Source organism: Puntigrus tetrazona, chromosome 21 (genome assembly GCF_018831695.1).
Source record: "Puntigrus tetrazona isolate hp1 chromosome 21, ASM1883169v1, whole genome shotgun sequence".
NCBI classification, from domain to species: domain Eukaryota; kingdom Metazoa; phylum Chordata; class Actinopteri; order Cypriniformes; family Cyprinidae; genus Puntigrus; species Puntigrus tetrazona.
In genome coordinates, this window is record NC_056719.1 from 5,537,798 (window position 1) to 5,594,361 (window position 56,564).

The following is a 56,564-nucleotide window of genomic DNA, read 5'->3' on the forward strand; positions in this document are numbered from 1 at the left end:
AACCGGTTTGTTTACCTTCAACACAAGTCATAAGTTGACACGCAGACAGAAGTCTGTGCCGAAAGGCTCTTACTAGCACTCCCGCCGTCCCATTCACTGTCTCTCGCGCCTTCCCAGAGAGCATTTTGCGGTCTGAGATTTTCCATCATCGACTGGGGAAAGTTGTCCAGCAGTCTTGATGACTATAGAGCAGCGTTTTAAGCATTCATCAGGTTTTACAACCTATATTTGACTCTCAAACCTCTGCCTAATAAGATTGTTTGTGGATTTGAGAAGTAGCAGCGATGTCTAGTCTGGGCTTATAAACTCTGGTTAGTTATTTTAGATGTGTTCGCTGCAAATTAACGTAGATGGACAATGATGTCATTTGATAATGTGCTACACAATGAAACAAGTCTCGTATGTAATGGTTACATCACTTTATTTGAATATCGTTGTGACGTAATGCAAATATTGCTTTGGTTATGAGATTGAGAGTTCACGCTTTACTACATTGAATGGAAAAAAGTGAACAAAAATGACCTATAATCTATTCACAGTTTATTGTGAAGTACATTGTTTATGAGCTTAGATATTTACATTGTACATAATACAGTATCTACACACATACTGTAAGCAATGAAAAAAGTACATAACCATGTGCCTTATGATTCAAATTCTATATTTTTGAAAATACATTTTCCAAAAGAGCGTTTTCACAGTGATGCCATAGAAGAAACATTTTAAATTCCCCAAACCACACTTAAACAGTAAATAGTTCATAAAAGAACGATTTTTATTGGAGTGAAGAATTATTTCAAGCTATAAAGCACATTTTTTTCCCAAATGGAACGGCTCCATTGATGTTAAAGGTTCTTAATAAAGAACCTTTATTTTTAAGTGTTATGTACATCACAGTGTAAACAACAACAACAACAACAACAACAACAAACTTATGGCAAATCACCTCTAGAAGTCACAGTCAGAAATCTGTCATAAGCATAAAAATCAAACCTCAACCTAAAACGACTACTGGTCTACAATGAAAAAAAAAATAACATTTGATGAAAAAATCCTTGTGTAATGCAACATATTATATGATTTTAACAATCAAAACAAGATCCCTACAGAACAAACAGCAATTTGTACAGTCTTGAACATTTCAGCTGTGGTCACCCTTAGTTTGAAATAGGAGCGAACAAAGAGTCTCATATAGGCAGCCTAGGTCATTTGTTTTATATTGGACTACACTGTACATGGTAAACAAACCAGAACAATTACACATATATGCTGCCAGGGTTTTCAATGTGCATTATATAAACCAGTAATTATATACACCAATAATAGTTCAGTGTCCTCCTAATTACTGTATAGCGGTGATTTTGCTTTGCTCCCAGTATTCTCGTAAACAGTCTTCACTTTGGGGCTGGCAGTGTACTGCGGTCGACACGAGGACGCTGTCACACATAGTGTTCTCTATGGTTGATGTAAACTTGGTCTGCCCCGTTCTGATGACATATCCACTCCTGATAGGACAGTGAATGGTGAGTGGGACTCTGGAGGTCTCTGCGAGCCACTCTACCTGGCACCCGTTCAGCCAATTCGTATCGCCTCTCCATCCGACGAGCCTGAGTGACACAACAGATTTAAAATATATTAGTATGCAGGTACGTACTCAATGAAAAAGCCTAAATATTATTAGCAGCTCCCCTGGTGCTAATGCTGTGAGACAATGAAATTTGCTGTTTAATGTGATTAGACAGAAAGATTTTTAAATTGTTTAATTAAATCAGGGCTGTCGATTGAAATTATGGGAAATGAAACATCTTACGTGAATAAATTACATGATGTGATTTTTTTGCTTTAAAAGCCGAAAATCATCTGTCAATGGAATTCAACAAAAGCATAAAATAATAATACAAATATAATTAGAGATATATATAAAATACTGAATTGCTTCAATTGCAAGAAAATCCTATATTATTGAATTTCAGGTCAGGGACATGAGACATTTTCTCTGCTGAAACATGAAAACACTTAAACTAGGCTAAAATCATCTTCTAGTCCCTTTAAAACAATTAAAAGACTGGTTTTGTTTCTTTTAAGAAGGTTTTGGCCACTTTTTACACCACCAGCTTGGTTTGGACCGACTTGACCAATGTTTTTGTACGGGTGGGAGACCATCCAGACCAGTTTAAATCAGCAAACCACCTGAGGCTGGTGTATGTTACAGCAAGGTAATGTATTGGATGGGTGAAAAAGACAAAAAGAGGAAAAAATATTCTGGAAAAAGTGAGCTAAGGGCGCGCTTATAATCACTCCTTAAATAATAAGGAACATACCAGTGGTCATCTTTCGAATGCAGCTCCATTATAAAGTACCACAGAAGGAAAATAAATCAGATTGTGGAGCCGGGAGCCCCACAGAGTAAACAGAGCAGTGTGAGGTTTACCTGAGAGAATGAGGCCACCTGAGGGGCCTGAGAGGCCAGTGGGATGGCAGGAGGTCTCTCTGTATATGGAGGAGGAGGCTTGTGAGTTGGAGGGAGGTCAATCCTGTAGAGCAAACCAACAACAATCAGAGGATGTATATCACTGACTGCACATGTTGCAGGACTTACAGTGACACATTTAGGCCACACTTGTCAATGCATTACATAAAATATCAAACCAAGCGGCATTTATTTTGTAGAAATATACTGTTTAGACACCATTTTCAGGCTGAACATTTAACAGAAATAAAGTTGTTAGATCATAATACTTTTTGGACTGACTGTTTTGTCTTGATGTCAGAAGACAGGGAAATGCTGGTCAAGACCAGACTAAAGAATGAAATGTGTTTAGTCTGAGGAACAATAACAACCACACCTTCTTTTAGTTCTGGGAACAGAATAGGAACTTTTTGTCCATTTTACATCCACATCTAGACGGCCAATTTCTCAATCCCAATACAAAATAATCAAATTTTGAAGGTTTGAAATGTTTTCTAGAGTTTGTGCCCAAGGTCTCTCAAGGTTCTATGCAAGGTGTCACTTTTGACTCAATCACCAGCCACTCAAAATGGCCTCCATGTCTCCAAAGCCCAACAGTCACACAGAAACATACTTTCTCATGCTCTCTGAACCTCTAAAGCAAACACCAGCAGGCCACAATAGACCCCATCTAGAGTAACTTTGTGTGGGTACACACGTGGGCGAGATGTATATTAGTGATATACATGAATACAACTAGAGCCCATTTTAAAACTCTAAACAATACTGAGAGAAATGGAAACAAATGACTTTGTCTTTTGGTTTGACCTGTGAATCACTGAAGTGGCTCTCTAAGAAAAAAAACGAAAACTTGTCCTAAACTTCTGGCATATTTACTTTTACATGCTCTATAAATATATTCTGAAATAAAATATATTATATTATACTAAGGTTTAAAGTTTGTGGTCAGTAAGAGTATTTAATTTATATATATAGTTTTTTCGTTTTAGCAAGAACACACAAACCTTAAATAAAACCTTTTACACTATTACAAAAATACCATCTTAAATAGATTATATTTATTTATTTTTTAAAAATGTGTTCATTAAAAAAATCCTGAAATCTCTGTTTCCACAGAAACATGAAGCTGCAGCCACTATTAACAATGATGATAATAAATATTATTAATAAACAAACTAAATAACAAAAAATAATGTTTTGACGTCACAAAAAATGGAAACATAAGCATATCAGACTTCTAAAAAAAAAAAAAACACAAATAAATTGTCTATTTATTTATACCTACTTAGTAAGTAGCCTATAAATTGTACTATTTAAACATTTGATTGAAAATTTCTCTATAGTCATTTTCAAAATAAATCTCCTATAGCATTTATTTGCTGCCTCCTAGACTCCAGTTTGAATATTCTTGTACTAACGTTTGATTGACGCAACCGAGATGGTTTCTTGGTTCATCCTTTTTTCCTCATCCATCATCTCCCTGTCCCATCTTTTTCAATTTACTTTCTTATTGAGATCACCCTTCAATTTCTGCTTTAGTATTGATAAGTTTTGACATGAAGCAATTGAGAGGAGTGGTCTCATATACCTAAGAGCCTGGGCTATGATGGACAATTGTCTATTGAACTTCTGCTTTGTAGTCCCAGGCGTCAGGAGGTCCTTCGGGTCGCCCTATCCTGACCTTGAATTCCCAGAATGCCTAATATATGGAAAGATAACTTTCCTTACTCCCCTAGATTTAGATACAGAAGCATGAATCCCAAAGGTCATTCACAGAAGGTCATAAAGATAGTCCAGAGAGCCATTAGTGAACAAATAAGGAATCTTAAACCTTCACTGCTAGTTTCAAAAGCCCTGCATTGACAACCAGTCAGAAAAAGCTCTTAAAATACAAAGTTCGCTCACACCTCTTGGTTAAAAACCCTTGAGGGAAAACACATGAACTGTGACCTCTCTTCATACATTTTCCCAACGTGCATCCATAAGCTCCACATTACTCAAGGGATCAACTTTGCTTTTGTTTTTTCACTTCCTGTGAACATTAATCTTCAACCATTAGTAGTACAATGTTTTGTATAATTGATTTTCAATGGACTATCAGTCTGTCTAATGTGTCCCCTAACCCTCCCTACACAAAGTCTAAACCGGATGGAGATGGAAAAGTGTACACCAGTGTTTTATGACTCATTAATTCTATATGGACTCACATTAGCATTTCCCATGAAAAGTTATGGCCGAAATAGAGGATTGAAAGCAGTCGATGTGTTCCATGGACTAGAGAGAGGATATGGGAGTGTATGAGCAGGAAAAGATGCAGACAGGCCTGTACACTCTCACTGGATCCACCTGGATGTCCAAAGAGACCAAGTAAAGGCCAAAACTTTGACTTGCATCAAAGAGGGAAAGGGATTGTATTGTTCTTATGTATTTTTCTCTTTTCATCTCTCTCCCGTACTGAATATACAGTTGAAGGTCAGATTAATTTGTTTTCCTTCCAAGACAGCATGGAACATTTTCCAATTGTCTTGATTTTAAGCCAAGGCCTTGACATATAAACTACTTTGATACTTTAAATGCTACCACATCATCTAGCAAAGGATAAATTCAAGGTCACTTTAGATGAATGGGAGCTATCAAAACAAAATCAAAACACAAAATCATCATGACTCGGAAAATAAATGTGAAAGGCTCACATAAATCCGATCAAAATGGCAAAACCATTTAAAAATTACCTCTTGAAGCATTTGAAGGAAGCGCATTTTCTCATCCTTTACTATACTGGGCACAATCAGATCTAAAATGTCAAGAGTTATGTGGACATTTTTTGCTTTCATTCCCCGCAAAAGCGCCATGTGTCATCGTCCCAATGCTGCTTATCTCTCCCAGAGTCCCGGCTGTCTCCAGCACAGAGGCAGCGTCATCCATCAGACCAAACCCAGCTGTCCCACACTGATCTGCATGCAGCCTGCAGCCAAAGCAAAGCTGAGCCAAGACACACGGAGGCTGAACAGGGATCAGCCCGAACAGATAAGAGCCTCTCTTTCACCTCTTCTGAGAGTGACGCTTCTGACAGCACCGCTGAGAAGTTTCAGAGGGGGCTCAATCTAAGATAGATCATGTTGATAAAGATCATAAAGTCATAAATAAAAAGTAGAAGTCAACAATTCTGCACATTTGAAAACCTTAGGGGTCATTCACACAGGATGAGTTCTTCTGTAATTGCTTTTAATTAAATATGCAACTAATTACGTAAAAGCCATGAACCTAAATTTCTACTTAGTCAGACATGGATAGTGTTACATTTTAGTAATATTAGTAAATCTGTATTTTATTCCAATTTCTTATTGTTCTTGTTATTCTAATTTCAATAATGTATTCTATTTTAATATATTTTTAAACGTTATTTATTTATGTAGGAGCAAAGCTGAATTTTCAGCAGCTATTGCTCTAGTTCTTCAGTATCACATGATCCTTAAGAAATCATTAAAATGTGTTGATTGGCTTTTTTTTAAACAAGATTTTTTTTATATATCTGGAAAGTATGACTAAAGTATTCTTATATCTATGTAAAATATAAAATGTAAAAAAAAAAAAAAAAAAAAAAAAACCTTTTGTTTTTGCAAATAAACTCAAATATGTGCTGCCTAATGACTAATATCTAAGTTAATTTTGGGGATGTTTAAGAGCACACTATATAATCTAAGCTAACAGACAGCTAAAAGACATGAACTCCAGAACATCCTCTTAGCTGTCATGTTTGGATAACAAGCTCAGGTCATATTACAACATAGACTACAATGGAGGGTTTTAAAAAAAGAGGAAACTCTGAGACTAATTTTAAGGTCCACAAATCATATGTAGCCCAGACGTTTGAGCGGTGAGAACTGTCTGCCTGCTGCATCTCCCCTGTTCCCTGATACAATTTTCTCAGTGAACAGCTGTATCACGCGAGACTCCACATTGACCTCACCCTCATGAGAACTGCATCCATCACTAAGGCTAGAAAACACTATATTTTGCTATGTTTGCTTAACTATTTATATTCCTGTATTTACACTAGTTCTTTCTTTTATAGAAAGCGACAAGAACGTATTCAGTGTTATTTCTGCTGACACATACACTAACAACCTGTGGTAAGCTTGCAATGGTGGGTCCTTGACACAATAAAAACATCTACAACAAATCTATGTGGTCTTATGTGGGCATAATACATTTGTAAACCTAGGTTAACACTGTAATTTGCATAGTTATATGGTCAATAACAAATGGACGGCTATATCTGAGTTTGCATTATTTGCTTCTTTGCCCTTATGAGACAGTCTTGACAAAAAAGCCGATTTAAGCCACTTCAAACCTACAAAAGCAAAATAACAGTTGGTTTTCTCCAGTTTTCCATTACTGCTTGATCGTTTGACAATTTATTTGACAGTTGCTGGTCATTATTCTACCTAACACTTACTAACTGAACACCGTGTGGATGTTTGCTTGAACCTGTTGCAAAATCTGCGTGGACAAAACTTTCCCTATTAAAATGACTGAATTCTGCCCATAACAATTCATCAAACAACAGTAAATTTCACCGCGTCTTTAAAGGAACAAGCCACTCCTCTGGAGTTAAACAGTTGAGTTTTACAGTTTTTGAATCCATTCAAATGATCCCTGGTTTTGGCGGTAGCACTTTCAGCTGCAGCTTAGCGTAGATCATTGAATCTGATTAGACCGTTAGCGTCACGCTCAAAAACGACCAAAGAGTTCGGTCTTAGTACACGACGTAACTATAGAAGAGTCAAATTTTAAAAAGGAAACATACTGATACTCTTTGGTCGTTTTTGAGCCTGATGCTAACGGTCTAATCAGATTCAATGATCTATGCTAAGCTACAGCTAAAAGTTCAATTGACAGACCCAGCTGTATGTACTCTAGTGGAGTTGGTAAATTAAACCTTTTTTTTAAAAAAAGTGGCGTGTTCCTTTAAGTACCATTTAGTATATTATTGGTTGTCTACTGTAAACAACTCATTCTAGCAATGATACTTTTGGCACAGTGCTGCTAACGCAGGGCCCTAACACAACTACTGGAAAACATTTAGTGCCCTTAAAGCAATATTAACCAGATGATAACCCAGGGTTAAATGCAGCGTGAAAAACCCTGTGGAGCAGAAACTCTGAGGAGCGTATGAAGCCCAGTTCGGAGCTGTTTTTTTTGAAGGTTGTGGGAAAAAGGAGACCTCCAGGCTGGCTGAAATGAGACGTCTGTGGGCTCACGTCTCAAGACGCTCTCAGTGACAGAACAATAAAGCGTCTCTTTTCGCAATAACCAAACAAAAACAACCGAAAAATCAACATGCTTCGTCAAGAAAGGAACTAGCTGAAGCTCTTTTGCCCACACAAGTTCTGCGATGATGTATCGTGTGGTAGTCTCTGTATACTGCAAGAGCAAATACACAAATGTAATCCATTGTGGCTAGTCTCTCTCTGTGATGACACGCAGTTGCTTTTCCAGGAAACAAAAGGAAACCATCTGAAGTTGCTTCCACTAGAATAGAACATTTACAGCCTTGACTGGGTTTCTGGGCTCAGTAATAATTGACCAGACAAAATCTATTACGGCTAAGGCGGCTAATCAAACGTTAAGCCATAAGGAGGTGCTGTAGCGTGAAATGCTTCATTCTGACAGGCCAACAGGTGAGCCGGACAGAGCTGAAGCAGAGTGTAATGTACTTAATGATATCCTGACTGGACAAACAACAGTATTCTACAAACTATTCACTTCAGCATGTGGCTCTGAGTAAATCGTTTTGGCATGTTAGACCTAAACTGTAACACATGATCACATTGTTGAGCACAAATCGGTTTCAAGCAATGTTCTTCGGGTCAGTGACCGAGGAGTGGTAATGGTTAAGTTTTATGCTGTCATTCAGGTTCAAAGGATGGTCAGGAAGTTGCTGAGGAAGCATGTTAATGATTAAATAATTCACCAGGTAAGTGCCCATGTACTGCACCAACTGTCCTACACACTGAAGGTCTATGTGTAGTAATGCAGGTGACTGTAAGTCAGAATATCTCAGGTCTTATTCAGCATAAATTTAGTTTTTTTTCAATGCTTTCTTAAAAATGTATTTAATTCCTCACATATATTTATTTACTGAAAGTTCTGCACCGCAAAAATGTCTTGTTTCCAGCCAAAATATTTATGCAATTCTTAAATCAAGAATGATTTTATAGATAAGTAAAAAATTATTGTGTGTGAATTTTTTTTCTTCATAAATAAATAAATTCTTATTCATGTAGATGGTATAAATAACATTATCAGATATCAGATAAATATAAAAAAGTACATTATGAACATATACAAATAGGGAAATTTTAACAACAATAAAAAATAAAAAAAAAGTGGACAATTACAAATTTATATAAAAAAAATACATTTAAAGAATGTTACACTAACGTATGAAATGTACATCCTTCGTTAATGTAAAAAGGTTACACTTTATGTTTTGTTGTTTTTTTAACTGTGAAATTATACATTTAGATGCTGAATGATACAAATATTTCCTATATGTACTTACTATATGGTTAGGGTTCGCCTTAGGGTTACTTGCATGTAGTTATTCATAATTTGTTGTTATTATAATACTAAGTACATGTAAAACGTAACAAGGACACCACAAAATAAAGTGTTACCCCTATTAAAAGTATTTTCATACATCAGAGAACATTCTGAACAACTGTTAGCTGTAACATTGCTGTGATGTATTAGGGAATAAAAATGGCTTATTCTTAAGTGAAGATAATGTATATACTCACACTTTATCTGTGTATGTTGGTGGGGGAGCCTTGCGTGCTGTGATGAGGACGATGGTGAAGACGGTGATGAGGAAGAGCGCCAGCACAGCTCCCATCACAGCCCCAGCAATAGCCATGGAGGATGTCATCTGCTTCTGAGACATGTCTGAAAGGCACCGCAACGCAGTGAGCAAAAACAAAAGCTAATTAATAAATAAACACAGCCGGAGTTATTGGAGGTACATCGAGTTCTGCTAAAATTATCTTCAGCGTGTTACAAGGCAAGACAAAAAAAAAACATTGCTCATCTTGGCACAGAATGGCTCAATACCACAAACGAAAAATCAAAGCAAAAACAAAAAGCAAAGCGAAGCCCGTTACGGCACCTCACAACTGTATTTAACGTGAAGGCTCAGCGTGCGTCGATGCAAATTGCAAAAGACAAGTAACAAAAAACAGCAAGAGACTACAAGACAGATCATTTAAACGGAGATGTGAATAAAGATGTGACAACCCCATCAGTGAGGACGGAGTCAGCAAAAACTGAAAGCTCATGCGGCAGCGAGAACACAAACAAAAAAAGCAATCAAACAAATAAATGTATTTATTTACAAATAATTACCATTTACTTCATATAATAAAATATATTAACATTGTATATTATGTTATAGATTTACAGTTTTACACAAGAAGATTTAAGAGAAAATATGTCAAATGCAGCTTTTCTGTCCTCATGGTAAGATTATTATTAGGATAGTTACTATTTTAGTCATAATCATAATTTTTAATAATCTTTTTGTATGCTTATCCAGTAACTAGCTAACATTTACATTTAACAGATATCTATTTCCAATGTGTTTGTTACGTTATTAAAATTATTTTTTTTTTCCCAGAATGCTCTGAATAAAATGTTATAGGGAACATTTCCCTTATTTATGCAAATGTGAATTATACATTTGTATATATTTTGTCCATAAAGTACCAAAATTGTACGCCTAAGTGAGTTATAGTTGCCACAACAGTATCATATTGAGACTTAATATTAATGACTAAAGATGCTTCTGAAGTTTTTGTCAACACAAAAATCTAAAGTAGAAGTAATTGCTATAGCTGTTTTATCAAACTTATTTTTATCAAACATATTTTCACCCTTAAGATCAAATCAGCTCTTAATTAATAAAATCAATCACCCTTACTTTTAAACGTGTCAAAATCATAGTAAAATGGGGAGAAAAGAGCAATTCATAAGTGGCTTAAAATTTAAACATTTGACCGTGAAATGTATTTTTATTTTATTTGCGATGTACATTTAAACTCATTTAAACAATGACACCCGCGCTGACGTAACACAATAAATGAGTATTTTACAACACACATGCTCTTGTGTAATTGTTAATCAAGCGTCATAGCGAATGAGAACTAGTAGTTTGTTACGGCGAGTCAGGTGGATGGGTGGGAGGTTGTGCAGAGGTTGGCAGGGGCAAGTTGTAGTCAGCCAGCTCTAAGGCTCAGTAATTAGGACCCCATGCTGCCCTCCTTTAAAGCCTGCTGTTACTGTCTCCCCCAACCCGCAGTGCTCTTATGCTTTGCTGCACTCCTTCCTCCAGCTTTCCCTTCCACTCTCTTTCTCTGTCATTACCGCTCCTCCCTCATTCGCTTTTACGGTGAGCTTCACACTCTTGCGCAACTTCATTCGGCGTTTTGACCAGAATCAATGAGGTTTCTAGCTCGTTATCCCCACAACGGGACTCCTGTAAAAGGATTACATCCATTAATTAAGATTAATTAAACTCAAAGAGCACCCTTTTTGGATGTTCAACAGACTATTTAGCCAAGAGGGAGGACCGCTGACACCGTTTTACCCAGCTTTGCCACCTGACCAACGGTATAGCTTGGGGTCGTTGATAATGCGTTATTCAATAAAAAGCATTTTGTTTCAGTTTTTTTCCGCCTTCTTTGTATTTTTTCCCTTGATACAAATCAATTGAGCGTATTATCGAAGGTTTTCCCTCAAGGTTTTATGGTCGAGAACCCAATAATTACCACAGTTCTGTTACTGTTAGCTCACCTCTGCTCTCACAGGAGAACAGAGCAGGATGTTCAGTCACAAGTCATTCAATAGAGATCGTTTAAGCATAGCAAGCGGTAAATATTTGGCCTGCTGAGCACACGTCCGGGTCTGACAGAAGCTGGCACTGGAAGAATTAAGACAGGGAGAGCAGGAGGTCGAGGGCGTGAGGTGTCAGGGGGTGAGGGGATTGTGGATAAAAACAAGCACTGGGATGGAGAACGTTAGCAAAAGTTTGGCACTGAATCGAAGGTTTGGCACAGTGGCGACTCAACCTCGCTTGTGACAGATCTCTGCACAGCGAGTCCATACGGCGATAACTGAAGGCAGTGTTATAAAAATACGATTTCGGCAGCTTGCGAAGGGTTAAAAGTGAAGCGTGTAATTTCTGTGCCACTAGGGCTGGGCGATATGGCTAAAAGCACTATGTTTTATTTCTTCCCTCATGTCGTTTGATATTGATTTTTCAATATCACAGTATTCATTTTATACCATTAAAGGGGAAGGAAATGCACACAGAATGTAGAACTTATTTTTTTCTTTCCTAATGGTATGAAATGAATACTGATGAATATGTGTATATCTCGTGTATATAAAATAAATAATTTAATGGTAAGCTCCAATGTAGAATGAAATATATCTTATTTGTTGATATTACTTATCGAACCAAATAGTAATATTTTGGTGGCGTGAAAGTGTTTATCGTTTTTTGGAAAAATCAACCTTTAGATGACTGTACACAAACTACGGGAGAGGCCATTTTAACAATGATAAAATGACATAAGAAGCAGTAGCCTTTCTTTAAGGTGGAGAATTCAACCATTTCAGTGAAATCCTGGAATGTTATATAAGGGTTAAACGTTTTCCCACACAGATTGGGTTAACATTTTTGTTGCAGATTCATTAAATTGACCTTTAACCTCATAATGCTAACAAGTCATGGCTAGTTTTGCACAATATCTAAGGAGTTACCGGATTAAGTATAAGAGAGCAGCTCTATTGCTATCTGAGAATGTTTTAACATTAATCGTGATGTCTTTTCACTAAAATCCCCTCGCTACCCTCCACAGTCTTCTATTACTAATTAGCATGTAGCTTAGCATCCAGTCCAGCGTGTCTCTATGTATAGCTCTACAGATGTTTTCTGGAGGTTCGTTTGGGATTATATGTGGTTCAGGGTATGGGAACAATGGTCAGGGACGGTGGCAGGGCTGGGAGGGGGTAGGGGGGCTGACCGTCTGGCGGGTAATACCACAGATGGGCCCCCCACAGCGAGTCACAAGACCCTTTACAGTTCAATTCTGCAAGGGTTAAAGCTGTCGTTTGCTGCACAATATTCAACTAAAAAAAATGACAAAAAATCCCTAGTATACTTTAACATACTTTTAAAAGTTGCATTTTGTCACGTTTTCGCGGTTTTCTCGGGAAGGACTCGGGAGAGAGAACGCTCGGGACTCGAGATACAAAAACGTAAATAGATTTAATCCAAAAAAAACTGGCAAAATAAACATACAAAAGGCAGGTAGGCAGAACAAAACCCAAAAAACCACGAAAGGAGCTCGGGAACAAAACAGAGAAACATAGTAACGTTGAAACTTAGTAACTTTGATAATCCGACAACCGTGAACACAGAACACAGGGTTTATATACACAAGGAAATGAACTAAATTAACAAGACACGGCTGAAGACAATTAAACACAATGGGAAGGCAGGGCACAGACAACACGTGGCTCGAGACAAAAACAATAACAAAAGTCCAGAGTGTGACATAATGCCCCCCTCCCGGAAGGTGCGTCCTCGCACCTAAAGTAACAACAAACAAAAACAACAACAACTGGAACTGGGAATACCGGATCTTGGGAGGAGGTTCGGTGGAGGACGACTCCCAGGAGGGGGCAAGCAGACAGGAGTCCAGGGGGCACAGAAGGAGGAGGAGCCAGGAGGACACAGGAGGAGTCCGGAGCAGGAGGAGATCCAGAGCCCAGCCATGATGGTCCATGGTGGCGCCGAAGGAGGGAGGAGCCATGGAGGAGGAGCGGCCATCGACTCCATGGGTCCGACCGACGGCGGAGCAGGTGGTGCAGAAGACTGAGGCCGAAGCGGAGAGCCGAAGAGCCAAGGTGACGTCGAGGCGCTGGAGGTCCGAGGCGCGCGCCGCCGGCCGCGACTGACACGAGAGACGGGGGACAGGAAGGACGCTGCGGAGCCAGAGCGACTGAGGACTGAGGTGGAGCCGGAGGGAAGGAGGAGCCTGACAGAGCCGGTGGGATGGAGGGACGAGGCGAAGCCGGAGGAGAGGAATCCCGAGGCGACGGATGGTCGACGACAGACCAAGGCGGAGCCGGAGGGACGATGGAGCCTGGTGGAGCTGGTGGACTGACGGACCACGGTGGAGAGGAGGGAGCTAGAAGCCCAGGGGGAGCCGACGGGTCTACGAGGCGAGGAGGAGTCCGGGACTCGGAGGCGGACGGTGAGGCGAGGGATCGCCCACCTCGACGGCGATGGGGACCGGCAGACCCGTGGCGAGCTCGTGATGGAGAGCTGAGGATGAGCGCAGGGGCTGCTGGGATCCATCGTCATGGTGTGACTAGGTGGGAGGGTGGAAAACTGGAAGCGCACGAGGCGCGGGCACTGGAACTCGGGAGCGCGCGGGCGCGGGCACTGGAAACTCGGGAGGCGCTCGGGCGCGGGCACTGGAACTCGGGAGCGCCGGGCGCGGGCACCGAACTCGGGAGCGCTCGGGCGCGGGCACCGAACTCGGGAGCGCCGGGCGCGGGCACCGAACTCGAGGCGCGCCGGGCGCGGGCACCGAACTCGGGGCGCTCGGGCGCGGGCACCGAACTCGGAGGAGCGCACAGGGAACAGTCTCTAGGACGCTAACAGGACGGCTGGGCGGGACCAGCGGGCTAACAGGACGGCTGGGCGGGACCAGCGGGCTAACAGGACGGCTGGGCGGGACCAGCGGGCTAACAGGACGGCTGGGCGGGACCAGCGGGCTAACAGGACGGCTGGGCGGGACCAGCGGGCTAACAGGACGGCTGGGCGGGACCAGCGGGCTAACAGGACGGCTGGGCGGGACCAGCGACTCAGGATACACGGAGGTGCCCAGTCTAAGTCCACATCATCCAGTTCCTCTTGTAGATCCAGCAGCCCCAGTTGGATGATCAGCTCATCCTCAGCCGATGTGCAGTGGGCGGAGCTCCACCCCGCGCTCTCGCTGTCGGCTGTCTCCACCGCGGCAAGCTCTGATGCCCGCTCACGCACCTGGTCTGTCGCAATCGGCTCGGGTCCGGTGGCGCTCCACGGCTCTGTCGCTCTCCTCAGCGATGGTTCCGTGGTCGTCCCCGGCTCAGCGATTGCGCTCCGTGGGCACAGGCCTGGCCTCCGCGACGCGGGGAGATGATGGGCTGGGTTCTGGATCTGGAGTGGGGCTGGTGTCGTTGTCCTCCAGCGCAACCGTTATCGGCGAGTTGCAGGACACCAGCACCCACTCGATGTACGCGGCGACGCTCTCTCGAGGGCCGTCCCCGGACAGCTTTGCTCGTGTGGTGGTGTTCAGTCCGCGGAAGTGAATCGAGCACAAAAAGCCGTCCGGGAAGCGCGAGTAGTTCGCGAGGGCGAGGAAGTCCTTAGTATAGCCCTCGAGAGAGCGATCCTCCTGCTCCAGCAGGAGGATGAGGAAATTTGGGTCGTTGTAGGGGGAATCCATGAAAAACAAACCCAAAAACAAAAAAGGAAAAAATGCCGCTTTACTTTTATGGTCGGATTATCCTGTCACGTTTTCGCGGTTTTCTCGGGAAGGACTCGGGAGAGAGAACGCTCGGGACTCGAGATACAAAAACGTAAATAGATTTAATCCAAAAAAAACTGGCAAAATAAACATACAAAAGGCAGGTAGGCAGAACAAAACCCAAAAAACCACGAAAGGAGCTCGGGAACAAAACAGAGAAACATAGTAACGTTGAAATTTAGTAACTTTGATAATCCGACAACCGTGAACACAGAACACAGGGTTTATATACACAAGGAAATGAACTAAATTAACAAGACACGGCTGAAGACAATTAAACAATTAAACACAATGGGAAGGCAGGGCACAGACAACACGTGGCTCGAGACAAAAACAATAACAAAAGTCCAGAGTGTGACACATTTATAAATTGCACTTTAAAATACATTCTTTTAATATTTTTGGAGAATTTCTGGAAACTTCTTCTGGAAAGTTTTGAAATTAAATGAATATGCATTAAGAGTTTAAACTTATTATATTCAATTAATTGAACACTGGAGTAGGAATTCTTTTTACTTTTGGTTAATATGGTTAAAGTGCACAGAAACAAAAAAATGAAATTTAATATGAAAATATAATAACTAAGTGAAAGTGCAAATAACGCATCATAAGTATATACACAAGTATGTGTATATTAGTTCCGGGCAATTATTAAATGCGTGTTAACTGCATAAAAATATTCTGTGTATATTTATTATGTATATATAAATACATATAAAAATATGTAATACATGTAAATAGATGTAAATAGTCTAAATATATACTGTTTATATGTCTGTATATATACATAATATACACACAAATATTATGTTCACATATATATGTACATAAATACATACATGCATATATGTATATATAAATTTGTATGTGTTTGTATGTATATGTGTAAAGTGTATGTATATATATATATATATATATATATATATATATATATATATATATATATATATATATGTATGTATGTATGTATGTACATATATATATATGTGTGTGTATATATATATATATATATATATATATATATATATATATATTTACTGTGTTTCTTTGTAAATATACAAATACAAGGTCTTTTGGAGTTTTTTCTTAAGCTAATTCTCTCAGCAATCTTCTTTTGAAATCAGTTGGTCCCTATTCTGTGGTTCTCTTCTTAAGTGCCATGACCACAATTCAGGTGCCTTTTAGCAGCTTCCTTTAACCCCACCGGGCTTAAGACCTTGCACAGGTGAGTCCAGACTTGACCCGTACCCTTTGAAGGTCTCTCATCCCATCTGAGAGATGTTTACCAAGCAGATTTAAGATTTCTAGACTCTGGCGGGGAAATTCACGGCTAAGAGCAGAGGTGATTCCCTGAGTAAAGGAGGATTAAATGAGTTCACACTCGCTTAGAGCCGGTTCAGGGGTGGCAGGCATCTTTAAACCTGATTAAAGGGATCAGGTGTTTCTCTTAGACCGAATGTTATGGGTCTCAGATTGTGGTATCGGACACGGACACCCCGTAACTCATTCAACACTCTCGGCGGGTATTTGATAACAGGAGAAGGGTGGGGGATAAAGCATCACAATGCATTCTGGTAAATGTTACATGGGGAAAGCTGGCCCTCCCTGCTGGCTGACACCTGATAGCCATATTGGAGTGCAGGTAGGGAGTATGTCTGTATTGGACAGGAAAAGGTTTCCGTTGTGTGTTCTCAACCCATGAGTCTTAATTACTGTGAAACTCAAATACAGTCGGTGGGGAAATGGGAGGAACTGAAGAAACGTCCTTGAAAAGGGCAAAGGTTTATGATGCAGCTGACCAAAAGGGCTCACTGACTCAGTATAACGTGTTTGTCCTAAAAGAGGTCACTAGACGAGAGAAAGACCACCGCTTAAGTGATTTCAAGACGTTTGTTCTGGTAAATGACAGGAGATAGGTAGGTCAAGTGTCAGAGGTCATCTCGTGTTGTGAATGCCATTGTTTAAACCTCCAGATTTTTATGAAGGGGTTATAGTGTTACTGTCGAGAGGAGAAGCTGATTCTGGGTGGTCTCTGTCTATCACGAAGGTTTCAAAAGATGTTTTTTTTACAGCAATGCCCTAGAAGCAGCATTTTGGGTTTCCCAAAGTATCTTTCACTCAATTTTGACTTTTTTTTTTTTTCTTAGCGTGAAGAATATTTTATTAACCCAAAGAACCTTTCACCACCAAATAGAACTTTTTATGGAATAAAATGTTTAAACAGAAGTTAAAGGTTCTTTGTGCATTAAAAAATATATAGGAACTATTTTCACTCAGAAAAGGACAAGGAAACATAAAAAAAGACTGGATTAATCATTACCTCTTTATTTTTGTAAAACATTACAACTTTACATTAAAAATGTATACAAATAGACAAAAGTATGTATATAATTTAAAGTGGTTATATAATTATCAATCTAAAAAGAAAGTCATTATTTTAAATTAATGTATGAATCAGTTTTAATTCTAACATCAATCCAAATTCAAATAGCAGTTGTGCATCGCTTGCTACCTTAATTCAAAAGCATATATATATATATATATATATATATATATATATATATATATATATATATATATATATATATATTTTTTTTTTTTTTTTTTCATATTTCATTTTATATTTATTGGTATATATTTATTTATATTAATATATATTTACATATTATCCAGAATAAAAATCATAGAGATTATTTTCTTTCCTTTTCCACATTAATTTCTTACACTGCCAACGCTGGGAAAATTTCTATGGATAGGATATGTTTGATGCCTTAAATGAGAAAAGAAAACACATGCAGCGCTTAGTATTAGTGTTTTTATATATTTGTCTTTTAGTAGTTAACATGACATCTTGAAAACCAGCTGGAGGCCGATTGATATCACTGTATTTGGTTACATATTTGTACACGCCACCTACTATATCTGTGACTGTAAAATAATAAGTGCAGTAACACTTTCCAGCGTTCCAGTTCCGATAAATGTGAGACTCTCTAAAATGGAGCACTGGACATTTAATAACAGCCTACCATTGAGGGAACAATTTCATGACCACTATGATGTATTAGTGGAAAAATATGTCATAAAAGATGGATATCTGAGAAGCAGAAAGAGTCACAAAATGACAAATTTTCCAAAGGAAATATCCTCCTGACAGAAAAAAAGGGAAGAAAATGCCTTGGTCACAATGACAGATCACAGCCTTTTAAAGTGTCCGTCTTTTATAGAAGGAATTTATAATGGCATATTTCAGCCTCATGCATGCATTTTTATTGCATCGCCCCCCAGTTCTCCTTTTTAACCTTGGTCCTTCTTTGACTCCTCCCTTGTTCCTGTTTCAAGCTCCTCCTTGTTTCCCATCTCCTCACCCCTTTTTTCCCACAGAATTGCCCTCTTTCATCCGCTCTCTAACCCCTCTTGTTTCTCTGAGACAGGAGGCACAGGTATCCCTCAAGAGAACAAACCCGGGAAGAGTCTGTTGCCATGGGGACGATGTCAATGGCCTGGAAGGGGGCTGTGGCAAACAAAACCATTCTACCGGACTAATTTAACCAATCAGAGGCTCTGATGGCGCAGGGAGGGGGCGGTAGGTAATACTGCTCCTTAGAGAATCTCTTCAAACAGTGCAGTGAGAGACAGTGACCTCTTCACCCGTGATGGTGTGACAGCGCGGATAATAAATGACAGTTATTTTCAGTGAGCTAACAATTATACAGTAACCTAGTCTTAAGATACCTGAAGGAAGGAAGACGTCTCTATTCTGTTTATTCTCGAAAAGAATAAAGAGCACGGTTTGTCATTTCTTATCACGGAGGTAACTAATTAATGCCATTGTTCAGAAGAACAAGTTTCAGTGCTGCTTCTATTGAAGTGGTTCTCAAACTGATGGCTTGTGAAGGACAATACGCACTTCACAAGTGATTGGCTGATAAAAATGCATACCAACGAATAAACTTGAGAAACTGCACCAATATAGAATTAACCAGCTCATAAAAAGGAATGGTATGATTTTAACATGCTCTACACATCCATTAAAACATGCATTTTTCTTTTTATTTTAATATTGTAAATCATAATTTATTCCTGTAGTGTAGAGTTTTCAACAGCCATTACTCTAGTTTTCAGTGGCACACGATTTTGGGAAATCATTCTAAAATGCTGATTTGGTGCTCAAGAAACTCTCATGAAAGTTTTTGAAAAGAATTATGCCAATTAATAATAACTGAAAAATATTTTTCAGGGCTTTTTTATAAAATAAAGTTCAAAAGAAATGACAAACTGTAAATAACTGCACCGTTGACCAATTTAAATGTCATTTGTTAAATGAAATAGATTTAATTTCATTTAACTAATACTTAATTGTGCGTACTCATTTCCCTAAATAAATAAATGTGTAAAAAAAAAATTTTTTATTCCAGTGCATCCATATAGTAAAATCAAAGCTACATCAAGACTAATTTGTACATTACTTCATTTTGACACTTGTTTTCCCCTGATGAAAGGTGGTCCAAAGCACTCTTTTTACCCCCGCTATTTTACTACTGGTCTCCTTTACGCAGAATTAAATGTTATGCACATGTTATGAGTTATGACTGCGGACATTGACTCATTGTGGAACTTTTGACGACTGTAATTACTTGCTTGTCCAACCATCAGTTGATTGGACAGGATGACAGACTCTCCAACGGCTATGAAACAAAAACCACCCAAACACCATTTATTCCCACTGCTGTGCTTGATCTTCCTTTCGTCAACCAGCTCCCCCATCTCCTCTCACACAGATCGACAGAACAGCAGTGCAAACACAAGAATCAACAAGTCCATAATCCACCCCACTTTAGAGCTATCCTAGGTAAGTCTGAGAGGAAGTTTAGCCCCCATCCACAGGAAGCTTTTAGCCACAGGCTTTCCCACAAAATATGCATGAGGTTTAGAGCACGAAGGGATCTTTGGAGATGAAGTAGGTTAACCACAGCAAAGGAAAAGTGGGCGTGAGGAATACATCGCCGGAGGCCTCCAGGAGCGTAGAGACCCCCACGGGGAGCATTTCTGCAGCTGAAGCAACCAGTCACACCCAAGACCTCAACATTCACCCCTCCAACCCGCAAGAAATGGATCTGAGGCCAACTCATAAAACAAAGAAACATGTCACAGAAAAAAAGGTTTATTTTAAAACAAATGTATCCCAAAGGTTGATTTTACAAAATAATGCTCAGGTTTCATCTATACATTGCAAATACATTTCTTCTTTGCTTCTATCTTTTTTTTTATTTATTATTTTTGTATTTTCTTGTTACAGTAGCTCTTTTGTAAAACAAAACAAACAAAAAAAAAGTGGAAAAGATGTTCTGTAGAAGTGTACGAGTGATTCTCTCATCACAATCTGTGTAATGGTGGGTTTTCTAGTGCGTTCCACCGTCGAATCTCAGGCTTCCTATAGGAACGATAAATTCAAACAAACAAACAAAACAAGGTTCTCCTATCTGCCAGCATATATACATAACAACCTTGTTTTCATCAAATTCTTCACCCAAACCTGTACACATAGACATTTTAAAGTTCATAACTCTTTGATGTGCACCGTGACTCAAGTGTCACACGTCAATTAATGCGAGCAAAACGATTAGTTATTGTCTGAAAGAAGCAAATGGCACACAAAACAAGGTGTTGAACAAAGCACAGTACAAAATGATGATCTCAGGACCCAACCTGACCACTTTATGCCTCAAAACTACTCGCATACTTCTTTTGAAAATGATACTCACTTGTTCGGAACTTCTGCATGCACATAATAATGCTTACAGGGCACATCTTCAGTTTAAGGCACTACTACAATATCATCTCCAATATCTCAAAAACCAACCATACGCATCTGCTAGCTTATTAAGATCCAGCCAACACAAGTTTAATGACCAATAATGTGTGTGTTAGGCTATCGTCTTCTGTGTTAAATTATGTGCGAGAATGTGACTAGAAGTCTGAACACTATTGCACAGGCAATGAGCCGATTCATCAAAACACTGTTGGTTAACACCAGCTGATTGGATTTACATATTACAGACACACACACACACACACACACACATACAGAAACACAAGAGACAGGCACAGGACTCAATTCGTGACGTAATGCACAGTCGCTGAATGCAGTCGGAGGTTGTTAACACTGGGCAGTGATGGTCTGACAAAGACAAGCCAGACAGCTACATTAATACGAGACAAGCTTTCATGTTGAACAATGGCAGTAGTTCTTAATGTACATTGTCCAACCGTCTCCTGCAGACAGACTCCATTTTGGATGGCACAAACAAAAGAAATCCAGTGAAGAAGGGTTATGCAAATGGAAGCTGAATTGATACAATTACAGCCACCCCATTTCGGCAATCATCCTGTCTGGCTTTCACCCATTGGGCTTTATCAAATCCAGCACGGTCCTCCCTGTCTAGCTCCTCCCTACAGCAACTCTGAATGCCAGTAGAGAAGAAATAAATGTTGCCATGGAAACCACCAGGCTGTTGACAGGAGCTAATTTCTGCCTCCATCAGAGTGACAGCACTGAAAGTTGACGTGACTCATCGAAACTCATCACTCATGGCGAGGCTGATCTGAAACCCTTATCGACAGGTTATCTCAATACAAATTGCATTTGTTCAAACTGCTTTCGTTTAAAAATAAATCACACAGCTCACCTTACTGTGCAAGGGAAAAGGGACTGGCTATTGATTTGGCAACTTAAATCACCCCTGAACTGGTTTATCGGTGTAACAAAGCAGACGTCTTGTTGCCTCACCAATCTAAGAAACAAAGATGAGAATTATACCCTTACTTGGTCCCAAAACATCTATTAAGCCAGCTAACTAATGATTAGACTAATGTACAAAAACAAACCGGTAGGTGTAAACTACTTGAAAAGGTGCATTTCCTACTCATTTTCTTTACATAACTCTGATCGTCCTCATTTTGCAGTCTGAAGCATTTCGTAAGTGTCTACGCAGTCTCTTCCTGCTCGTTTGTCTCAGACATACCACTCCCTCCGGGAGATCATTGAACCATCCGTGTGCGAAACATAGTCGTTGTCGTAGCAGTCCTCCGGCAGGTAGGGGGAGCCGTTGCCCATGACTTGTGGAGCAGCAAATCTGCGGGGCTCTGGCTGCAGTGAGCTCCTCTGGATATGATGGGCTGGACTGAAGCTTTGCGGATGGATGGGGTGATGGTTGGTGTGATAGCCATGCTCAAGGTTGTGATGATTATGGTGATTCATTTGACCAGCTGCTTCCCTCAGAGCTCTGCTGCGACCGTTGGGCGATCGCTCGCGGTCGAAATCACCCCACTCTTCCCTGTCCTTATCTGGGTAGATGGTGCCGTTATCCTGGTTGGATTTGAGCTTTGTGTCAGGGCTTCCTTTGCTGTAGACTTGCTGCAGCTCGTGGGGTTGGGGAGCCTTTTGCATATCTGAGGGGCCGTGATACTGCTTTGTGTAGTAGTCGCCACGAAAAGTCCGCCGCTGGCGTTGGTAATAAACTCCACACAGAATAAGCAGTAACAGCAGAAAGAGGGCTCCGCCTACTGCCCCACCCACAATCGTGCCTAGGCTCCCCTCCGGCAGAGGCGCCAGGGTTGGAGACGTGATGAGGGCTCGCTGCTTATTGCCAGGTGAAGTGGCAGAGATGTCGGCGGTTAGGAGGCGCACAGGGGTGGTAGGGGGCATGGTGGTGGTTGAGGGAGGATCTAATGGAGGAAAGGAAGAGGGAGAGGCAAGAGGGGGGGTGGGGCAGGAGGGAGGGATGGACAGACAAAGAAAAGTAGATAATGTCAATGCCAGCTACATCAGTATATCATTAACAGTCATATGAATCTGCTTACAAGATTGTAATATCTTCTAGCATGACATATAGCATGAATAACAGAACTCTATCCTCTATTGCCGTGGATACAATAGTTCCAGGTTTGGAGCAAGGTTTTTTGCAAATGCAAATCTGAAACTGTTGTCCAGAGCAAAGACGACTAAAAAAAAAAAAAACATGAAAGAGAAAGGAGAGTTGGGATCTTCATGATAAGGGATTCATGAGGAGCTACATACTAACATCTCCAGCTAACACTGAAGTACAGTCATCTGCAACAATGAAACCTAATGAGCAACATTTGTGTTAGCTGAGAGAGGGAGTACGGATGACCACATAGCTGAGTGATGAGAACAAACTAAATGGAAGGAAGGGGTCAGGGAAAGGGTACGTGGTACTGGGGGAGGGGAGAGGGACAGACGTCAAGAATACCCGAGTATTGGGTGGCTGCTACGCCTAACTGCTAACATGGTGCAAGGATAGAAGATTGCGTTAACGCCATTACCATGCATTGATCGCTTTATTGTGTTAGGGAGCAGCGTGTAACGTTTCATCGCATTCTGGGGCATGCATCTGGACTATGCAAGCAGCGTTCTCGGAGACTGGAAGCTGAAAGTCAAACTATCCCATTACGGAGTGTCCTGTTCCCGGCGCAATGAGAGCTATTTGGCTGGCTGTGAAGTGCATGCATGCATTGAGTGCAGAACGTGTGAGTTCGCTCTCAGAAGTCAGGGCTGCAAGCTCTTCAGGGTTACGCGGTTCAAATGCTCCAGCTAAAGTGGGGAATAATTTGCTCATCCTTGCTGGAATGAATAATAAACGTAGCATACATAAAGCATTTTTGGACTGTATTGTTCCCGCAAGGTTAAAGGTAATTTGGATGCATCTGCGGGTATGGTGAGTGAGTGTATATGTATGTAGGAAAGAACAGCTTTTTAGTTAGGGAAAAGTGAAATGTTCTGTATATTGTTTTGGCAACATTTGTGATACAAAAAAGATTCAATATCCTTTTCACACGCCCTCGATATTCCTGGCAAAAAAACATTTGTTTCATCTACAAAACCGCAGGGATAGTTCAACCAAAAATCAATGTTATCACCAAAGCTGTTCCTTTTTTTTTTTTTTTTTTTTTTTTTTGATACCTTATTTCTTTGAGTGAAATATTCAGGGAGTTGAACTGAATTAGCTCACAAATTGCTCCTTTGATCTAGGTCCGAATGATTCATTTAAGAACCTGATCTCAATTCAAATCACTCATTTAATGCCAGTAGTTCCACAGATAAATTACATTTTGGACAATTCAAGTTTTTGTATGGTTTCAGAAAAAGAGTGCACAACTAATACAAGACTACTTTTTACACATTTTTGGAGAGCAACACTATGAAACACTACTGCATGGAAAAGACCTGCAAGAACATTCTTTAAAATATCTGATCTACAGAAGAAAGAAAATCATAAAGAAAAGAAAATCGGTTTGCAACAACATGGCGATGAGTAAATAATAGCTAATGAATTATAATTTTTGCATGAACTATCCCCTTAAACCACAAGGACATGGATAATGTCAATTTATTTTAATTTATTCAATTTGCTCAGCGAGTTAAAGAATAATTTGTTTCAATCAATAAACTGTAGAGCTTCTGGCCTCAGCACGTCAATGTCCAGAAGGGAAGAGAACAGGACATAAAGAGAGGACAAGTCATGGAAAGGTCAGAAATCCCTCCCTCTCTCATGCTTTTCTAGTCTGTGACTCCATAAAATCCAAATTTATTATAATTTATGTACAGTATGTGGTATCTCATTCCTATACATACACTATAGTGTGTGTGGGTGTGTATTGGGAGGGGGGTGATTGTTGACCACACAGGTAGAGGCAGGGTGTTTAACGTGCAGGACAGTTACTGCCCACCCATACTCATGCACAAAGATCAGCAACTAACAGCAGCAAACACATTCACACCCACATTCAGTCCATCAATACGCAAACAGTAGCAGTAGGCATTATAGTAGAAACATCACGACTCAAATGACGCAAAGGGACTCTTAGAAGACAGATGCAGACAACTTTGACATAAAACAACCAAACACGCACAGAAACGCAGTTAGAAGTGGAATCTTTCTCAAGGGGAGAGCATAAGAAAATTTAAAAAGGAAATACATAATTAATGGTGGTTGAAAAGAGCTGGTGAATGTTTCATGAATCTAGGACATCTCTCAGTCAAGGTTGCTTCCGCTCTATTCTCCCCTTGTATAACAGCGTGACAGTCTCAGAGATGTAAGTGTGCACGAGGGAGGGAGAAAGAGCAACAGAGAGGGAGGGAGTAATAGTGACTATCACAGAAACTTATCACATTAAACAACGGTATTCAATGATTAATGTTTACGCAAAAAAAATGATGGGAGATAAACATCATGGAATGTGACAACATACACCTGTCTCAGAGGTCATTTAGATAATGACTGAGGAAACCCAATAAAAACCCATCAAAACTTAAAAAACCAAAAAGCCAAAGCTGAAATTGATTTAAATACAGGGTCGATGCCTTTGATGATTATAATGCTTGACTATAAACTATAATGATTATAAGCTTGTGTGCTACATAAAAATGGATCCGGACCCATGTAACTCAGTGATGAGACCAGAGGGTTCTAAAGAAAATCTGTAGGGCTCGAAGAAAGAGTTCACCCAAAAATGTACTCACCTTCATGTTGCTGTTCATAATTAAAAGAAAACTGCATACATTTTGTAATTGAGAAAATAATATTAGGAATTATTATTTTCAGGTGAACTTCTCTTTCATGAAAACGAGGTAAGGCATCATCAGTCCGTTCTGAACCCACCAACACTGAGTGTGTGTGAGTGTTAAAATAAATTTGATTGGTTAAGTTTTGATGTTATTTCTTACCATTGTTTCTCCAGTTTCTCGCAGGAAAAATTCTGGTGAACTTTGGTAAGTTGGGAATGTCATGTTTCAAGTCTCTTACTCACCCTGAACACGTATTCTAATGTCTCGACTGTGCTGTCCGATGTCGTTTTCCACCTTACACCTGTAAACCCCAGAGTCGTTCTTCTGCAAGGGTCTCATAAACACCAAAGAGTTATTCACCACCTCTGCGCCATCTGGCATTGCTCCATCCAACCTAAAACATGCAAACAGGTCTTTATCAAACTCTTTCCTTTATCACAATCTGAAAAGCACTAAGGAAAAAATGTCAGCAACAACGTCCGTCAAAAGTATGACTGAAAATATGTTTCTCAAGAACTTAAAATCTTAACGCCCAACTAAATGTAATGATTAATTGCATACAAAAAGAAGTGAAATGCTTTTGTGAAATAGCAACAAGTGGCTACAATATACGACAAGTTTTGATGTGCTAAACATTTGTTTGCCCTTGACTTCCATTCTGTGTCATTTTTATAGGTTCAAATTACTCCATTGCGGTTATTTTCCTCAATGAATGGTTTGTTAAAGCATTAACGACTGTTTGAGGCTCACATGAGCTCACATGATTGATGTCTAACTTGGTTAACAATACTGACAAATATTAACAGATTAATATATTACAAGAATTAGATATGCATTAATAAAAGTACACTGTTTGGGCATCCACTCACGGTCACTGGCATTGAAACCAGACCGTTTGAAAGCTACTCGATGTGTGAATGAGATAATCTGCTGCTTCAAGATGAGTTCAGGAAATAGGCAATAACACTCTTGAACTCATTCCAGACATGATGTGCTCTGTGAGTGTGGTGGTTACACACCTGGACCATGTGAATTTCTGGGCAGGCGGGTTGGCCTTGGCTCGACACTTCAGTTGCACATTCTCCCTGCCCACATACCAGTCGCCGTCATAGCCCAGCACCAGGATGTCTGGAGCAACTGCACACACACACACAAAGCACAAAGGGATCATTCAGAGTAGGTTAAGAAAGGTAAGTCTAAGCTATGCCTTGTTTAAGACCCTATGAAATGACATGACAAGTGCGGTTCTCTCATCCTGTGTTGACGCATTTCCTATTGAAACAGACAGTTTGGGCAGGACATATCAATTTTAAAAGGCCTAAAAGGCTTGGTTTATAACGCCAGCGGCCAAGCTGATTTGCCAACTTGTGTTATGCATTAGGGGGCGGGAAGTCTCACGCTAGAGAGCATCCAATTGGTTTAAAAATAAATAAATAAAAATAATATTTTTGTTTCAAATATTTTTTTGCAATGCTAATGATAAATTTTAAATGGTTAATTTTCATATATGGTAATATTCAAGGACTAAAAGAAAACTACAACTATGTGATTTTAAAAAAATGATTAATTAATTATATTAATATAATAAATTATATTTAAATTCTAATATCAGTATTTGTCTAGTTCATTTAAAAGAAAAAATGTTTCAATTAGAAGAAATAAAGTGGCAATTTCTATTAGCTCATAAATGTAACTGTTTCTAACAAAGTGACAGTAAATATATCACACACATTTGCATAGATACAAAGCAACTTTTACATATAAAAGAGGTTTGCAATTCTAATTACCAAATTTTTTGCTGAGGCAGAAACATCTTTTATTTATGCAAGCATTTTTATATCCATGACAAATGTTGCAACAATAAGGCCCCAATCTATAGCACAACAACATTATTATTTCTAAATGACCATAAAGCGACATAATTCATAACCAAGACTTTGTGTGTCTGACCAGCAGTACAAAACCACTTACAAAGACAGTGGGCACTGTATTGATTTGTGCCTTTAGAAAAGCTCTTTAAAGTTCTTTAAGTGAGCGTGCTGAATTAAGATGTCATGTAGACCCTATGAGATGAAAAAAGATGAATGGAAAACGAAAGAAAAAAAGCTTCCGTGACTGCGTAGCCCCTATTGAGCACACAAGCGTCGTCCCATGACTGATGTGACCTCTCCCTCCTTGTACTCCTTACACCGACTGCTTCCTGAGCCTGCCCCTCACCGCTACATCTATATTTCATACAGCAGACATCTGCGCTTACGTACTCGCCACCGCCGCAGAAACACACTTACGCGCCTTCCTCGCTGCTCAATGGTGCTTAGCAGAAGTCTGTGTATAGAAATCGTTAAATGCAGCTGATAAATCATTTGTCTGAAGCATCACTACCCGTATTCAGTATGTGTTCACGAAACCCTTAGGATCGCGTCTTAGCAAAAGGGCGCTTAAGACCATCACGCACAAGACGGCATCAAGACATCATGTCATGTGGATAGTTACCGCACTGGGGTGATATGGAAAACAGATGTGAGCTCCAGACATAAATCTGATGGCTTGACGTGGTATAGAAAAAATATAAGTTACTGTGAAATCTTCATGGAGAAGCTACTTTGGGTTTGTTGTGCTAGATTGAGCAAACAAAAACAGGCTTGCGTGCATACAAGAACAAGCACCAAATGAGACTCAAGTAAATAGGTCTAGTGGCCAACTGGCTGATAAACGGTTGCACGGTTTAAATAGCAAGAAGTCTGATTCTTGCAGTTTTTTTTTTCCTGATTTAAGTGATGAGCGCAAATTTAGGGCTGATTCTCCATATAGATTTCCAGATTTGATCTGAATCCGATTCACGAGATTTAAGTTCAATATGATTTTGGTTTCCATTTCATGGAATATTTATAACAATATAATTTGCAAATTATATCTTGAACATTCTAAGTAATAATACAACTAAATAAAAAAAAAATAACGCAAAAAACTGTGGTGTGAATACAAAGAAAACTCTAAAATGGCAATTCTTTTGTAAAAGCACTCCAAAAAAAAAAAAAAAAAAATTATAAAATAAAAAAACTACTACTGAGCTTTTAAAGTACAAAATATTACATTAAACATAAAAAAAAACAAAAGAAGTCAAAACATTATGTACAAACCTTCATGACAACAAAAGTGAAACCGTTACATAAGTGTGCTCTAATGTTTTCAAGACTGATGGAAATGCAACAGATTGTAAAACATTAGAATTTACAATGACTGCATTCTATTTTATGCTATGCGTTCTATTAAAACATCAGAAATGAAAGTAGAAATAAGAATGAGTTATAGCTAGAAAATTTAAACAATTCTAAGAATAAAATAATCCTGCATAAACAGAATTACGCGCAACACTCTGTCACACTGTTAGAACAAAAAAAAAAAAAAAAAAACCCTTATAAAAGATACTCACACTGTACGTTGATGATATAGGGTATCCTGAAGTCGCTCTGTAGAGCAGGGTGTTTGACCACACATGTTAGCGTGTGGCCCTGGGAGTGACGGGAGGGTTCCCAGGTGTAGTGCACCTGGGTGGTAGTGGTGCCGTTGGCATCGTCCTGCATGTGGGCCTCAGACGTGCCGTACAGATTCGTCTCCCAGGACACGTCTGCAGGGGGTCGAGCCCTCTCAGCGATACAGGTGGCCACTGTGGTTTCATTGCCACCGTCGATCAGAGCAGAAGATCCAGCAGAGACGTACACCTTCGGCTCCACTAACACAGAGAAAGAAAAAAATTGGGTTAAATATACCACACCATCTGCGTTTAATTCTGAGCTTTAATGTGAGCAGACAAACTCACATTATTACTAGAAAGATGTATCAAGATAATGAACCGAGCTAAAGGATATCCATTCAGATGAGAGTACAAAGCTAACTAAAAGCTAATCCCATCAGCATTAACAATCGCTCTGGTACCACAGCCAATAAATTCATAAACTGATAAGAATGACTGAGAGAATAATTAGATTTTCGTTGAGAAGAAACAAGACTTATCGGACTGAAAAAAAAAAAGAAAAGAAAAATTCTCTAGGCTGAAGTCGGCCTCGCTTTCTCATCAGAGCACTAAGTGCTTTCCCAGAGAAGATGAAATTATTTGTTTTAATGGCTTATCCAGTTTACATGGCAGAAGGGGCGGGGCTTGGGCGTGTACGATCCGTTATGAATCCAGCAGTGTTCAGGTCTGGAAAACTGAGCTTTGCCTCCGCAGCAGCTGACAGAAACTTAACGTGTGGGGCACTTTTCCCTTCCCTTCCACTCCTCTACTCAGTCCCATCAACGGTGGGAAACAAATGGGAACATTGTCCCAGGTTCCTGTGACAAGGGGGCCTCGCTAAATCAAGAAGGGCTAATACAATCATATATTGACACACACTACTATTTAAGTATAAATAAGGTTTCCGTTATGGTTTGTTAGAATGACAATATTTGGCTGAGATGCAACAATTTGAATATCTGGAATAAAAAAAAAAAAAGTTGCCCAAATGAAGTTCTTAGCATATTAGAATCAAAAATTAAGTTTTCATACAGAAAATCCCCAAAATAATTTCATGGCTCATGATCTTTACTTAATACTGAATCATTTTTGGCATAAAAGAAAAATCTATAATTTTGACCCATACAACAAAACATCTGTGTGATTTGGCCCAGGGTGATCAATTTATTGCATCCTTACTGCATAGAAATAAAAATTTACTTTCAAGTAATTTCTTTTCAAATAATTAATTACTCTTCTCAAATGCAGTGCATCATGAATGCATATAATTTCCTAAAGTGTTATTAATGAAGTAGCAGGTCATCATAATTCATTATGACCGTGATGAATCAAAATGTATTCACTGATGCAATTATATGACATTGAGCAAAATATACAAATACTTGCCATTTATTTTTGAGGAAAGAGCCAATTTTTCCAAACAAAATATTTACAAGAGATACATTTTCAAAATAAACAATTTTCAACTGTTTGAATTCCAGACAAAACCATTTCTGGTTATCAAATATTAGTGAAACATTGTATTCATATTGTATTTAAAATAAATAAATAAATTAGTCATTCATACTTCCCCACCCCTGAAAGTAATTCAAAAATTGTACTTAGTTCTGAGGAACTATACAGTATCATTTAAGAGTCACAATGGGCATCATATTTGGTGATATTGATGATACTGATGTGAATAAATAGATAAGTCATTTAGATAAGTCAAAGGATGTGTACTGAATAGAATCAGCACTGGCAGTTGACCTTCAGAGACAACAGTAGCAGCTGTGGTCGTTGTACCTTCAACCATCCACTGTTGTGTGCTGAGTGACATGTCATGAGTGCCTGTGTGTGTGTGTGTGTGTGTGTGTGTGTGTGTGTGTGTGTGCGCCAACTCCTGTGTGATACTTTAAACCATAAATTCTACTGGACCACGCAATGACATCCTTCACCCTAAAGTGCAGTGGATCCCAAAAGCAGTGGGCATCATTCCCACACTCATACACTCCCATACACACACACACACACACACACACCCTGAACATTCCTCCTGATCTAATTATAGCTCCGGCGCGTGTTCCCCCTCCCTCGTTCCTGCTCTCTCACTTCACCGCCACTTTCCATCCTCCTGCATCCCGCCCCCCTCCATTTCTCCTTTTAATAAAAGCTCTCAGTCCCCGTTCGTCTCTGCTCTCGTTCATGTTCTGATTTTCCTCCAACTGCGCAGCTCATTTTAATCGATGACATCATCTTTTTCAATTCTTCTCTTTATGAACCATCAATCAACTCGTGTGTCTGCATGTCATTTTCTACTGTAATACACAGAGTGTACACGGTATGTGTGTGGCACACGTCAAATCTAGATCACTTCATCTGACAATTTACAGTTTAGTAATGGTTTACAATTATGGCACAATGTTCTGTTTTCTTTGCAGAAATGAAATAAAAATAACCCATTAGAATTACTATTAGGATTAGACCCAAATATACACACACACACACTTTGTATATAATGAAGGAGCAAGCGAAAAGAGAATCTTTTCTCTAACTGCACAAATTTTAGCTTGAATTCTGTTTCATTCAGTGCATGTAAACTATGATAATTAGCAATAAAAAAGTAACACCAATGAGGCTCATGCAGCTTGTCTATTGAGAGAATTTCGTGGCGAAATAAAACATGAACGCAACTGGAAACAATAGAAAAATAAAAAAGTAAGTTTGTTTTTATACGTATAACATACAGCTTAGTTAAGCAACATGACACAAATAAGAGAGAGAAGTTCCCTGAAAACACTGATTGCAAATTTGCAATTATATACAAGAGTTACAATGAGTAGTTAATGAACATTTAAGTTCAGTATATTGAATTTAGAATTATTATTGGGATATAGTGTTAATCTTTTTTGCTCCATTTGGTTAAAAATGAAAATAGCTCCAAACAAAGATCACAGCAGAACAGTCGCACATATGCAACACACAGAGCAGCAGCGTTTTGTTAATGAATGATTCATGTTTTTAAATTTTTAATAATTTGAGTCAATGATTCCGTGGTTCATTCATGAAGACAGGCACTTGCTTCATTCTTGAATGAATCAACCATCTGAACGAATCTTTAATGAAGAGTCACTGAAGATGCTGCCACCTACTGGCGATTTAGTTTAATTTATAACAATTATGAACATATTATATATATATATATATATATATATATATATATATATATATATATATATAAACACGCTAAGCTCACAACATTATGCTTTTACAATTTAGCATGCAGTGTAAAAGCATTTGTGCAATATTTTAGCTACAATGAACAGACAAATGAATCTGAACGTGCAGTATTAAGTCATATAATATGTAATTTCCCAACAAAAATAAAAATATTAATAAAAATAAAATAAAATTAATAATAAATGAAAAATAAATATACACACACTATTTAATTAATGAGAATACTGATATATATATTAAACATAGAAATAAAATAAAAAACAATTCAATATATATTTTGATTACACTATACATAAAAGTAATAATAAATAAATCAAAAAACAAAAACAAAGCTGAACATCTGCAGTCTTGGTAATGTGAAATGAAAACCTTTTTGGTAATTTTGTATTTAAACAATTAGTACTGTATCAATTATACATTGTCGTAGCAATACTAAAGTTTAGAAATGTTGTTGCTATAAAACAACTAGTGCAGGGCTACTTTTTAAACCAACTGATTTCTGTTGAAAATAAAATTTTCAGATTTTAAATTTTCATTTCACTGTTGCAAAAGTCTATTCTTGAAGCCACCAATGACACTTTCAGGATGTTCCCTTTGTAACCTTCATCTTGAGCTCTCACAGGAAACGGCGACTCTCCTCACGCCTCCATAGAGTGATACATAATTGATATACCTAACATAAAGCACTGTGCTTGTAAACTTCTCTAGTTGTCTCTTGTACACCCAGATAACAAGGGCACAGCACTTCGTTTGGCTGTATCTGTGTTTAGCAGAGCAGATGGCTCTGGGGGTTTGGTGGAGGAAGAGAGTTTAAACATCACCATGTTCTCTGAAAGAGCTGGACCATCTCCCAAAACACTGCTTTCATTCCTGCCCTGAAGTTGCTCTTAATGTTTTTCCACCCTCTCGCACACACACCGCATACTTGCCTACTTACACAAATAAGCAGTGCTTTATTCGGCAGCTGTGATGTGCATCCACTCGCACGCCTTCCTTTGTTTGTCGACCGCACGCATGCGAAAGGTTCGTCACGGCACTTTCACGTTAATAGACAAGCACCACGCTATGAGTGCATAATCTAAATTAATCAGACAGAAAAAAACACACACACACACACACACACACACACGGCGTCTCTCGTTACCTATCACGCTGACAGTGGTGGAGGCTTGAGTGTTACCCAGCGGAAAGGTGGCAACCTTGCAGGTGTATATGCCGATATCAGCAAAACCAACGTCTTCTAGCACGATGGTGGCGTCATGCATGGAGGGCGAGCGGAAGGACAGCCGTCGCTCATATTCGGGAGGGATGGAGATGCCGAACATGGGGTTATACACTGCCAGAGTCACCCATCCAGTGGGCAGCTTCCTCTCCCATGAGCTCTGCGTCAGGCTGAGGTTCGTGTCCACCTGCACTCGGCAGCTGAGGGTGACGTTTTTTCCCAACACGGCGTTCACCTTAGGCGGAACGACCACCTGACTGCCACACACCAACCCTGAGAGAGAAAAAAAAAAATGCACACATCGTTAGTCAGGACACTTGAGCAGCTGCAGAAAAGTGCGCTTGAGGTCTTGCACAATCTCAACTGACAAATCCGTTTTTATCCTGTTCAAGCTCTGATCAATCAGACGCCAAGGTCTCTCAGCACAGCTCCTAATTCCAAACGAGAAAAGTCAATTCCCTTTAGCTTAGACGTCTGAGGAGGTGCACCAGTTAGCTGGTGTAATTTGTTGTGATGTAAAACGAGCAAATGAAATAAGTTTTATTGTGCTGGAGGGAGGCTAAAATTAGCCCTAACATTTGACTAGAAGCAAAAATACTGATTTCTAAAGTCTAAAAATGGGTCCGGGAACAATGCAGTCAGAGTGGACTGGAAATAAAATAAATAAAAATAATACAATAGTCTATATATTCTACTAAACTAACTGACCAGTTGTTTTCTGCAATGCAAATTACTATGTGCATTTCATTTGTTTTGTGTTTAACTACAGTAAAGAAATGATGTTTTAAAATGCAATTACATTAAGTAAGGTTGCGGTAAACTCATTAGCCAATAATTTTTCCTTAAAGCAGAGTTCACACAGTGCAATTTTAGCCACAATTTCACAAACAGGACCTGCTAAATTGCCAAAAAATGCCTTAAATTGAAGGCAAATCAGTGATTCTTGCCATGGAGCCCATTTCACGTTCAGAGGTTGCCTTTGATAATTAACGCGATATTGTGTAGCTTGTCAGTGAACTACAACTCTGTATTAAATGCTGCTCGATTTGAAAGCCGGTTTTATCACAGAACAGGCTTTACTGATGAGATGCTCATGATCATCATGTTTGATATATTGCACAGCCCTATGTGAGTGACAATCACACAGTGTGAACTATCAAAAATGCAACCTGAGAGAGTCACTGACACTTCATCGATGTCTGAAATATTTTGCATGCTAAATATCTGGACCCATCACCGTTGTGTTAAAACAAATGATTCGACGACTGAGTTGTTCGTGTTTAACGCCATTTCAGCTTCTGTGGCTATTTGCAAAGCGGGAAATATTCTGACTGAATTATATTTGACAACTTTGACAAAGTTGTGCAGTGTGAACTCGGCATAAGTTTACAACTGATTTATGTTGGTGTCAAGGTTTGAGGCGAGCGAAGGCTCTTTTGGATGTTCACGGTGTAACTTTCAAATTTTCAAAGAACAAAACCCCGATTTAAAAGAATGAAAAGTCTAAAATGGGTCAGGAACAATGGAATCACAGCAGACTGGAGGAAAAAAAAAAAAACAACAACAACTGAAAGTCTGATTTGATGGTGCACAGAACAATAGCTGAGCTGCAAGAGCTCCGGTCTGCACAGCCATTAGGCCCATAGGGCTTTAAAATAGGAACAACATGGGCATTTACCACAAAAACTGACTGTTCTCCTCCCTACCTCCTTCTCTTCCTTTCTGTAGCCTACCTTCCGTTGCTCGGCCCGTCATTTTTTCCTCTTTCCATATGCCGAACAAAAGCTTAATTATGTTTGAAAGAGGGTGTGCGTGTGTGAAATGAGTGCAAAAGTGGAGCGTGCGGGCGAGACGGAGAGACGAGATGGGACTAAGGGAGAAAAGAGTGCTAAAATATGCCAAAGAAACAACAAAAGGCCACATGAGGACAACCTGTGTGTCTTATTACACCCAGACAGCTGTGCCCGCACCATCTGAATCCACGTAACGCATACACACGCGAACACGCAGCGGAGTCGTACGCGGCCTTTAACATGTGGCGACGGAGGCAAATCAATGTGTTCTGTGGGGAGATGATGGAATTCAGATCATATGGTAGGATCTTCTCTGGATTCCCACATCAACAGCACATCAATCATCTGCAGGAGTGTACAGCAGTGCCACAGGATCAGAAGTTTACCACAGTATAATATCATTTTACTAATATCAGCACAACCTGTTCCAAATCAATTCGATTCTGCAAAGTTCAGAAGGTCAGACAGCAGAATTTGTGAAATTCATTGCCAGAAAATTAATAGACTGTAATCATTTATCCACTTATGTTTTTGCAACAGCATTAAGATTCGTAAATCAAAATTCGAGTAATCACTTGAGCAAAATGACAAATTGTCTTGACATAGGAGCATGTTGTCTGTAATAACATGAAACAGAAATTAAGCATGTTTATGATTAAAAACAACTCATCTGTAAATGGATTTGAAAAATCAACTTAAAACTGAAACCCCAGGATGAAAATTGTCATTAAATCACTTGCCACCCATGTTGTTCCAAACCTATAAAAGCTTTGTTCATCATTGGAACACAATTTAAGACATTTTGAAAGAAAACAAGGAGTTTTGGGATTGTCCCATTAACTGCCAAGTAAATAACACTGTGAAGGTCCAGAAAAGTATGAAAGAGAACGTCAGAATAGTCCATGTGCCATCAGCGCTTCAACAGTAACATGAAGCTATGAGAATACTTTTTGCACAAAAAGAAAACCAAAATAACCAAGCAATTTTAGGGAATTTCAACTATATTAAAACGGTGTACACTGCTCTGCAAAGAAAAAAAAAGCCCCACTACTCATAAGTTATGTAGCGTGGACCATTTATCAGCTCGGATTTCAAGAAATTTACTTGGCTTTACTTGGGAACCAAAGATGATTTTGTGACACTTGTGGAGAAGTTTTTTTAAATTTAGCACAGAATAAATAATGATTGCTGCATGATCTAGTGAGGTGCATTCCAATTCTGCACAGAAATTTGTTATAAACAGACCAAACGGCTCCTTGACAACTACAATTACGAAAAACAAGAACACCCCAAAAAACAAAGACTTTTCTCAACAACTTAATCTGGCATTGATAAGATTTGATGGAGTTTTGTTAATCAATTAAATTCTATCAGAAGTTTCCAATAAATAAGATGAACAATCTGTCTCATCTCTGGCTGAAGACAAACCAAACGGCCTTTTCTTTAGTGTTTAGCAAAGCTTTAGCACCATAATCACATTATGATCTGTAAGAGATGCTCTTCATCAAAAGGAACTCCAAGTTTAAGCTGAAGAAGACCCTCAAGCCAGCCATCTCGGAGTATGTGAGTCTCCACACAAACATATTTATGTGTGATTGCTGGCCGATCGCTGACCTGATTCTGAGAATTAAAACCAGCCTCTCAAGCAACCGCGTCGCTTTGGTCCAGTCGAAGCAACACTTCAAACAAAACTAAATATCTGGCTTTAATCTACGTACAGTCTTCGCCATTGTCTTAAAGACCATGCATGTTATACAGTGACCAGTTCTAAGGAAGACATAGAGCCTGTAACAGATAGAAAGGGAAAGAAAAGATGAAAAACAGAGGGTACAGATAGATGTTAAGCACAACAGGCGGCGTGAAAGATCAGTGAAGATCCTGTGAAGAGAATGCTGGAGCATATTCAGTCAAATAAACAGAAATACTGTACGCACACACCCACCCTTTCGCTCGCTCTGCCTCTCAAACGACAACGCTAATTGCAACAAGCTGCCGGTCGGAAGATGTAATCGTAAATCAAAACCCGCCGCATTGCTTGGCAACAGACTCCAAACATTCCGCCGGAGCGTTTGTCTTGCCAGCAACGACCCTCCTCCTTTTGTCTCGACAGTACATCCATGCTGTGAACGAAGAGGAGGAATAAAAGTGACAAAATGTGGCAAATAAGAATCATAAAGGAAGTTTGGAACAAGTTATATCTTCATCAGAGCCAGCTGGTTAGCAAAGCCAAAAGATTACCTCACAGGAATGGATGAGCAAGGGAGGAAATGATCTGGAGGATTTCAGGCTGTAAATGTTGACTAGCATTATGCCGTCAGCATTTAAACAAAGGCATTGTAGACCACTGAGTCACAGAGTGAATGGGGAACGCCAAAATGCAGGCCTCCCCATCCTTAAATCACAACAAACCAGCCACAAAGTTTCCAAATGCTGTGTCACTCACTCATATGGGTCAAGATGGGCACATTTTCTTTAGTGATGGTCTTCAAACTTTCTGAAAAGCTACACATTTAAATTCTGCTTTGTTTAGCATGAGGTGCATAACATAACTCCATAACTTTCAAAATGTAGGCCTAAAACCCAAAAGTATTTGCAGCCTTGAAATCCCTTACATTTCCTGAAGCACATACCAAAGTAGTTATTTTTTGCAATTCCGCTGGCGCTACAAGTAGAGCAAAATACACACCGTTTGTCCAGTCTGTGATGAAACAACAAGCAATAAAAGGCGGATATGAGAAAGCTCATATTTGGCTCATATTTCACCCCTGAGAAAAAAAAAAAAAAAAAAAAAAAAAAAGAAAAAGAAAAAAAAAAAAAAACAAACAAAAAAGGTTTATTTAGCGCTGTGAAATACGACCCAAACATTTCAAAAGATTTTAACTAGTTTGATAACAAGGCAACATTAAAAAGAATTTAAATAATAATAAAAAAATATATATATAATAAAATGCTTATTTTTCATCTAGGATAATGTGTAGAATAATAAAATGCTGTAAACGGTCAAATGTTATAAATATATGATTAAAAAGTATTAAGATTTTTTACAAACTCCCAAAAGGAACTATTCTGTCCCTCTCTTATTTGATTTTTTTTATTTCCAGAGGCCTGAGCTAAAAATAAGGATTTCTGATAACATGCCTGTTTCAGTCTAGTTTCAGCATGTCTAGCCACATTCTGCACACAGGAGACCATTTTACCAAAATCATGAGCCAAATTAAATATTCCCTAATGTTCCCTAACAACTAATGCGTTTTATTAATTCAATTACTTCAGAGTCTTAGAATAAAGTTCAGCAGAGACAAAGCTGTGAACCAAATACATTTTTGAATGGTGTAAACAAGCACGATACAAACTCATGAATGCTCCAGAGCACACAACACACTCACTGCATCATCCACACACACACACACACACACACACACAAATCCATACAGCCCGAGAGGTCAGAGCAGCACAGGAAGTTAACTGTCCTGACAGCAAGGACACCGAGCTCCCAGAAGAGTTCGCTCTCTATTCTGCCTCAGTCAGCTATTCCCTCACACGCGCTGGCTACCTGCAAGGTGTGTTGATGCATGTGAGGGTGCCTGCGCGTGTCCGCAAGAGAAGCTGCACGTCTGTGTCCGTCTCAAAGACAGTTTGTATTCATTGCACATGGCAGGCCGCGATGGAGCCAGCACCTCTGCCATGATTCAGCAGATGGGCTTAACGTTGACATATCTTCCCTGAAATTAATATTCATGGAAACATAAAACAAGCTTAATCTCACTTTCCCTTTGCAAAAATAACCGAAATTCATTGAAATAACCTGCTGAATTAAGGGTACTAATGTACGTTATTTAGCTTCTTCATGTGAGAAAACAACAATCTTACCTTGACTTTTTTTTTTCTTCTAGAGTAGATTTGGGGTCCTAAAACAAGCTATTCTGATGGATGGATGGATTTTTTGTATACTACAATTATCATCATCATCATCACCACTATTACTATTACTTCCTTATGGTTATGCCTCTTTTGCCATTTACTATATTACATAGATAAGCTGGAACTGACCTGCTTAAAATGCATTCTTCCCATCTACGTGACAAACCAAATCCTCTGACCACCTTCTGACCTTTTTGGAGAACCTCATTTTAAAATATAACATTGAACAATGATAAATGACCACTGGCGATGTAAAGGAGCAGCATGTAAAGCCATACAAAGAAACAGGTGTTCTGGACAGAGAGCTTAACATGACTGCATCTGCACACGTCAGACACACACACACACACACACACACACACACACACACACACACAAAAGTGAGATGCTGATGAAAATAGACCTGAGTGATTGAAGAGCTCAAGGTTGTTTAAAGAAAACGTCAGGCATGTGGGATGGAGCTTAAGGTCGTATGACAATAGCGCCGTGTGTAAATCTGCACATAAAGACACTGACAGCCGCTGATGTTAAGGGTTACACCATTTTTGTTTGTAGCTGCAGAAGTGGCTTCAGGTTTCACATAAATGTGGTCACTGCATCTCCAGCGGCCTGAGCACTCAGCAGGAACGCACCAGGGACCTCAAATAAGTCTCCTTCTCTCTGAAAAAGACAAACAGCCTGACCAAGCTCTACACAAGGTCTCAAAAATCTCCACAAATTTTATGCTTTGAACGTTTCTAAAACCGGGCTTGAAGATTTTAAGCTCCATTTCTTTCTCCTACATGTCAGCGTTTACCTCAAACATTTACCAGGGTGTTCCAGTTTGGCTGGTTAGCATAACAAAAGAAGTTTCGCGCTTAACTTATTAACAGCAAGACTGCAAAACTAAGACCAACTAGACGAGAGATTCACCGGTTGTCAGCAGGCAGGCTTCTCAAAGAACGGCCAACCACTGGTGACAGAAAACAGAGCCACTTCTCAACATCGTGGTGCAGGGACTCGCTGAGCAAGAGACCAGCGGGAATGAGTGTTAAGAGGCCGAAAGTGTGTGTGAAAGCCTGTGTTGTGACAGTCCGAGCGGTGGTGTCTTCAGGCCAGTGGTGAAGCTGATGCTCTCACACAGAGATGGTGGTTTTGGGAAGAGTGACTCATGGGGCTCCTTCAGAAAGCTGCACACTAGCTCCAGTCTAGACCACAGAGAGGCCGGGAGCCTGCCAGAATCTACCCCATACCAGCACAAACAGTCAGCGTGAGGGGAAGGCGGTAGCACCAGAGAATTCTGGGACTGAGAAGAAAAGTGTGACGGAATCTCCTTTAAAGCACCCAAATACAAAGTCAAATATAGCACAAGGAACCCCCGCAAAATCATACATGCACCCTAAAATAAATGTTTTGGACTTTTTTTTCATGCTTTGCTTTGTTCATATGAAGTATACTCCAAAAATGTTTGATATAGTTGTATATAAAACAAAGATTAATGGAGTTAATTTTAGAAGAAAATACTACTTCAGGTTTATACTTAATATGCCAGTTATCTGTAATTGTTTTTTAAATTCAATATCAATTTTGGAGAAAAAAAATTAAATAAAATCACGTTTATGTAAAAAAAAATATATATTTTAAATATATTACATGTTTGTGAAACTTTATATTGTTTTTTAATATTAATTTCTATAGTGTATAAATGTTTAAATGTTGTATACTGTTTTTTGTAACTAAAAAAAGATTCTCGTTTTGTTTTACAAGAAAATACTTTAAGATTTTTCAATTAAAAATTTTCACTTATTTGAATGTGCTGCTGCTTTTTTTTTTTTTTGCATAATCATAAATGAAAGGTTTGTCAGATTAGCACATTTCCTCCACGTTGTGAAGTTACAGGATTTTGACGATCGTGTAAAGATATTATTGATGACATTGCAAAAACAAAGATTATGAGGGCAAAGCTTCACGTTCGCAAAAGTGCTACTCAGATGTGACAATGCACAAAAATAAACCTTTTTTTGCTGTAAAAATCCCTGATTGTGCCACGTGACTGAAAAGCTGCAACAGCACAAAGGATAGCGCAGCAGCTCAGGTCATATTCTAATGCTGAGTCACAGTGTCTCTGTTCCTCAAGCTTCTAATCAGTCAACCTCACTGAGCTGCAATTCACAAGCCACTGTTTTCTAATGGTCAAAACAGCAATGGAAAAATAGCCGTTTCTCATCTCCTACGTCAAAACCTTAACACTTTCCTTATTCTTCCTATTGCGCCAGCGGAACAAACCAATGTTTTCATTTTACTTTGGTTGTCTTTTCCATCCCTCTGAGGTTAATATCATTCCATATGCCTGGTTAAAATGAGACCAGAGTGAAAGGAATATATAGGGTGAAAAAAAGGGAAGCAGCCGAGGAGGAGAAGAAAAAAAGACAGATAGGTTTCAAATGCTTTTGAGTAGTTCAATACGTTCTGGCAAAGAGAATTCACACTGAACAATATCATCTGTCCCAAAATCAGATGTCACTCTGACTATAATAGTATTTTTAAAATAAAAATGTTTCAAAAATAAAATTGATTTATTTAAAGAATCTTTAAGGAACCGTGAAAATTTGAAATGAATGAATAAATTAGTGAATACAGAAAATTAATAGTAAAACAATATATTGATTGATATATTCACTGATTTAAATAAATAAACAGAAAAACAATTGAGCAACGTACAAAAGTAACCGATACAATAAAAATGCAAGAATAAAAAGTATTAAAAATAGAAATATTACAAAATAAACCAAAAATACTCAAATAAATAAAAAAAAAACCAAAAAAACAACAAAAACAAATAAATTAATGCACAGAAGAATGAACAAATTAAATTAACTTTTGAAATTTTAAGTACCATTAAATGGCAAAATGTGCAGCAAATAGGATGTGTATAACTCACACTATGCTACTGAATGGCTTTAAAAGTAACTCATAACATTGGACACAAATCATTTAGACTTCTTTCATTTAACTTTTTCACACAATCAGAAACCTCTTGCTGTATGGAAAAGTTGCATAAGAATGCTTCAATAATTCTGCTTTTTGGGTTTGGAACAACATGAAGGTGAGGAGATTGTGAGCTACTCCTTTAACTTTTAGATGTGACTCACATCAAAGCTGAGGTTGTCTGAATAAAAACCAGCCAAGCCCTTCATTTCTCATGGGCTAAATTACAGAGCACCCCATGTGCACTCAACCCCAACGCTCCCTGCGAGACCCCTTTTTTCCACATGATAACATAAGAGGTCTCCGAACAGTGATTTCCTTCCTTCTCCACTTCAAAACACTGCTAATCACACCATCAACTATCCCAATTTAATGCTGTTCCCTGGGCTCTCAGCACACTATTCACCAAGCAGCAGCAACAGGAAGATTAATGAAACATGGCTTTAATGTGTGTTGCTAATAGGAGGAGAAATGCTTTTCTTATGGGAAAGTCCCAGTTGTTTCCGCTGTCCAGCCAACTTGTTTCCTCATTCCCTGCAACTTCTCACAGAGGCTACACACACTGGGCAAAGAAACTTATGTTTCATTCCAAAACCCCACTGCCTATATAGGCAGCACACTAACAGTCACAGAACCTCATTGACCTGGAATACTGTACACCGGCAGCAAGTCCACGTAGTGTACAAATAAAGTTCCTCAAAGGACGAGTTTGATATTAGCATGTTGCTACGCTAACAGTGTTATAAACCTATTTCAATTAGATTTAGCTTTAATATATAAACTACAGTTCAAATCAGTCAGGTTTCTTTTGAAATAAATTAATAGGCCTACTTCTATTCAACAAAAACACATTAAATGTTTAAAATTAAAATAATTGCATGTTTCTACTACTGAAGCAAAAAATTATCAGATTTCTGATGGGAGCAACAATTGTTTTTAATATTGACAAATGTTTCTTCGACATCAAAATCAAAACATTAGAATGATTTCTGAAGGATCATGTGATACTGAAGACTACGAAGCTGAAAATTTAGCTTTGTCAAAGAAAAATTACATTTGAAAGTTTATTAAAAACAGAAAACAGCTATTCAAAATTGTATTTTGACTATTTTTGATCAAATAAAAGCAAAAGAGACGTCTTTCAAACACAGACACACACACACAAAAACATTTTTTTCCCTTTCAAGAAACCTTATATGGCAACATAATGCCTACACCTTCCTTTGAGCCTGGAGTGTTTTTATAATGCCTTAAAATGCTGCCTACGTAGACAGCTTGCAAGGATTTGAAACAAAACAGTTCTCTAAACAAGGAAGTGATGAAATGCCAAATGCTATGACAAGAGCAGTGATTTCGATCCAGACTGGATGTACAATATTTAGATCAGACTAGTTAGGTCATTTGTTTCTACATAGTTCATCCAGATCTGATATATAAAGGGCCGGTTCCAATCTCAAGCACAAATCCCATTCTGGGATGCATTAGCATGGTGAGGACAGATTTGAATACACAAGGCAAAGCGGGTCTCAAGGATCCGTCCGACCACAAGTCTCTGATGGGACAGATGGACTCTTGCTTTAAAACAGACTGCCTTTAGGTCAGCCCATCAAGTTTGAGCTGCGACAAGGAGGGACCGAGGAATGAGTGGTTTGGGGGCCGAATCCATGCTTGAGCGTGGGAGTCGCTAGTTCCTCGCTGTGGTAGGTGAAGCAGAGCTCCAATAAGACCTCCTAAACAAACAGAGGTCTGAACCTATGGGAGATTTTCTAACGTCTAGGAAATTTGCCCAGCGTATCATCCTAAAAAATCCCTTTTCAGAGTCCATATCCCGGATAGGAAAACAAGAGAGAGGGAGGGTACATGTGCTCACACACAAATTCAGCTCAGCTTTGCCAATGCGGAGGATGTTGGAATACAATGAGTTTACTTGAATGATGAAAAGAGAGAACGAGCCAGTCTGATCTCACTCTGTGGAAGACAGCATGTAAGAAAAGAACTGACTCAGAAGTAGGCCTAGTTCTATCAACTGAACTGCGACTCTGCATTCATTTTACATAACTCGCACGAAACAAATACGCTAATAGGAAACTATGTTGCATGTTGACAAAATGAGTCAGATACAACAAAATCAAGAGTGTGGTCATGTTGTGTCTCCTACAAGATTTAGATTTTGCAGCTTGGGATCTAATAAAATTGCGACATTAAGATATTCAATGTAATGTGCATTAAAAAGAAAACAGCTGGGAGTCTAGGAGTCAGCTGTCTGTCGTAGTCCTCAAGATATCAACACAATAACAACAGACAAAATATTGTCTAATATAGTCAAGGTAGATTTAAAGTGAAAATTTATGAATTGCTCAGACATTATTAGTTTTTAGGATCCATGTAAGTTAGTTAATTATTACCGCTGATGTGAACTGTAATAATTATCTTTTCTGGCAGGATAAGCAATATCTATAGAGAAGCTTGGTGTTGACCAACACTCTGCTGAGAGTAATTGAACTAATAAAAAAAAAAAAAAAAAAAAAAAAAAAAAAAAAAAAAAAAAGTGTGTGTGTACAGCTTGCAATTATGTATATTACATATGATCTGGGATTATTAAAATAAACTGTAGCATTCAACAAATCTTTTAAGAACAATAGGCTATAAATGCTTTGCAAAGTTTTCACATCTTCAGTTACGTTCATTATTTGTAGCGTGCATGTCATCCAATAACTACAGGAAGATTTTTGTTTGTAATCAGAAATAAACTTTCAAATTCTGTTACACACAAAAAAAAACAAAGTGTGTTTTTATCAGCCACAGAAAGATGTCTCAGCTGTATCTATAACTGAGGAGAATCAGTGCATCATCTACGCATCTGATCATAGTTTTGGTTGGTGCAACAGGTGTAAATATTTATCGTAAAGCTGGACGCTGCAAAAGGGCTTACACTCCGTTTTTCGTGTCTAACTGGTGCAACCAGTCTCTGATCTTCATAGTGTTTCAAGAAAAACTATCTGCAAAACTCGAATGAAACAATCTCCGCAAGAAACCTATCAGCAAAAAGCAAAAAGGATGGTCACACTAAATGTTGATTCAATTTAGATCCTAGAAGTTTTTTTGATAATTGATAAAGAAATATATTTCTGTCATTATTTTTGACAGCAACCTCATTAGATATATTTTAAGAGTACACGCACACAAAACAAGCCCGTACTATAGTCTAACAGACTTTCTTTCATAAGCTCTGATTTAAAAGCACTGAGAAACTAATTAAAGAGTGAGAGGAGACAGATGCACTTGGGTTCAGCACATGGTTACGGATGAAAAACACATGAAGATAAAATAGATGAGTACTTAAATTCAAGCGAACACCGACAGTCTTTCAATCACAAGCCCTTCACAAAATCAAAAGACTTCCGGTGCCGCAGTCTCAGAAGTTAAAGGGTTGTCTCCTGGAGGCGTCAATGGCAAAGCATTCACATCAAGGAGGAATGTTAAACCATGAACTCCAAGAACTTCAAAGTCCCTCATGTGTATGATATGACAACTATGGTATGCATGATGAGGATGGCGATGATGATAACAGAATGTGAAGTCACATGCAGAGTTCCCCATTTGCCTGCAATCATGACAGAAAACATTATGCCACATCAGACCGAAGCCATTCAGTGACGTCGGCGGCGCGGAGCTCGGCAGCTTTTATAATTACAGTCGCTGTATAACGTTCCGGTACGTTTGAAAGAAAGGGAACACAATTACAGAGATCCTCGTCTGGCGTGGCTGTCAGAATTTCGTTTCAGAGCGTGTGCATTCCAGAGTGACAAAATGAGAAAACCAGGAAGACTCCATCAGTGGAACGCCATTTAAAAAAAAAAAATGCCAGCACACTAAAGATATTGAGAAGTTTGAGTGCTCCAACCAGGCCGAACGGAGATCAGGAACTGGGCTGCAATCTAGATATTTCCATGAATGATTAAAGCACGTGTGCGTTCACAGTGGAAAGGATTTTAGCAGAATCATTTCCAAAAAAGGTGGCTAGACTCTTATCCTCTTGTTGAACTGGGGGACACGTCATTCAGCAGAAACCTACTTATTTAGTAGTTTTCAAAAAAAAAAAAAAAAAGCTGTATGTTTATTACCTTAACATCAAATGTATTTGAATTCTGTAATTTCAAGCAATGCCAAGCCATACACATTAATCTTGAAATATAAATTTGATCTGATTTGCACTGGCCAATAACAGGATTAAAAAAATGCAATGCGAACACGTATTCCAAAACAGAACTAAATTATTCTGAATTAGCAAAAATGTGCCCAATTGTGATCGGCCAATGCTGTGGCCAATAAAAAGTTTTAAAATAAGCAAAAGTACAGAAGTGAAGTGTGAAATGTGGGCAATTATTTAAATACTCAAATGCATTTCTTCCAAAACAGAATTATCCTGAATTAGTACAAATTAAAAGTTGAACTGTGATTGCCCACTTCTTTAGTCAATAAAAGATTTTAAACAAGCAAAGTATATAAGCAAATAAAATAAAAATGAATGAAGCTAATATTAAATGTGCAAGTATTTAATTAATCGAATACATTTCTTCAAAGTGCGAAAACAAACGGCTGAATTGTCAGTTAGATTCTCAGCACTACATTCATTTAGAAATAAGTCTTTAATATGTCTATGTTATAAAATCCCCATTACAAGACCAATGGAAACTGACTACTAGTTTTACACACTACTTGTGATAATCCAAAAATCCAAAGATGTCAAACAAGACAATGATGTGAAGCAGTGAAGAGGGCTGCTTCAGGGGATCAGCCAGCCAAACATAGTTCACACCCTCAAATGCTGATAAGTGAAGTGGATATATTAGAAAACCGGTGTAGGAAACGAATGTCCACTTCACGGTCCCAGCATGCCTGTGAAGGCTTGCCGAAAAATCAGGAAAGACTGGTGTTCACTGAGAAGTAAAAGGCACTGCATTCAAAGTGAAACAGAACAGAAGGTTGTAAAACAGCTCTGGTTTTCAACTGAGCTAAAATGTACAATTAACCACCACAATGGCTCAATCTAAAACAATCAGCACCAAAATCTTAAAAACGTGTGGTGATCGATAAAAATGACCTCTGCATTAGGTTAAATCTACATTCCGACTCCAGCTAGTGTGGACAATGGTCTTAAATCAGACTCTAATCCGCTGCATTCCAAGCATTTTAAAACAGGCTTAAAAAGTTTCATTGCACCTCAACCAAACACTGCACTGCCTCAAAGGAATAGCTCACCAAAAAAAAAAAAAAAAAAAGCTAAATTGCTGAAAATGTAATTTGCCTCAGGCCACTGAATGGGTGCCGTCAGAATGAGAGTCCAAACAGCTGATAAAAACGTCTTCAGTTCAAGTCTTGTGCTAAAACTCCAAATCATAGTTTCTGGTTAAAATGAGTCCTCGGTTATAAAAAATTGATTTCTTCATTTAAAAATGTTGTCATGACTGAATCAAGAGAGAAATGTGCACAGATCAGGCACAACAGCACAAGGCGTTAGCTGATGATAAACTGAAGTCTAGAGAACTATTGTGATCTTTTTATTAGCTGTTTTGATGGCTCCCGGTCACTATTAAGCACGCAATGCATTGCTAAAATTCTCCTAATCTGCTCCAATGGAGAAACAAACTCATCTACATCTCAGCTCCTCAGACTTGTGGGTAAATGTATGAACTATTCATTTAAAAAGCAGCGGAATTACAAACATGTCCTTGAGTATATGCTTTTGTGAACCCCTTACTGGATTGGCATTAAGAATCAAATTTATTTCATGGTCACTATTAATGCCTTCAGGATATTTTAGCGATAACATTAAGATTGTCACAGAGACAATGCGGGTGTTCAGGAATCCAGTAGCTATATGATAACACACACCATTGCTAAGTGGAAGTCTAAACTGTCAGTAAATTATCAAAACACACATACATAAACGTAATAGGCCTCTCATTAAAACCTTCCAGGGCTGCGGGCACACACAAAGAGAGGGTTGAATTGACAACACACCAAACACAAACAACCTTTTGTAAGGAGCGCTGTGGGCACTCTGAGAGACCCTAGGGATTTCCATGTGTCCCGGGACGATCTGAGAAATATCTCAAACGTCCACACAATGCAGCAAACACACATAAACTGGGCCAGAATGCATAATTCTGGAAACACTATAGAATATTAAAGATACAGAATCAAACAGCCTTGAGAAGAGAAGAAAGGTGGGGAACTGTGGGAGAAGAAAGACACCATGGCAACAAAACAGCACTTAAGAAAAGAAACAAGTCGGGATAGATTACACTTCGCATGAAATCTACGCACTTTCCCTTCTCTATGTCATAACATCACGCAACAAAATGACTTGCAGGTGTTTTGCGACGTTTAAACGGTTCCTCCTGGGCAACTTCCATGTAGAGAGGCAACTACAAGCAAACCAGTACTAGGTTGACTTTTTGTGTTTGCACCGTTTATAAAACTCTACACATAAATGTATGTAAAACAATGTTATCGTGCAAGATAATGTCTCCAAGTAGTCTCTTGCACAACGTGATGTAAAGACCTCAAAACACATTTACTACACGATTTTCAAATTAATACATTTTGATGTTTGCATCATGACCAGCTCCAAATGTATGACTTTTCTGATGTAGTAAACATGCTCTGTAGCGCACCTGGTATAGATCGCATTGTATTGTCAAGTCACAACACACATTAAAAGAACTCAGACTTGTAGAAATGCTAAAATTACACGAATGCTTCAGCAAGCGTGTGTTCATCTCACACTTGCTTTCGGTTAGGTTATAGGTAGGGTTTTGTGTAGGTGGTATGCTATTTTGAACCACGACAGAGCATTGCACTCGCCAGGCATTTCATTTCTCTGCCTTGATACAGAAACCATCATTATAAAAATGTTGCCAGATCTACATTCATCCGCGTTTGATAAAAACTAACTCACATTTAGTGCCACTCACTGGACCCTTCATTTTAAAGGTGTCACGGATACGTACAAGAAACATCAAAACATCAAAAAAAGCCACCACTGGCAAGTTTTTCCCAATGAGACCGGTTATAAAAAAATTAATTCATCATGTTTAAATCCATAGCAGAGTATTCAAGCTATGACTTTCTCCCAAAATCTGTTTGGAATCATCATAACACTCTCCAAGGTGTAACCAGCAGCAGAGCAAAGATCAAAAAAAAAATATCTATGATCTAATCAAGCCATAGAAAGAAGTCAGAAAGTACACACAGAGTGAAAATGTCACTGTTAAGCAAAGACCACAGGCTCTTAGAAGACACACGGCTCATCTCCCCACCCACAGAGAGACAGCTGCTTGATGAGGAGGTCACTGAAACACGGCTGCCCTTCATGCTCCAGGCAAAAAGCTGAGCCGGTCATCTTAGAGATTAATACTGCACTCAGAGATCACTGACTGTCTGTTTGTTTCTCTCTTATGTTAACAACAGCACCATCGCAACACACCCGCACACAGACAGCATCCTAAGCTGGCCTCTCCATTATTGCTTGGGCTTAATCCTCTTTTGCAACAGAGGGACAGATGAATGAATCCCAATTCTCTACAGCACTGACATCTCATCGACCCCCTCTTTAAATGTCACAAAATTTTAAATCGATCTGTGTCGGCTATTAAATCTCCCTGTGATCCTTAATTTCAGAAAAACCTGTCTATTTTTGTTCTTTTGCACAGCGCACCTCAGTTCGGGGGAGAAAAAAAAACCATTGCTGGCAGCGCTCTGTTTTCAGTCTTTGATGGTGCTAAGACAGCTCATCTTGATCCTGCAGGGTACAACAGAAGAAAAGTTTTTGTGGAGAAGTGCAATAAGCATAAGGCTAGTCGAATACTTGTTACAGACTAAGAAAAAAAATAACATTCAAACTTTAGAATCTGATTTTTTGTTAAGGCTGTCAAAGTTGTCATGCATTAAAAAAATAAAAGCCTGTCATTAATTACTCACCTTCATGTCAAAAAAGCAGTCCCGTAGCTTTATGAATTTACGGTTGAACCCAGATATCACATGGACTATTTTAACAATGTACTTACTACCTTTTCGAACTATTAATGTTATTTGAAATACTAATACTGTTTGTCTCTCAAAAAATGAATCGCTGTTGTACTCTCAATTGTAAGTCGCTTTGGATAAAAGCGTCTGCAAAATGACTAAATGTAAATGTAAATGTAATAATTTGTAACATTGTACTGTCACTCTTTAACAATTTAATGCATCCTTGCCAAATATTATTACTCATTTCTTATTTTAAAAAACATTTTCTAACAGTAGTGTACATGTGTAGCTCTGGGAGAGTTAAGGGGAGACATCAGAATCACAACTGGTACAGAAGGTGAGCTCGCTCTCCACCATGCGCCCTGCGCCGACTGGCTCTCACAAGCACAGATGAAAGGGTCTATATAAAGAGGTCATTCATTATTCAACCCCGCTACAAAGCAGCGTGACCTGGAGCGTCAAAGTGAAGAAATCTTTACTCCTACAACCACAAAACATGCATGTTTTTCGTAGGTTATTCATGAATAAATAATGAATAAGGGAGCTGGCTAAGGCATCTTAATGTGTACGTATTGATGCCTTAATGGTCCTGCGGACAGAACACTTTGTTTTACCTCACAGATTCCATGTCCCAAGCATTACAACATTATCAACAAAATCATGTTACAGATGGAGCTTACTCGCAGACGCACCGCCGGCCCCGTCCATTCTGTCTTGATAAGAGAGAGCACTCAGGGGGCCGGGTAGCAGTGATTTAAGCTCTAGAGAAATACATAGAGATTGAGAGTGTTGAAAGGATTGCATTTAACACCACTAATGCTTCAATTCCCACATCACCTTTTAGTGCTTTTATCGATCGGAGAAGAGAGTCGAGATGACAGTCAAAGAAGAATTACAAAGAAAAAAGTTATTTATATAATTTACTCGATGTGAATATTATTAGCCTCTGATATTAGTGGTTCCTGGTTCTGGACTGGCACGGATTTAAGGCCCCCGGAGATGCTTATTTTTCCAGAACAGAAGGTGTGGAGTGGTTCCAGACTAGACAAAAAAAAAAAAAAAGGGGTTTTTGGCTGAAGCTGACATAATCGGTTAATATAATATGTGTGTGTGTATTATATATATATATATATATATGTATATATATATATATATATATATATATATATATATATATATATATAGTTGTTAAAGTGTACTGCAGTATGTGATAAACCACCACTCAAATGAAGTGCTCATGCAGAAGAAGTGGGTTTCTTTTGGAAACTACAGTCTTCTTTCTAGTGACGTATGCTGGAATTCTCAGGTGGTCTCAAAACAATGCAAGTAATAGTCTAAAATAGTTTTACTTCCAAGAATTAAATAGGAATTAGCAATTCACAAAGGTCAAGAGCTCAGATTTAGGACACATAAACATAGTTGCTACTGACATTTGATACATTTAAAACTACTTACCATTCACACTTGTTGAGATGTTGTTAGGTAATACTTTAGGAAACTCAATAGTCTTCAACAAAAACATGGAATTTGTACCTCAAGCTCAGAAACAGAACACCTAAGCATACCCTATTCATAGAAAGTACCATGATAATCAAACAAAAAAAAGTCTAGATACTGATATCACTCGCCTGAAATAACACGACACGTGGAGAAAATCTGCCTTTAACAAAGAAAAAGGCCTGGGAGAAAATTTAAAGTCCAAGTTATTAACCAACCAATTTGATTCAGGGATAAAAATGGAACACGGTGACAGAGACAGAGAGAGAAAAGCAATTAAGACGACATGAATGAGATGGAGCGAGGAGCAGTTCGAGAGAGGTAGAGAAAGACCGGGAGCGAGGGAAGGAGGGAGGGTGGGATACACAGAGTGGAATGCCAGGGCTAATCCCCAGCTCCTGTGTGGTATTTTAACTGTTATTCTTTCCTCCTCTCTCTCCTCATTCCCCTGCCGCCATCACTCACTGCAGTGCAGTGAATGACCACACCATGTCTGGACAAACCTAAGGTCAGGAGACGCAGTGGCCGACCCCGCTGGACACAAGGTCTTGGAGTCAGCTGGACCGTCTGGCCTGAAATTAGTCTCCTTTAAGGGTTAGTACAGCCAGAAATGTACATTCTGTCATTCAATACTCACCGTCATGTCGTTCCAAACCCCAGGACCTTCGTTCATCTTTGGAACACAAATTATATATTTTTGCTGAAACCCGAGAGATTTTTGACCCTGCATAGAAAACAGTGCAACTGAATTGTTCCCAAACCCAGAAAAGGTCTCGTATACAAGGTTGTGGTACTCTTGATAATGGTGGAAGAGTCACAGGAAAGAAGACATTGAAAAAGTCTCCATACTATCTTTGTAAAATTACAGTTGAACCTTTGATGTCACATGGACTATTTTACCTATGTCCTTACTTCCTTTCTGGGCCTAGAACGTGTCAGCTGAGTTGCAGTCTATGGAGGATCAGATAGCTTTAGGATTTAATCAAAAATATCCTTATATGTGTTGCGAAGGTGAACAAAGGTCTTACAAGTTTGGAACGAAATGAGGGTGAGTAATTAATAACGAGTTTTATTTTTGGGTGCACTATCCCTTTAAACAGAACACGATATTTATAAATCACAAAACACTAAGAATAAACCAAGTCTCAAACTTTGCTACTAGACCAATAGAAATGCAAATGAAATGCATAAAGTTACAAAGTAACGCTTTGAAACACTCCATCTCGATCGAAAACGTTTCATGTAACATTGACCTACATGTCACAGACAAAAACGGCAATTGTTTTCATGCCCAAGGCCCGATAAATACTGGAGAACAACGGAATTTGCTGTGAGTGAGTGATCGATGGGGCGCGAGGACACCGTCTCGCGCAGACAAACCGGTCACTATGGATACCGCCCCACTGTGCACGAGCCGGAGTGCGGTGTTGTGGTCTGACCTCTGTCTGCATGTGTCCCCTACAGCTGCAAAATGATACACAGCTGAAGCCCGTTGCTAAAAGAAGGCAACTGCGGTCGTGACAGGTGTGCTCGCAGACACCAGGACAGTCAGGGACAGACTGAGTTTGACTGTCAACGAGAATCGTGCCTGATGGGAAATCTCGTTTAAAATTAACTGCAAGGTTGCAGGTATGACCAGCTGAAAACCGCCTTAGACCAGCTAGAACCCAGGTAGCGAGCTTACGCTGAATTCATTCATTTTATTCTTGTGGCGGACATGCGTTAGCAAGCGATGTGCAAAACCTAACGCAAATGTCAAAGTTGGGTCAAAATACTTGCGATGAAGTGACTGGAAACTAAATCGCTTGTCCGGCCCACAAACTTCCAGTTCAGTCCATATTCAGATTAACTTTCAGTCAACAAACGAAGCAAATAAAACGAGCTCTGTTTTTTTCTGCTACGACCACGCTTTAAAAAACAAACAAACAAAGAGCGCAACATTTGGCGTGGATTACGAGCTGGCAAACAATTCCACTGCCAACATAAATGTCAAGGGGTTGCTTCGAGTATCCGACAAAGGCGTGAGGTTAGAAATAAATGTTTATTTATATAGAAATAAAAACAGCGACTGTTTGTTTTTCGGTTTCTGCCAGGATGTTTCCATGGCAGCTGAATCTCAGTCCTCGTGCGAGATTCCTGCGTTCGCACAATCAGCGTGGTTTGAGGAAAAATAGCGGACTTGGTACAATTAAGATGGCTAGATGTGGCTTCCAGGGGAAATAATTGTAAGGTATCCTAAATGAATTCGCCTAAACCTAAGTTTTAGAAACTTTTTTGGGGCACAAACGACGTTGCACGGTGACGTTTTGGAGGACTGTCCGCGAGCCTGGACGGCGTCATGTTCACGCGCTCAATACTTTCCACAGACCGCTGGATTCCCCCAAAGTTTGCCAAGGGCTTGCGCGCGCACGACACAGCAAATAAGGCATGATCAAACCTACCTGACATAAGTGACAGGATGAGCAGGACCCTAACATTCAGTCCCGGGTGGATCGGGTTATTCCTGAGATAATGGGCAGTCATTGTCAGCGCCATATCACCGCCCGTGCTCTCGCTTCTCTCGTTCCCCGAAACTCTGAAAGCTCCTCAGCAACAACTCCATAGGGACAAGGCTGCGTCTGGACCGTACCACTCCGCCTCTCCGTTATGGGGGTGTGTAGTCTCACCTGGCTATGTAGACCATTATTTGCAAAACAAAATGAAGTAGCTGACTGATCAACAAGTTCTGTATTATATATATATATATATATATATATATATATATATATATATATATATATATATATATATATATATATATATATATATATATAATTTTATATAGTCTACATAAAATCACATCTAACCTAGCTAAAAGTATAGCAATTTATTTGAGTCTGCAAAAAGATCATTTTGTTTTACCAATTTTTTTTTAACAAATTCAAATACATGATGATTATATTTTGCATACATGCACGTTTTACAGCGCCTCCTTCATTTTAAACAAGAGCAAAATGTATATAAGCACGTGAATTGCTAGAGTAAAAAAAATCTAATTAAATTAACAACCAATGCATAAAACATAAAGTTCATAAGATACACCATTTTGTTTTTAAATTTTATAATGACTTTTTTGATAACGATTAAAATATTTATCGCTACTTCCGTTTCTGAAAAACTATGTTGTAAGGGAATTGGATCGTGCGCCAAAACACACTTGTAACCAATCAGCAGTCGGGGGCGTGTTCACGCGTGATGATGTGTTGCATATCATGTTTCTAAATTAGGAGGCGGGGCTAGTAAGACTGAAGTGCTTTTTTTGCACCTTCATGTTGACAAATGGCTACTGTTAACCTTGGCTAATAGCTGCAGTGGTTATACCTTTACAATACAGATTTATACTGCACATCTCTTTGGTTGAATTCAGAATTCGGCTCATGTTAAACATTCAAATGCATTCAAATTTATTGCCAGTTGTACCGATGAACACATAATGTTGGCCACATTCCTATCAAATGTGTGAAGTAAAGGAACAAAGGAATTACAAAGAAAAGCTGGGCTTCTATTAAACACTTCTGTTACTTAGTGAAGGGATTGTCATTTTAAGTTGTCCCACTTGTTGGTCCTGTCCCACAAATAGGCGCTAATTTTCTGTTAGCATCAGACTTAATCCCTTTGTACCCCCTGCTAATCCACTCTGCCCCCTTTTTAAGATTTCATCTAGAATCCAGTCTGTGCTTTGCGTCCCTCAAAGCCACAAGAAAACCCCTCACCCCATTACCGTTCCCTCTTGGCCTGGGTCTAATTGGGACATACAGAAATTAACAAGCTAATCCTACTAAACAAAAAAAGAACTGGGGGCTAATAGCTCCTCCCCATTTATGCCATATCAGCAATCTGATGACTTTATGTCTTGTCTCAGTCCAACCAGGATAAGATTTTGCTCACTCATTTATCTGGATGGTAGGAACTGAAGCAACAAAAAAAAAGAAGTGAAGCAACACACTACCCCATTCCCCCTACTGTTACTTTGATTTATTGGACAGAGAAATTAATATTTCATCTCCAGGGCATGGTTGATCACAGCATGCGAGAAAAGCTTGATAACTGCGAACATAAATAAAAGGGAGCATCTTTACAGTAGATTTGGCCTTTGTGAAGTAGTCTAAACTATTTCCCAGGAGCTGCTATGCACCATCAACAAAGTCAGCTCACTCTGTTTCTGATATCTCCTTCATGAAAACAACACATCAAAGACAGCGATCCCCAGACTCTCCCACCAACCCTCGGAAGAGAGCATTATGCCTCATTCCTTCAGGATCTGTTTCTTTCAGCAGCATAAACGAACCGAACAATCTCACAGAGAGACTCCGTCCATTCAGCAGAGGTTTTGTCCATCTGCACCCAGAAGGTTTCGTTTACAAAGACTTTGGCCCATCGTCATCGTTCCTCCCGCTAAACCCTAAATCCCTTTTTTGTTGTTTGTTGACTCAGTTTTTTTTTTTTCTAAGACAATCCATGAACCGAGCAATAAATTCTCTCACTTTTTGGTTGTTAAATGCAGGCGAGTGTGAGAGATGCCTATTGGAAAATAATGTTCTGGGGAGACTCCGGAAATTTATGAACGTCTTTATTCAATGTTTTCTTCAACTGCTGTATCGTGTGCCAGTGTTTCACCTGACTGTTCGGGCTGGAATTAACGTCAAAGCCAATTTTCCT

General features: G+C 39.1%; 1 protein-coding gene across 2 annotated transcripts; it reads right to left on the reverse strand.

Moving 5' to 3' along the window:
- Nucleotides 1-404: 404 nt before the first annotated feature.
- nectin3b (nectin cell adhesion molecule 3b) lies at nucleotides 405-54,479 on the reverse strand. Of its 2 annotated transcripts, XM_043221969.1 has the most exons (8): nucleotides 54,308-54,479; nucleotides 33,577-33,927; nucleotides 29,133-29,432; nucleotides 26,719-26,836; nucleotides 25,942-26,093; nucleotides 9,277-9,421; nucleotides 2,432-2,534; nucleotides 405-1,607 (listed from the first exon to the last, which is right to left on the reverse strand). In XM_043221969.1, exons 1-8 carry the CDS (start codon nucleotides 54,399-54,401, stop codon nucleotides 1,440-1,442), a joined length of 1,431 nt encoding a protein of 476 aa, XP_043077904.1. In that variant the 5' UTR covers nucleotides 54,402-54,479; the 3' UTR covers nucleotides 405-1,439. The 2 variants fall into 2 exon arrangements, with proteins under 2 accessions (XP_043077904.1, XP_043077903.1); XM_043221968.1 differs by lacking the exons at nucleotides 405-1,607; nucleotides 2,432-2,534; nucleotides 9,277-9,421 and adding an exon at nucleotides 20,260-22,839 and having other exon boundaries at nucleotides 54,308-54,459.
- Nucleotides 54,480-56,564: the final 2,085 nt, after the last annotated feature.

Bases quoted from the DNA above. Each gene is read 5' to 3' on its own strand.
- nectin3b (XM_043221968.1), bottom strand. From the start codon at position 54,401: ATGGCGCTGACAATGACTGCCCATTATCTCAGGAATAACCCGATCCAC. The intron at 33,928-54,307 runs GTAGGTTTGATC...TTTCTCTCTCAG, and splicing joins CATCCTGTCACTTATGTCAG to GGTTGGTGTGTGGCAGTCAG. The intron at 29,433-33,576 runs GTAACGAGAGAC...TCTCTGTGTTAG, and splicing joins CACCACTGTCAGCGTGATAG to TGGAGCCGAAGGTGTACGTC.